General features: G+C 38.1%; 3 pseudogenes; 2 read left to right on the top strand and 1 right to left on the bottom strand.

Moving 5' to 3' along the window:
* Positions 1 to 10,871: 10,871 nt before the first annotated feature.
* On the bottom strand, positions 10,872 to 11,921 carry LOC106974336 (ribosome biogenesis protein NSA2 homolog; annotated as a pseudogene).
* Positions 11,922 to 43,509: 31,588 nt separating this feature from the next.
* Positions 43,510 to 44,352, top strand: LOC106974334 (60S ribosomal protein L13-like; annotated as a pseudogene).
* Positions 44,353 to 47,457: 3,105 nt separating this feature from the next.
* LOC106974376 (hsc70-interacting protein-like) lies at positions 47,458 to 48,763 on the top strand (annotated as a pseudogene).
* The last annotated feature ends 23,326 nt before the right edge of the window (positions 48,764 to 72,089 follow it).

Consider the following 72,089-nt stretch of genomic DNA (forward strand, 5'->3'; position numbering starts at 1 on the left):
ATATAAAAAGGTTCCACTGACTACATTTTGAACTTCTGACTTACAGCTGGTCTAAGAATTAAAATGACATTAGACAGATTAACAGGAGGAAACAAAGTTTAATTTTGTAAATATGATGAATTCACACAGACATGAGGTTCCAAAGACAGGCAAAATGAAGGACATAAGCCATCCTCATCCAAGAAGGGGATGGGGTATGGGACTTCAAAGAAAAGGAAAGCAATTCATGGGAAGATGAAAAAAGAGTAAATGTTTGACAAACAAATATTCACTGACCCATATGGAAACAAGGGGACGAAGAAAGGAATTTTAACAAACAGACTTTGCTAAATTCCTCCCTGTCTACCTAATTCATATTTTACTGTAGTTATCTATGGTGATAGCTCCCTTCCTGGAACAGGTCCTTTATCTAAATTCTTTCAGACAGTTAGGGGAAGGTCACAATTTCTTCCTGGGTCATTTGGACCCTGATTGTTTTCTGTTTGAAATATAATCTGCATGCCAAAGTGGCACACTGTGGAGCAACTTGCCCTTGGTCCCTACAAGGATTAAGGTAAGGAGCTTAGTGCTCCTTTTTTTTTTTTTTTTAATTCAATCACATGGAACTAGAAAAAAACAGAAAAACTGTTTCAACAAGGCAACCTGTTTCCAAACTGATTATCCCATGTTAAATGTGAATAACTATTGATGATCTACCAAATAGTACACATGTTGGGAATAGAGAGCCCTCTTGCTTTCCTCCTGTTGCTTTCCTTCTGGGGAATTTTATTGCTCTGTGGGTGGTGGATCAGAACAGACAAAGGAGTGGACCCATAGCAGGATACCATCAGGAAGCACCCAAACAGTGGTCAAGATTGGAATACAGATGCTGCGTGGCCTAGGTACATTCTTAAATCCCCTGTGGCTTAATCACTTAAATCCACTGTGCCCACTTTCTCATCTGTAAAATAGGGAACTAATACTATCTACCTTATAGCATTGTTGTAACAATTAAATGATGGGATTTTGAAATAGGATGACTAAAGTTGAAGTGCATTTTAATTAATCATCTTTGTTCAGCTGTCTTCCTCCCTAAAGGTTGGCAGTCATTGATCAAATAATGTATCCTATCTCTTCCTCTCCCCAGCCAAAGATGGTGCCTATGATACTGAATACAAATTATAAAAGGAAACATGGAACACTGGTCAAGCAAAATGTATGGCTCTGCCTGCAATTTCCCCTTCTCTACTCCAGATATTAAAAACTAATTCTCTCAGTTATTCATTGCTGGCAGAGATGATTAATTTAATCTTTACAGATAAAGTAAAATGTTTGGATGAAAGGAGCAAATACTCTGCTTAGGCTAATTGTAAGGCACATTCGGGTGAATAATTCATTGTGTGCAGTATAATGATATCATAGATGGTTAGCCAAGAACAAACATCAATTCTATAAAAAGAATTAAACTAAAACCAAGTCCATTTGGCAGCAGAAAATGAATATAGTACTTACAGCCAATATGGATCTCGTTTTGGTAGATCCTACCAGAACCCAGAAGGATTCAACTATTAGCAATTTATGATAGTCTTCTTTCATGATTGCCTTTATTTCTCAGTGCTGACTTTTCATATTCAGCAAAATATTTTGAGTATCACCTGGTGTTTAGAATTGTGCTAGTGTAAGAGGGACATTGGAAAAATCCCATACTGCTGCTATGCGTGGTGGCTGTGTATGTGACTTAATCTCGATGAGCTTTCAGTTTCTCACCAGAAAAATGGAGAAAACAAACATGGGATTGTTATGAGGATAATATGAGATTTATTTAAAACATCACTTAATATAGTGCTGAGACTGTAGCAAATACTTGGTCAGGGAGAAAGATGGAGACATGTAATATGTGTACATGGGTATATCTATAAAAATATACATGCATATTATAAATAACATCTCTGTCTATCCTACCATCCAGCTATCTTCCCTTTTACCACCCAGCCTTATTCATTTTTCAAGGTATTTTCCTTTCTTCCACACATTTTATAATCCTCATCAACAAATACAAGAAGAAAACAGATGGAAAGATTCTTTTCCTCATTAGTAGTTAAAAATGCAAATTATAGCACCCTGGAAATGAGGATTTAAAACAAAAAGATAACATGAGCTGATGTGGCTAAGATAAACTAGTTTCTTACTAACAATACTTTACAATCTTTTTGTAAAGCAATATTTCAAAAGTAAGAGCCATAAATGTGCTCTTAGTCAGCATCCCTTCTCAAAAAGTACATCCAAATGTGCCAGAAGCAAAAATTTAGTGACACAATTAATATCTTCATGGGTAAACCTAAGATGGAAAAGTTTTAAAAAACAAACACCACAAATGGAAGACTATGTAATTTATGGCACAACCAAACAATGGAATGTAACAGAACAACTAAAAATGGTAATAACATATAAAACATGTAAAAACATGAAAAATATTTATGACAATGTAAATAAAAATGCTTAATAAGTTCTATATCAAGATTATGACTAGACTACGCATATGTGAAAGTTATAGTGAAAAAAATATATGAGCTTTTAATGAGGTAAAATTAGCAATTTTTGTGATGACAATTTTTTGGAATTTTTAAAAATCTTGGCATTTTTCTTTATTGAAAAGTGAAGATCAAAGTCTTACCTACTGTGTGACAGCTTCTCACTGAACTGAAATTATATGTACTTTCTTCCCTTTTTAAAAATAATACAATGCCATTTAGTTGTACTTCTTATTCTGGACTTTCCATATATTATTTTTTATTACTTCCACTGACTTCCTGCTTGTTTATTTCTTCCCAGAAAGCCTTTAAACCCTTTAAGGGCAGAGGTTGGGTAATTTCCATTTTACAAATAGCTCACAATATCTTGCCCTGACCCGAAATTCAGTAAAGATAAGATAAACTGAAGAGAATTGGCAACAAATATGAATGAATCACAAAAGTATTACCAATAAATTTAGATAAAACTGATTTATCAATTTGGGAGCTGGTTAACCAAACCAAAATGCTTATTAGGCACCTTCATGCAGGATAAGGATAAGGAAAGGCACTTGGGGCTTTGTTCTCTTGATCCCTTCAAGGTTCACCTTCAGTCTGGTGTCACTAATGTACTGCCTCCTGCTGCTGTTCTTTCCATCCTGGATTCTTACAGATGTGTTTATTTCCTTGATTTTCCCCAAACACCATTCAGATAAGCCATTTGCATCTATGTCAGACTCACTAAAGATTTGGCAAAATAGATACGCACACTCACACAATGGGAACTTTTGAAAATGGAAGGTTAGATACTCTTTGTATCAGTCACATTCTAGTCAGGAAAGCAGAAAGCACACTAAACATTTAAACAGAGAGGACTTAACAGGGAATTATCTGAACAGGCATCTGAGGTGAGCAACTGGGTATACAAATGAACAATGGCCTGGTATGTATTACAAAAGAACTCTGACCCTTGACCTCTGTAGAAGTCAGCCCAGCACGGTCAAGACTTGACCAATGAACACTAGTTTCCCTATTTTCTTTATCCACTATCCACCCTTCCCCCAACTTTGGGGAGTATGTCCCAAACCAAATATGCTCTCCAAATCAATCCCATGATACCCTGCTTCTAACTAGCCTGCCTCCAAGATTCCTCATTCCAACAAGCCCCAGTCAGAGCACACCTGAAACCTTCCCCTTCTTTCACCATAAAGATTCTCCACTCGCAGTCTGCCTTGGAGTTGCTGCCAAGTGCACGTGATGGTGGTTGACTCCTTTGCTATGGAAAGCGTTGGATAAATAGCCTGTTTGTTCTCATTTTGGAGTTCTTTGTTTTTTGCCACAGTTTGGAATTTAAAAATGAGGTTACACTGAGGTAATACAAAGTTAATAAGCACTGCAAGTCACCACCACCCTTAGTGTTGGAGGAGAAAAAAGGAGATATTAGAGCCTAGAAGCTCAGACCCCACACAGTTGAGGAAGGGGTTACCATCTGGCTGATGATAGCAAATCAGGATCTTGGAGAGGGATCTTGGCTTATGGCTGGGGCTGAGCCCTCTGAGACAAGGATGCTGCCCCTCTAGTCTGGTACATCTAAGAGGGTACAATGAGGCTGGTCCTGGAAATGCCAGAAGATAGACACTGAAGCTGACTGATGCTATTTGAATGAAGTTCTTTGTCAGGTGGATGGTTATAGAAATAGCAAATGGCTCCAGTGACAAGAATAGCAAACAAAGAGGAAGGAGCAAGTTCCCAGCAAGTCCCCAGACTCATTGTGGCAAAAACTAACAAAGGCAGCTGACAAAAGAAAATGCTTAGATATATAGCATCTAAGCAACACCATAGCAAAGTAGAGTACAGAAAGGCAACAGAGGAGAAAGACAACCTCTTAATAATTAACACCCTCTGTCCTTAAAAGAAGTTTAGCCGCCCACACTGCCCAAAGCCATTATTAGTTAGCTTTTTCTTCCTTTGTTTTCTTCTCATTCCTTCCTGAATCATCTTTATTTTCTCCAAACTCCCAAGAAACATGACTCTTTCTTTTTTTACATTGCATTCTTCTAAACTATGCCCTGGGAGACTCACTGTTTGTACCCTAAATCTGCCAAATGGAGGCATTTTGCTTTACAAAAACCTGTTGCTCTAGAGAAAAAAAAAAAAAATTATACTACTCCCTTGGGAGACAGAAGCAGCTGCCGCCAATTGGGACTTCTAAAAGCCTCTTTGTCCTTGTTTACTTTGTTATGCATGTTTCCATGATATCTGTGCATATGTGCTGGCAGATGCTAGGGTGACTGCAAACGTGAGGTTTCTAGGAAGTGGCATCTCACTGTGGGAAAATGCATGTTAACAAAGGTAAGGGCAAGAAGATTCAGTGGTAGGGGAGGGTAAAGGAATGCAGATATGGGGAATGAGGTCAAAGTTGGGAAACTCTCAGAGTCCATACCTGCAGAAGAATGTTTTCTTCTGTTAACTTTTCAAAGTAATATAATTTGAAAAGATAATCCATGTTCATTGTAAACAACAAAACAGCATTGTTGGTATGTAAAGATGTGAAAATCCTCCCTCATCCTCCATTATTTCCACTTCCCAGGTATATCCACATTTTATTGCTTGGTATGTATTCTTTTTTTCAATAGGTAGTCCCCTCACACTGTCTTGGGTTTAGCCACATGACTTGCTTTAGCCAATGAGATGATAGCAAATCTTATACAAGTAGGAGCTTGGAAAATGCTCCTGCATTAAGGTTTGCCCTCTCCTGCTGTTGGCAACCTTTGTACCTCATGTGAACAAGCCTAGGCTGGCTTCCTGAAGGGTGAGAGACCACATGGAGGAAGGCCTCAGTCACCCTAACCATCCCTGACTTTCCAGCAGAGGCCTGGGCATGTGAGTGAGGCCATTCTCGACCATCCATCCATCCTCAGCTAAGTGAGAACAACTTCCAAACCCATTCATTGACTCATGAGAATAGATGTTTTAAGTAACTGAGTTTTGAAATGGTTTGTTGCACATTGTAAGTTAGTTCATAAAGATGAAAAGATATAAATAGGTTTTTATTTCTTGTATAAATATTACAGGTTTAAAAATATTTTTTATTTATAGCCACGTGAGTAACATATGGTTACATTCTTTAAAAATCGCAAGCATCCAGGGGTCCCTGGGTGGCTCAGTCGGTTAAGCATCTGACTCTTGATTTTGGCTCAGGTCATTATCTCACAGTTTGTGGGGCTCCTCTCTGACAATGCAGAGCCTGTTTGGGATTCTCTCTTTCTCTCTCTTTTTTTTCTCTCTCTCTCTACTCCCCCCCCCCGCCCTTCCCCTGCTCTCTCTCAAAATAAATAAACTTAAAAAAAGAAACAGAAAACATTCTCTCTCTCCCTTTGCCTCTCTCCCCTTCTCATGTGCATGCTCTCTCTCTTAAATAAAAAAAAAATTTAATTTAAAAAATCACAAGCCTACACATAAGGTGAAAGAATCCCTTTAATCAGTAGCCACCATCCAAGTCATCAGTGGGTATGTGTTCTTCTGGATCTATACCTGCTTTGTGAATTAGAAAACAGAGATTTTACTTTCTTCACTTTTTACTTTATTCACTCAACAGTATGGCTTGGAAATATCTCCATCCCAATGAACTTAAGTCTATTCCTACATGCATGCACACACGTACCTTACTGCTTTACTACCTAAATCTTTATGATGTGAAATCTGTTAAATCAAGTTACTCTCAATTTATTCTTTTACAAAACCGCCTTTACCTTCTTTCACATTTATTCTTTCACTTGAATTTAATATTCATCTAGTCAAGATAGATGAAATATCTTGTAGGGAATTCTGGGGGATTACACTGAATTTATTAAGTTTGAAAGACTTAAGTTTATCGTATTGCACCTCCCATTCACATATTATATTTCTCTTTTACTTAGGTCTTTTCATCACCTTCAGCAAAATTCTATAACTTTCTATATATTATTATACATTTATTTCTAGACTCCTTTATCGTTGGTTTATATATTGTGTTTCCATCAGAAGGATCTTTATTTTGTTTAATGCTTATTTATTATTATTTATTTTGACAGAGAGAGAGCAGGGGAGGGGGAGAGAGAGAGAGAGAGAGAGAGAGAGAGAGAGAGAGAGAGAGAGAGAGAGAAAATCCCAAGCAGGCTCCATGCTCAGCACAAAGCCTGATGTGGGGCTTGACCCTGTGAGATCATGACCTGAGCCAAATCAAGAGTCAGACACTTAACCAACTGAGCCACCAGGCACCCCAGAAGGATCTTTAAGTCTATTATGTTCCACTGGTACATAGGAGAGCCCTAGATTTTTTTGTTTTTTGCGTTATCTTTTATCAGGCCACAATACTGAACTTTCTTATTCATTCTAATAGGAAAACTAAGACAATCAACTGACAAACTCTAGAGGTAATCTTATCACTTGTAAATAATGATTAATTCTTCCTTTCACTATGTATATCTCATATAATTTTTTTTTATTTTATTAGATTAGAACTCTGGTATAGAGTATTAAAGGTGTTAGTAGGCATCTTTAGCTTCTGACTTTGATGAGAATATTTCTAGTGATTCACCATTGATCATGATATTTGCTATGGGTTGCTGGTAGAAATTTTATATCAAATTAGAGTTGTTTCTTAGTTCTCATTTTCTTGGAGTGTTTTTTTTTTTAATAAAGAATGGGTGCTGAATATCATCAGATGCTTTTTCACTATCTATTGAGATAGTGCTTTCCTTCTTATTTATGAGCTGAATTATCATAATAAATTCTATTGTTAAACTACTCTTGCATTTCTGAAATAAATACTAGTTATGTTGTATTATTTTCTAAAACACTACTATGCCTTTTTAGTAGTATTTTACTTTAGTAAAATACTGTTCACAAATGAACTTTTTCAATAGTTTTATTTTCTTATTGTCTCCTTATCTACATTTAATAATAGATTATAGTTGACAAGAGAAACAAGAGGATTCGAACTGGAAGAGTCCATTTATATGTGGATTTTTTTTGAAACAGTGCTGTAAATGTATTTTCTCTTATTGTCTTTTTTTAATGTTTATTTTAGTTTTGAGAGAGAGAGAAAGAGAGAGTGTGCACTCACAAGCAAGCCAGGGGAGAGGCAGAGAGAGGGACAGAGGATCCGAAGCAGGCTCTGCGCTGACAGCAGAGAGTGTGATGTGGGCTCAAACCCATGAACCATGAGATCATGACCCAAGCCAAAGTTGGGTGCTTAACCGACTGAGCCACCCAGGTTCCCCTCTTTCTTACTATCTTCTTAATAACATTTTCTTTTCTCTAGCTTACTTTATTGTAAGAATACAATATATAGCATAACAAAATATGTGCTAATTGACTATTTATGTTATCTGTAAGGCTTCCTTCTGGTCAACAGTAGACTGTTCATGGTTAAAGTTTTGGACTTTCAGGGTGCCTGGGTGGCTCAGGCTGTTAAGCGCCCGACTTTGGCTCAGGTCATGATCTCGCCAGTCATGAGTTTGAGCCCCCGGGTCGGGCTCTGTGCTGACAGCTTCAGATGCTGCTTCAGATGCTGTCTCCCTCTCTCTCTGCCCATCCCCCGCTCATGCTCTGTCTATGTCTCTCAAAAATAAATTTTCAGCTGCATGTGGGGTCGGCACCTGTAACCCTCATGTTGTTCAAGGGTCAGATGTAATTCAACTCCTTTATCCTTGATGGTGTAAGAGTGGCTTATAGTTATCCCTAGGTATAAGGTACTGTGTTTGTATGTCTGTTTGTATGTGTGTGTTTTGTTCTGCCAGTGACATATCTACATTAAATTCATGCAAATTCTTCTCTCCTCATCTATCTCTCTATCCACCATCTTTCTCACTCTCCCTGTCTCTATAAATCTATCAAGTATTCATCTATATATATACTATTGCCTCCTCTGAGTAATTTTGATTTTCATCTTCTAAAATAGCTGCTGAAATTTTTATTTGTATCTTCAGTGCCTCCCTTTTTTCTTGTGTTTTTCTCGGATTTTTGAGATAGCATTTGAAAATGGTAGTGAATACTCACATAGCTCTTTATAGACAGGCACTGTTCTCAGTGTTTTTCATGTATTGACTCAATTCAATCTTCATAGCCACCTACTTCTGGTTGAACATGATAAACTATATTAGTTGGGATTGATTTGGGAAAACAAAACACCCCAGATATTTCAGCAAAGAGTACTTAGGGGATTGGTTAAACAAGTTTGGAACACTGAAAAATCAACATGAGAACAGTGAAGTAACCTAGAGCCATATGGAAGTAATAGTGGCAAAAAGTGGCTGTCACCTATAAGTGTAGGGAAATTTATGAAAGAGTTTCAGAACCTAGAAACTCCATAGAATTGGAGGGCAGAATTCTGAGTAGGAGATGTCAGTGTAAGTCAGGTAGGCAGAGGAGGGGTCTCTTGGAGATGAGGCAGTGCCCACTGTATGGATATTGATGAGGGAAAGTGAAGAAGCTTGTTCTGGGATGCCAAAAGAAGGTAGAAGACTAGAACCAACTGCTATTTCCAGGATTACCTCCTATTGTTAGGACCCTGGTAACATTAACTACAAACAAACCAGGAAATTCCTACCCCTGCCTCTTAGTTGTGCTTTTTGTGCTCTCTGTGGGCATAACTTTATAGTTCATAAAATGACAAAGAGAAATAAGTTTACAAATTCATAGCTCCAGCTTCATAGAGAAAAATATTGTAGGATATACTTAGAGTTTAAAGAAAAAAGCTTAATAATGAGCGCCAAAAATTTAAATAATTTTTCTAATGTCACACAGCCAGTAAGTATAGACCTAGTATTCAAACCTAGGCAGTCTGTTTCCAGCATCTGTGCTCTTAACCACCACAAAATATTACCTCTCCAACTGTTTAAATTCCAGAAAATTACTTAATTCTATCTCACTAGTTTCTCTCGAACTATGGTCTTTCTTCTGTTCTGCCCAACTACTGGGTATTATTTCAATGATGAGAGTTTTGTTTATTTTTAAATTTTTAAAATTTTATTATGGTAAGAACACTTAACATGATGTTTATGCTCTTAAATTTCGAAGTGTACAATACAGTGTTGTTAACTATAGGCCTAATGTTTACAGTAGATCTCTAGAAGTTGTTCATTTTCTATTATTGAAACTTTATACTCACAGAATAGCAACTCCTCATTCCCCCCACCAGGCCCTGGCAACCACTATTCTACTCTCTTCTTCTCTGACTTAAACTATTCTAGGTAGCTTATATAAGTGGAATCATGAAGTGTTTGTCCTTCTGTGGCTGGATTATTCTACTAAGTATAATGTCCTCAAGGTCCATCCATGTAGTCACATATTCTTTTTTAAGGCTAAATAATATTCCATTTTTTTCTGTATAACACCCTTTCTTTACCCATTCATCCATCAATGGGCATTTAAGTTGTTTCCACATCTGGGCTATGTGTGAATAGTGCTGCAGTAAATATGGAAGTACTAATATCTATCGATTCTTTTTGGATAAATACACAGAAATGGGATTGCTGGATCATATGCTAATTTTATTTAATTATTTGTTTATTTGTTTAGTTACTTATCCTCAAGCTAGCTAACATATAGTGTAGTCTTGGCTTCAGGAGTAGAACCCAGTGATTCATCTCTTACGTATGACACCCCATGCTCTTCCTGAAGAGTACCCTCCTTAATGCCCGTCACCCATTTAACCCATCCCCATCAACCCTCAGGTTTTATGGTTTGCCTTTCTCTCTGTTTTCATCTTATTTTTTCCTTCCCTTCCCCTATGTTCATCTATTAAGTTTCTCCACATGTGAATGAAATCAGATGATATCTGTCTTTCTCTGACTTATTTCGCTTAGCATAATAGCCTCCAGTTCCATCCACATTGTTGAAAAGGCCAAGATTTCGTTGTTTTTTGTAAGAACTTCCATAATATTTTTCATAACAGCTACACTCTTATATTCTTATCAACAGTATTCAGAGGTTCCATTTTTCCCCATATTCTTGCCAATAATGATGACAGCTTTTCTTTATATATTAGGTTAATTTTATTATGGGTCAAATATCTTCTTACATTTCTGAGGATATAAATTATACTTACCCTAAACTTCTTGTTATGATTATTCTTCTAAGTCTCTGTCCTCATGATTAAGTTACTCTTTTATTGAGGAACAACAAACTACTAGCTTTCCTCAAGTGGTTGATGACTTTTTTTAAGTAAGTCACTTTAATGTTTTTTGTTTTTTGTGTGTGTGGTTTTTTTCTACAGTCGAATAAATAGTTCTCTTGGTAATTGCAGACATATGAGGCTCTTGGGTAGTATCAAGAAACATCTCAGTAATGCTGGTTTTCCAGATTGGCGTGTAGTCTTCAATAATTGTCAGGAGTTACTTACATGAAATTGATGCCAAAATATAGGGCCACATTTATGCATCCATTATTTTCAAGATTGCTGGTAACCTGTGGGTATAATTTCCCCCAATACTTTGCCTTCTTGTGTCCCAAGGTCCAACCTGCTCATGTTCACCTCAATGACACTCCTTTGGTAATGATACCCAAAGTTGCATATAGTGGGGATAGGACATTCTTATTTATACCAAGTATTGATAGGCAAAAGGTGCTGTTCAGTTCAGGATGAGTTATGTGCACTTTTGAAACATAAATCCATTGGCTTAATGAGTCTTTCATATTTAGGTGGTTTTTGAGTAAAGCCATTTCCAACAAAGCAGACTTTAGTAAATATCCTCTTCCACATCTTCTCCTTTCTCCTTTCTGTTCAAATAACTCAATACTTCTGTTTCTTTCCAGACAGGAATTTGGGCAGAACTTTCCTGCTCTCATTTTTTGTTTTTGTTTAATCATATTAGAAAGTATTTTAGCTCAGGACTGTTCCCCTCTGTCCAGTGGATTTGCAGGTACTGCTCCTTGTGGAGTCTTTTTTTAATCATTAGTTTGTTTGGTGCTTCTCTTTTCTTGCATCTTGGTAGTTTTCATTTGTATTTTGTCAGCATGGCTCTGTTTATGGTAGAGCTTAGCATTCAAACCAATCATCATTTTTACCTTTGAACATTTATGAGCCTCTTGACCTTCCTTCTTTCTCCTTTTCTCATGCTAATCCAAATTCAATATGTTCCTTTTGTGGCATGGTGATAACTGCCAAGTGATCAGGTGCAAAGAAGCTCTCAATTTTGGAGTCTCAGAGATGTATGAGCTGACTCCACACCAGCCACCACAGGAAGGGGACAGTTGTAAAATGACCAGTTCCAGAAAAAGCATGATGTAATTGGTAACTATTGGTGTGCTTTCATGTCTATAGCCAAAATACCTTGCTGGATTGACTGTCCACTTATGGGGAGAGGTGAGATGAATTGCTGTGGCCTGGATTGAGCAGGTTTCTTTCAGAGTAGAGAGGCTTGGGTGCAATATGGCAGCCTTCAGCATTATCCCATTTCCTTGACCCCAAATTCTTACAGCCTAATACCCTCCTACCTCCATCTCACCTGAGTCTGAAACCTCTGTGGCTGTTCAATAGACTAAGAAGGTGGGTTATGCAGAATCTGTCCTGCTTGGTTCCCTCTTCTGATAACCGTTTGGTTACTCTTAGTACCTCTCTTGAACCCAGAGTCCACTACACTTGGTTATGAAGCTCCTTTGGGACTGCTCCTAACTTTTCTAGAAGCAAAATATGTTCTATGTCTTGGGAACTTAAATTTTTTCTCACTTCATTCTTCTCATTTCCCATTTTTCAAGAATTTTTCATGTGTTATGGTCCATTAAGAGTTTTCATTCTTGATTGACATACCAGATGTGAATTTTAAAAAGACAATACATAATCATTTGTAGAGATATTTTATGACATGGAGTAGCTAAAGTAGTGCTAAGTCTGCCATCCAGAATGAAATTTTACATCTTTTTTTTTAAATGGGTTTTTTTACTCTTCATAATATTTTGGAACATTTTTAGTGAATCAATTAAACACACTTCCATGAAAGTAGGTACATGTTATTTTAAGGTTGCAATAGTGTTGTAGATATGAATATACCACATAGACATTCCCATTGATGACCATTTTCATTTCTTTCCAATTTTTACTGTTATAAACAATACTGAAATAGTGCATCACATACTTTTGAAATTGTCTCTATAGAATCGATTTTTCAGTGCAGATTTATAAAGTCAAAAAGATATATTCATGGGATGTGGTTTTCAGAGAAAGAGATCATTCTTTCTTCTCCATGTTTTTGTTAACCCCATTTGCATTAGATCAAGGTGCTTATTGTTCTGGCTATTTCAGTCCAGGGAGTTGAGTGATGGCCCGTCATCTATAAGTATCCTCATTTAATCAGAGTAGTAGAACCAGGACAGAGATGGGTATTCAAACACACAGAGAAGCATGATGCAAAAAAGAAGCATCACCCATGGATTCCCAGAACATTAAAATGGGGCTACAATATCTGTTGATAAATAAATGACAGTGTTTTTCATTAAAATGTTTACTTAGAAATATGCAGAAAAATAACATGTCCTGAAGTCAAACAACTAATTTCTAAAAATTATCAGAAGCTTTACACACACCAAGAAACATTTAATCCTTTTCAGCAAAGAGATCTTTTCTTCACATCCTAAATCCTTTTTCTCAATAGACTCAAATCCCAACATCTGTTTTCATTCCTCTTTTAAACATCTTCTTACCCATTCTGGACTTCTTTCCAACAATTAACACTTTCAAGTTCTGTTCCTTTCTCTTATCCTCATGTATAAGCTCCAAAATGTCTGTGTCAGAACAAACATCTGATAAACCTACCAGAATAACCCTGGGTGCAAAAGTTATTAATCTGAGATGAACTAATTCATAACAGATGACCAAAATATCACTAGAATTTGCTAGAAATGTGCTGTGTGTGACTTGTTATTTTTTCTAGAAACTATAAGAAAGCACAGGCAGGACATACAAACACACACACATACACACAGGAAAGAAGAGAAGGAAAAAAAAACAACAATTGCTTTGGCAGATGGTGTTTCAAAAGCCATGTTTCCAGTTCTACAATTGCAGAACCTTGCCATTTCTCCCATCAGAAGGTAGAGTCTAATGTTCACTCCTTGAATGTAGGTCAACATTTGTGACTGCCCAATAAACAGAATGCAAAGGAAGAGATATTGTGTGACTTTTGAGGCTAGGACACAAAAGGTGATACAGCTTCCATCTGGCTCTTTCTCTGGGACACTCACTTTTGGACCTCAGCCACCAAATTTTGAGGAATCCAAGGCTCCATGAAGAAGCCACCTGTAGGTGATCTGGTTGACAGTCCTAAATCAAGTCCCAGATGAAAGCTATTATCAATTGCCAGGCATGCAAGTGAATAGCCTCCAGATGATTCCAGTCCCTAGTCTTCCTTGGTAGTATCTTCCAGATGAGGCTTCATCAATATGGATCAGATACAAGCCATCTCTCCTGTGCCCTATTCAAGTTCCTGACACATAGAGAATCTGTAACAAATGGATGTTTTTGCCTTATTTGGGGAAATCATGGAAAAACAACCTTCACCCTTATAAAAGTGGAATACTCACCTTGAGTTATTGAAATTAATAAATATTGAAGCATATATGTTTAAAACATCAGGTTTGAACAAGGCTGGACACATTCACACCCTTCCATCACCAATGCTGGTTCTAGTGTAGAATTAATTATTTTACTAGAGATATGAATCAATATCAATGGATCTCAGATGTTTCAGGTGGGCACTTCTTCCTGTCCTTTGGTATTTTCTCTCCTGTGTAGCTGAAAATGTTTAAAATTGCAATAGATTCTCCTAATGTTTAATTGAAAATTTCCCTTCCTATGTTTTAAGGCATTGTCTCTAAGGTTCCTATCTAACGTCAGTCTTGACCCTCCTATTGCATGCTGTATACTCTACTGAGATTCATTTCTCTTTCTTGGCACCTGCATTCTCTGTTAGGTTGGTAGAGTTGAATGAGAATTAATAATTTATTCATTTGGAAGTAATTGATAAGTTTATTATTTAGCAAGTATATTTCAGAATGCCTTAGGCTTATCTATTAAGGATTCCTACTCCTTTAGATCATAAAAAAAAAAAGCAGTAAGGTTTTACCCAAGACACCTATTAGGTCAGCCCTGCAAAAAGAAATCAAATTGGGTAAGACCTTGTTTTGTTTTTAGTTTTAGTGAGCAAGACTCTTTGCTTGGACTCAGGCTTGATGCAACAGTTAATGGGAAATTTTATCTCTTTCTGATGATGTGCAAATAGTCACACAGTTGAGTGTGAGTCTTATATTCAATCAAAGATTAAAGCCTACATTCATTTATGGTATCTCGGGTTCTGTTTTGGTAATGAAATTCAGTGTTTTAAAAAAAATTTACTCTGCAGCTTGTTCTAACACAATTGCTATCTGACTACATTTATAACCTACACCATACCATTTATGGATAAAATAATGAAATTTCACAGAGAATTAATTTAATATTCTCAGAGGAATTTTCCATATCTGTTTTTTTCTTTACTTACCAAATATGGCTGTGTGAATAAGGGAGGGGAAAGACATGGGAAACTAGATTCTATTCCATTGCTGCGGTTTGATCTAAAGCAACTAAGAGACATTCTTTTTTCAGGTCCCTCAGATGGAAAATTTTCTACTCATTTGGTCCTTTATCTTCCTAGGTGAGGTATAGATAATGAATGGGATACTGTTGCTTATTTGAAGATGAATATGTTAGAGAGATGTTAGGAGTAAATAATAATTTGTAATTTGTGGTATTAAATAGTCTAGTGTTACTTTTAAATCAATACCTCATAAATTAGAGTTGCCAAAAGTGATCTAAAATTGGAAATATGTAGGGGCATCTAGGTGGCTCAGTCGGTTAAGTGTCAGACCCTTGATTTCAGCTCAGGTCATGATCTCACAGTTTGTGAGATGAAGCCCCATGTCAGGCTCCATGTTGACTGCACAGAGCCTGCTTAGGATTCTCTCCCTCTCTCTCTCTGAAAGTAAATAAATAAACTCTAAATAAAATGAGAATATGTAGCATTAATACTCTATTCCTTGTGTCTTGAAAACCAGACATGTTTGCTACTACAGCTACTTTATGATTCTTGGTGTGCATGTATATATACATGTGTATGTTTACAAAATGAAACAAAGACCAGAGAAGTATATCCTTTGAGAGAAAGTGCATACAAATAGGAAACGCTTTTTACCCTGAGGTTATTGATAACTTTCTCTCCAGTTCCTTTCAGGATTTTTCCTTCAGATAATCATGGAGCTGAGAGAGTAGGACAGAACTCACCCATACTGGATGTTACACTTGCTGGATGTTTTCTACTCCTTTAGTGTAGCTTCTTATCTCAAGCAGGCTTCCTTTTTGGCAGTGTCCAATCATGACAGAACTATGTATGTAAGAGAACTCAGAACATAGACATAGCTAGAACATCTTCGTTCGTTATGAGCTAAAATATAAGTGTGCTTATATGAAATGTGTCCTTGTGTTTGTTTTGGTTTAGAGTAGGTTTCTCTGATTCTGGGTTGAGCTTCATATTCTAGCCCATGAAAATAATCTTCCAGATGGATTTATTAGGCAGTTAATTTAGTACTTTCTAGTCATGGCAATAGAATTTTGAAGTGGCCCTATTTTTTTCCCTCTTTTTGGACTACTGCAAAATATCCTCCACTCAGTCAACACTTAACTGTGAACTATGGTGTGTGACCAACTCTATTGGTGAAACTATCTATTCTTGCAAGAAATAAGGGCATGCGGATTTGGGAGATTAGTTTGTGCTCCACAGTCACAATTCTTTTTCTTTTAATGAACTTAGGACATTATTCTCAAAGCATTCAGGGGGCATTTTTTCTTATAATAGCCATAATCACCATTAGTACTACTGTCACTGCATTCTGTTTTGTGGATACCTACCAGATGTCAGACATTGCTCTCCATGTTCAATATGTTATCTTCTTAAACTTTGTGAAATAGATATAACCCCTTGTTTTACAAATAAGTCATAGTCACCAAAGCATAGTGGATATAGTAAAATTATTGGTGTCACAGAGACTTAAACTCAGTCTCTGCCACTTCAGAGATGTAGTATTATTGCTTAAGTCATTGGATTTTTTTTTAATCTCAACGTCATAAAAGATTTAAAAAAATGTTTGGTTTGAGGGAACCATGAAGCAAAAAACAAATGAAAGAAAAACAAAAAGCAAAAAACAAAACAAGCAAACAAAACAGATAACCAGACTTTAAAGATTCTTTCCCCACCCCACCCCCCTTCAGGTGTCTAAACTGTTGTAAAAATGACCAACACCCATGTTGATCAGGTGAACTTGAACTTCTGATTAATTTCCCTTGAAGTTTAATAAATCAGTCATTCTTACTGATAAACTGAAGTGTTTAAGTAACCAAGGAATTCATTTTATGTGTTTTTATATATGTATTTAATTTCTAAACTGCCTAAAAATATTATTTTTGTCCTAATTTTAAGCTACCATGAAGTTATGACTGAATCTCTGGTTAATCAAGAGTTTTTATCATTTCAGTTTAAATCATTCTCTTATAGAAGAAAACAAGTATTAATTGGAAAACCGAAGTATTAACCAAAGTTGATTTTAAGTTATCATGTCTCTTGGCACCCTTTCTCTTCAAATGAAGTTCCGTTAGCTTTTTCACTTACACTTTAAACCAAGACATTTAAAAATTTTTTTTAACGTTTATTCATTTTTGAAAGAGAGAGAGACAGAGCATGAATGGGGGAAGGTCATAGAGAGAGGGAGACACAGAATCTGAAACAGGCTGCAGGCTCTGAACTGTCAGCACAGAGCCCGATGCAGGGCTCGAACTCACGGACCACAAGATCATGACCTGAGCCGAAGTCGGACGCCCAACCGACTGAGCCACCCAGGCGCCCCTAAACTAAGATATTTAAACTGACAATAGCCAGAAAAATAAAGAGAGAGACACTATGGGGTTTTTTAAATCTCAGCTCTGGAAAACCAATATGCGTATTCAGTCTTCCAGGATTCATACTTAGTCTAGAAGACACAGTCCAGATGTGCAATGCTCTTTGGTGAGATTTAAAGTCTTCATCTGGCCCAGGGTATGTGGAATCTTTGAAGCTTCCTCTGAACAGAGGTATATGCAGTAAAATATCACCTCTGGTTGCCCACAAGAGGAGCTTCCTCACCTTCTAATTTGGCCAGATTTCTGTGATAGCCTTTGTTCAGAAAGGATGAGTTGTATATTAATGGGTACTAAATACCTTATGCTACCAAAGAGTGTTCCTTTTCATCTTCTGGTATCAGATGATCACAGTAATCTAGGGAGAACATTATTTTGTGCTGAGGTGACTTTTTCTTCTGAATACTTCAAAGTGAAACTATCATTAAACCTGAGTGGCAGTCATTATTTGCCTCTAAAACCCAAATGAGTAGATGAGTGGGGACTGTCTAAATGGCAAAGGGCGTGACAACTGACAGAATTCTAAACCTGATACTCAACCTATCCCTTGTCATGAGGACAATGATATGGAGATAGATTTTATACTATGGAGGGTCCACATAAGAGAGAAATTCTCCAATTGTGGTCTGTCAATTAAAAAACACTCAACAAGAATTTGTTTAATGCCTACCATGTGCAGTGTTGTCCCTGAGCCACATCACTCTCTGGGAACTGTTCTTCAGAGCAAACAATAAGCCACCCTCATGAGCAACTTCTTAACAGCTATGACCTTAAAGGATAGAAGTGTGGTTTCACATTAAAGTTTTCCAACTGGAATTAAATGCTGGAAAAGGCATGGGAGTCAGAGACACAGCTAATCCCACATCCTATAGACAGATACAGAAGACTTACTTAGAAAAGACTTTGCTAGAAACATGATTCACCCCAGTTTGAAATGTCTTAAAGGGAAATGTTCACAATTTTCCATGGAAGCTCAAATTCATGGTCTGTTAAAAGCTGGTATCCCCCTATTTCCTTGAATTTAAAGGAGAATATTTTCCTTTCTCTTTTTGAATTTTTCACCTCCTGTTATTTCCTTACAGTGTAATGCTTACCCTATTCCATTATCATTTCCGTGTAACTGTGGTTTGGAAGTTGATACCTGAGGATTTCTAAAGAGTTGGCCAAATATCCTTGGAAGGTACCTTGATGATTATCTCAGATCCACTAAGATATCTGCATTTTATATCGCATACAAATTAAAAGTAAGTACATTTTTGCTATAAAAAAGGCTGAAAAATCCTATTTAAATAACCCTGTGTGGAACTCTTTTATAACCAATTCTTTAAATTATTCCCTTACTAAAATTTGAGGTAAATGAAGGTAGCAAGGTTCTCTGGCACTTGGATCATTAAGTATCTGCCTTCCTTTACCATATCATAAAAGATAGTCTTTTGCCTTGGTTTTCTTTCCTTTGTCTATTTAAAGAATGCTTTGCCTGCATGCCTTTGGCACATTGCATTTCATACCCTGCTTAGCCTTTGCTGGTCAAGAGAGCTTGGGTTTTCTTTTTTAGAAGGTCCATTTGCTTAGAGACAAATTATATGAAATGATATCAGTAAAGGTGGCCTTGGGTGATGAACATGTGCTCAGATCATTCATGTGCATGCCCTTCAACCCAGTACAAATTAATTTTTAATATGTTAATTAAATCATTGGCTCCTTAAGAACAGAGAGCACATCTCTATCCTCCCTTCTCTCTCAGCCTTTCTGTCTTCTATTGTGCCTAGTAGGGTGTTGTATACTTTGTGATTGCACTGAGGAAAGGGTGCTGGCACACTTTGAAGACATAGTAATATAATAATAATAAAACCTTCTATTTTCTTTCCTAGTTTCCTAATCTAAACTCTGTATCTTTCTATCAATCACTCTTATGGTTCCCCTCAGCTCCCTTCATTTCAATTGTATTCTTCCCGTAAGAAAATGAACAAACCAATGTCAATTTTCAGGTGGCAATCTCATGCATTTCCATGGCTTTATTTACTATGTATGCAGGTGACAGCCTGCTCATTCCATCAATCACAGAGGTAAATTCCCATGAGTCCCCGAGATGCCTCGATTTATTATCCCTGGACTATTCCCTTTGAGAGATTTATCAAAGAAAGGGTGTTTCAGAGAAACCTAACAATCTTTGCATTGAGGTTCACTCAATCATTCAGACAGTCTAAGGAATCACATTTGTGAAGCCTCTTGATGCATAAAATAATGCAAAGAGAGGAATAAAACTTACCCTGAACTTGCACTAGTGGGAAAGCCATGAATTGTAGTGATTAAAAACACAGACTTTGGATTCAGCCAGTCTGGATGCAAATCACAGCACACCAATTACTGGCTGTGTGATGAGGGCCAGTTCCTGAATCTCAGTTTCCTCATATGCAAAAAGAAGTAAGAATATCTACCTCATAGGACTGCTGAGAAAATTGAATGAGATAATGGTTGTAAATATGAAACCTAGTAAGATGTGCATTTTCCTAAAACTGTAACTATAGTTATTCTTAAAGGCTGCAAAATGGCCAATCTCATTATGAGAAGGTTTCTTATTTCAGTTTCACAGGTTCCTTTAGTTAAATCTCATTTTTCAAAATATCTCTATTGAACATGGTAGGGAGCACATATTATCAGACACCACCAGTCCTGTTTTGCCATCTGCAGCATTATCAAGGGGCAGGGGAGCCATCTCATCACATTACGAATTTGGCAGAAGGATTAAAGATGTATATAGTTTGAATCATAGGCTATGTGTTAATTAGTATAAAAGCCAAAGGAGTACTTGATTTTAAGTTCAACTTGAAATTTTTAATTTATTTCTCAGTTCAGTGGGACAGTAATATTAATAGCTAGCATTAATGGAGTGATTACTCTGTGCCAGGCACTAGATTCCCTAGCACAAATATTTCTCAATTTAGGGGAACATTCTGTAGGTCTCTGGGACAACAATCCTTGGGTAGGGAATAATTATTGTGCCTTCTCCTCAAGTGAATCAAAATTCAAATTAAGTTCTCCTTTGACTTTAGATATGCCAACATCTGGCATCTACCTTGACATCTATGTCTCACCAGGCCATTTATAACTCTCTGATTTTGTCTTCATTCTGAAGGCTGCTTTTTAATGAATTCCTCACCAATGTACAAAGGCCTTAAAGTTCAGTGCATTTTCACAGTCAGAGGCAGATTTTTAGGGATCAGCTGTGTTATCATGTTGGGTCATTTGCGACATCACTAGGATAGTCCTTATTGCCCAATTTTTATTTATTCAATGAAAAAGCAGAGGACAGTTAACACTAAATGACAAATCTGAAAAACTTATAAATGGGGTAACTAAGGGGCTACACTAGGCTGAAAGCAGTAATTTCATGGCAGGAAGAATGCCTAAAGGGCTTATTTCAAATTCTGATGATACAGCAGATCTAGATGCTAGCATTTTATAGTAATGCCTGAACTGACAAACATTAACCAGAGATCATTGCCCATGATACAGGTGGCAATCTATCATGGTAAATGTCAGTCTGGGGAAGACTTTAAAAGCCAAAAAACAAAAAAGATCAGACACAAAGCTCATCCAATTGGACTTTGCTCCCTAGAGGACTTGTAAATTCAGATTATAATTGGGTGACCTCTGCTCTTTATAAGTTCTCAAAAAGTCCTCTCGCTCTGGGTGGTATTGTTTATTGCCCTACATGATTACATATCAGTAGAAGAGAGGCAATCTTTGCATGACACAAAGATTTCCAGGTTCTACATGACGGCCCACGTATTCCAAGCTACATTCAAGTCAATAAAATTTCAAAGTAGCACGAGTGATGGAGTTGGATCCATCCATGTGAATCAGTATTAATAAAATTTAACTCTCAAATTTATTTTTTTTTCAAATCAGAAAGCTAATCCAAAGATCCTAAGCAGAATATATCAGCTTCCCCTTTTAGATCTAATATCCTTATGTCAATCAATAGTACGGTAGAAATCTCCTATTAATATGTTTTTAAAACAAAACTGAAATACAACACTCAGCTGATGAAAAAATTCTAGGACTCTTGTTCCAGAAATAAAGCCTAAATCACTGGCAGAATACAAAATCTTTCAAAATGACCTCAACTTAACTTTCCAATCTTTTTCCTACATTTCTACTCATCTCCAAAATTTATACCTAAACTATAGCTACATGGATCTGTTGCAGTTTCTCTAAAATGTCATGGACTTTTACCTGTTTCTTGCACTTAAATGACACACTTCCCTACTCTGTATGAACGATTCCAAATCAGTCTTCAAACTCCAGCTCAACTACAACTCACAGAGCTGGTTGCCTCCTCCACTATCTGTGCAGAGTCAATCTATCAGAGCCTCTGCCACATTGTGCTGGCCTCTGACCACATCACAGAGAGTGAAGAACTCTATTTTGCCTTTGTATTTGCAGTACTCAGAATTTCGTTTAAGAGTCAGTGGACAATAAATAATATATATATTTTTTTCTGAATGAATCATTCCCAGGGATGTTGTGTATATCTGTGCAGGTTATGCATAACATAACTCTGAGAGCCCCAATTCAGAGAGATTATGATGTGAACAGGAGGCCTGCAGTTGTGAGGTGCATACCAGGAGCAACAACATGTGGCAGACTCAGTCATTCAAGATGAAAGTTCTATATTCCCTCATGCTGAATGTTAGTATTTTACGCTACCCAAGCCCTCTTCCATTGGTTGCCAAATCCTGATAAATCAGGATTTGCTAGGTTTTGCTGTAGTAACAAACAGTTCCAAAATCTCATTATTTAACCCAAGAAAAGTGACTCACTCATCACACATGTCCAATACAATTCTTCTCAAGATTGTCTTTCAGAGAACCAGACTGACATAGGTTACAGCTTGACATATGGTCATGATCCTTGAGATGTTAAAATCAGAATGTGGCAGCTTTTTGAGCTTCTGTTTAGATGTGGCACATATCACTTCCAGGAACATCTCAGTGACCAAAGAAAAACATGTAGCCATGATACAAAGGTCAAAGAAAATGAAATTCTACCACATATTCTAAAGAAGGGGAAAATATTCATAAATAGGAGTATCTCCTATTTCTATTCCATTTATCTGGTTTAATTCCTTCATACTTTATCCTTGGACTATTACAATCACCTACATAGCCCCTCTGCCTCCCTTTTCTTTCTTCTATCTTGCCCTCATACCTTCTTTCCATCAATGGCAGACTGATCTTCTTAAAACACAACTCTTTCTTATTTCAAAGAAGACATTTTTAATTAAACACCTTTAGTGATTATTCCACTGATTACCAAATTAAGCCTCAATTTATTCATCAAATCCCTCCTTTCATTCATTCTACAATTTTTGTGTTCTTAATGGGAATCAGGCATTTAAGAAACAAGGAAAAGAGTTCCTGGATTTAACATAGCTTATAGCCAGGCATAAAGAGAAAATGAGGGCATTTCAGAGTGATGCTATAGTGGCATAATTCAGTGGTAAGATCAAGAAGTGAATAACTTTGATTGGAAGTCAGTAAAGGCATCTCTGAGGAGGTGATGCTTAAGGTGGTTCTTGGATTTTTAATATATGCTTTCTAGGCAAATATAGTTGAAAATGGGCAAACTAGGGAGGAGTGAAGGAAGAGGGAAGAGAGTAGCTAAAGATATATGGAGGCATGAAAATTGGTGTGGTGTAAGAAATGTAAATGGTGAGGAGGAGCCAAGATAGTGGAACAGCATGGATGTTTTTTGTGTGTTTCGTGTCCATGAAATAGAGCAGATCAACACTAAACCATCCTACACATCTAGAAAACTGATTGGAGGATTAACACATCAATCTGCACAACCTGAACCACAGAATTCAGCACGTATGCAGTACGGAGAAGTGAATTTGGGGAGCAGGAAGCCGCAGAGGGTAGGGAGCCACTCTTGTGGGCAGAGAGAGGACAGAGACTGGGGAGGGGAGGAGCATATCGGAAAAGCACCCCTCCCCAAAAGCAGCTGAAGAGAAAGTGGAAAATTGGAAATAGCCGCAGGGACTAAAGTAAAAAGGGAGAAAGGAGAGAGGAGAGGGTTTAAATTCCATTAAGACTGTAAACAAGGGGAGCGCAAAGGCTGCAACTCCACAGCTCCATAACTGGCGGTGCTCTGGTGGGAAGGGCGAATCCCCAGGAACAGAGTGGGGTCCGGGAGGTTCTCAGGCCACACAGGGAAAAGCGGTCCCACTGCTGGAAGGACACTTGGTAGAGACTGTTGAAGCCACCTGGTCCCAGCAGACCCCGGAAAACAGCCACATTCGCTGGTGTTGAAACAGGTTCGTAAGGGTGAAGCCTGGTGCCAGATGTGTGTTGTGATTTTCCATAATCCCTGAAACGCCACTGCTACACTATCTCATGAACTTTTTCTAGGGTGGGCTGGCACCTGGCCATAGTCTCAGGGACCAGCAGCAGCAGCAGGGTCCAGCAAGTGTTCCTGGGTGCAGCTGATATTCGGCCATTGCTCAGTGAGACCCTCCCACAGAGGGGTGGAATGGGTCAAAGCCGCAGTCCTTCAGAAGGAAGGGGCCAGGGAAAACAGCCACATTTGAGACAAAACTCGGGAGAGAGTTACTGCCTGGGGCCTGGTCACGGAGAGTGAAGAAGCGGGGAGTGGATGAAAGCTGTAGACAGAGGACCAGTGCGCGATTGTTGATCCCATAGAACAGACTGGGTAACTGAGTGGCACCATCTTCACCGCTCCCGCGCATGTGCATATGCACCTACGAGCCTTGCAACAATTCACCCCAGTAGGCTAGCAGCACCATCTAGTGGAGAGCGGAGCTGTTACACTGAGCCCTGCCAAACTGGGCTGACTTCGCTCTTCAAGAACACAAGTCTTACCGCGTGCTTAGTTTATGGACTATAAAGCACTACATAAACAGACTTCTAGGGGAAAAGGAAGTAATTTCAGTCCTACTTCAATCTGTTAGCAGGTCCATCTATTCAATTTTCTCTTTTCTTTTAAGTTTAGACTTCTTTTCCTTTTCTTGAATACAGAAAGAGAAAAAATTCATTTCTATTTTCATTTTTTAAAAATATTTTTAATTTTTATTACTAAGTTTTTAACTTTTGTGTAATTTTTTCAAATTCTATTTTACTTCTATCATTTTATTTTAGTCTACTTCAGTGTATTCAATTTTTCAAAATCTCAAACGATTTCTTTTTTTTTCTCTCCCTCCCATTTTTTTCTCTAATCTGTCAAACCATTTTCAATACCCAGACCATAAGACACCTAGGATCTAGCATCATTTATTTGATTTGTGTGTGTGTGTGTGTTTAATTTTTTAAGTTTAATATTTTTTTAATTTATTTTTTTAATTTCAATTTTTCTACCTCATTAATTCCTTTCCTCCCTTCAAAATGACAAAACGAAGGAATTCATCCCAAAAGAAAGAGCATGAAGAAACGACAGCCAGGATTTAACCAACACAGGTATAAGAAAGATGTCTGGACCAGAATTTAGAACCACGATAATAAGAATAATAGCTGGAGTTAAAAATAGATTAGAATCCCTTTCTGCAGAGATAAAAGAAATAAAATATAGCCAGAATGAAATTAAAAATTCTATAAATGAGCTATAATCACAGATGGATGCAGCGACAGCCAGGAAGGGTGAGACAGAACAGAGAATCAGCGATATAGAGGACACATTTATAGAGACTAATGAAGCAAAAAAAAAGAGGGAGATTGAGGCAAAAGAGCACGATTTAAGAATTAGAGAAATCAGTAACTCATTAAAAAGGAACATCAGAATCATAGGGGTCCCAGAAGAGGAATAGAGAGAAAAGGGGGTTATGTGAGCAAATCATAGTGGAAAACGTTCCTAACCTGGGGAAAGACACAGACATCAAAATCCAGGAAGCACAGAGGACTCCCAGTAGATTCAACAAAAACCAACCATCAACAAGGCATAGCATAGTCAAATTCACAAAATACTCAGGCGAGGAGAGAATCATGAGAGCAGCAAAGGAAAAAAAAGTCCTTGACCTACAAGGGGAGACAGATCAGGTTTGCAGCAGACCTATCCACAGAAACTTGGCAGGCCAGAAAGGGGTGGCAGGATATAGTCAATGTGCTGAATCAGAAAAATATGCAGCCAAGAATTCTTTATCCAGCAAGGCTGTCATTCAAAATAGAAGGAGAGATAAAAAGTTTCCCAGACAAAGAAAAATTAAAGGAGTCTGTGACCACTAAACCAGCTCTGCAAGAAATTTTAAGGGGGACGCTCTGAGGGGAGAAAAGATGAAAAAAAAATATATATATACATATATGTGTAAATATATACATATACGTATAAATATATATATACATATATGTATATATATGTGTATAAATATATATATTTATACACATTATAAATATATATTTATATAAATATAAATATACACAAATATTTATATATATATAAATATAAATATACACAAATATTTATATTTATATATATAAATGTTTATACATATATAAATAAATGCCAAAAGCAACAAAAGATTAGAAAGGACCAGAGAACACCACCAGAAACTCCAACTCTACAAACACCATAATGGCAATAAATTCATATCTTTCAGTACTCACTCTAAGCGTCAATGGATTCAATGCTCCAATCAAAAGACACAGGATAACAGAATGGATAAGAAAAAAAGATCCATCTACATGCTGTTTACAAGAGACCCACTTTAGACCTAAAGACACCTTCATATTGAAAATAAGGGGATGGAGAACCATCTATCTTGCTAATGGTCAACAAAAGAAAGCCGGAGTAGCCATACTTATATCAGACAATCTAGACTTTAAAATAAAGACTGTATTGGGGCACCTGGGTGGCTCAGTCAGTTGAGCGTCCGGCTTCAGCTCAGGTCATGATCTCATGGTTTGTGAGTTTAAGCCCTGAGTCAGGCTCTGTGTTGACAGCTCAGAACCTGGAGCCTGTTTCTGATTCTGTGTCTCCCTCTCTCTCTGCTCCTACCCTGCTCGTGCTCTGTCTCTTTCTCTCTCAAAAATAAATAAATAAACATTAAAAAAAATTAAAAAAATAAAATAAAGACTGTATCAAGAGATGAAGAGGGGCATTATATCATAATGAAGGGGTCTATCCACCAAGAAGACCTAAAAATTGTAAACATTTATGTGCCAAATGTGTGAGAACCCAAATATATAAATCAATTAATCACAAACATGAAGAAACTCATCGATAGTAATACCATAACTGTAGGAGACTTCAACACCCCACTCACAGCACTGGACAGATCATCTAATCAAAAAATCAACAAGGAAACAATGGCTTTGAATGGCACGCTGTACCAGATGGACTTAACAGATATATTCAGAACATTTCATCCTAAAGCAGCAGAATATACATTCTTCTCCAGTGGACATGGAATGTTCTCCAGAACAGACCATATACTGGGACACAAACCAGCCCTAAGTAAATACAAAAGATCGAGATCATACCGTGCATATTTTCAGACCACAATGCTATGAAACTCAAAATCAACCACATGAAAAAATTTGGAAAGGTAACAAATACTTGGAGACTGAAGAACATCCTACTGAAGAATGAATGGGCTAACCAAGAAGTTAAAGAGGAAATTAAAAAGTATATGGAAGTCAATGAAAATGATAACACTACAACCCAAAACCTCTGGGACACAGCAAAGGCGGTCCTAAGAGGAAAGTATATAGCAATCCAGGCCTTCCTAAAGAAGGAAGAAAGGTCTCAGATACACAACCTAACCTTACGCCTTAAGGAGCTGGAAAAAGAACAGCCAATAAAACCCCAAACCAGCAGAAGACAGGAAATAAAGATTGGAGCAGAAATTAATGCTATTGAAACCAAAAAAACCCCGAAAAAAAAAACAAAACAAAACAGTAGAACAGATCAATGAAAGCAGAAGTTGGTTCTTTGAAAGAATTAACAAAATTGATAAACTACTAGCCAGTTGGATCAAGAAGAAAAAGGAAAGGACCCAAATAACTAATATCAAGAATGAAAGAGGAGAGATCACAACCAACACAACAGAAATAAAAACAATAATAAGAGAATATTATGAGCAATTATATGCCAATAAAATGGGCAATCTGGAAGAAATGGACAAATTCCTAGACACATATACACTACCAAAACTGAAACAGGAAGAAACAGAAAATTTGAACAGACCCATAACCAGTAAGGAAATCGAATTAGTAATCAAAAATCTGCCAAAAAACAAGACTCCAGGGCCAGATGGCTTTCCAGGGGAATTCTACCAAACATTTAAGGAAGAGTTAACACCCATTCTCTTGAAACTGTTCCAAAAAATGTAAATGGAAGGACAACTTCCAAAGTCTTTCTATGAGGCCAGCATTACTCTGATTCCAAAACCAGACAGAGACCCCACTAAAAAGGAGAACTATAGACCAATTTCCCTGATGAACATGGATGCAAAAATCCTCAACAAGATATTAGCCAACCAGCTCCACCAATACATTAAAAACACTATTCAACACGACCAAGTGGGATTTATACCTGGGATGCAGGGCTGTTTCAATATCCACAAAACAATTAACATGATTCATCACATCAATAAAAGAAAGGACAAAAACCATATGATCCTCTCAATAGATGCAGAGAAAGCATTTGACAAAATACAGCCTCCTTTCTTGATAAAAACCCTCAAGAAAGTAGGGATAGAAGGACAATACCTCGAGATCATAAAAGCCATATATGAAAGACCCAACGCTAAATCATCCTCAATGTGGAAAAACTGACAGCTTTCCCCCTAAAGTCAGGAACAAGACAGGGATGTCCACTCTTGCCACTATTATTCAACATAGTATCGGGAATCTTAGCCTCTGCAGTCAGACAAAACAAAGAAATAAAAGTCATCCAAGTCACACAGAAGGAGGCCAAACTTTCACTCTTTGCAGATGACATGATACTCTATATGGAAAACCCAAAAGATTCCACTAAAAAACTTCTAGAACTGATCCATGAATTCAGTAAAATAGCAGTATATAAAATCAACACACAGAAAACAGTTTCAATCCAATACACCAATAATGAAGCATCAGAATGAGAAATCAAGGAATCCATCCCATTTATAATTGCACCCAAACCAGTAAAATAACTAGGAAAAAAACCTAACTGAAGGGATGAAAAATCTATACGCTGAAAACTATAGAAAGCTTATGAAAGAAATTGAAGAAGACACAAAGAAATGGAAAACATTCCATGCTCATGAGAGAAAATATTGTTAAAATGTCTATAACTACCCAAAGCAATCTACCTATTCAATGCAATCCATAGCATTCTTCACAGAGCTAGAACAAATTATCCTAAATTTTGTATGGAACCAGAAAAGACCCTGAAGAGCCAGAGCAATCTTGAAAAAGAAAACCAAAACAGGAAGAATCACAATCCCGGACTTCAAGCTATACTACAAAGCTGTGATCATCAAGATAGTATGGTATTGGCATAAGAACAGACACTCAGATTGATGGAACAGAATAGAGAACCCAGAAATGGACCCACAAACGTATGGCCAACTAATCTTTGACAAAGCAGGAAAGAGTATTCAATGGAATAAAGACAATCTCTTCAGCAAGTGGTGCTGGGAAAACTGGACAGCGACATGCAGAGGAATGAACCTGGACCACTTTCTGACACGATAGACAAAAATAAACTCAAAATGGATGAAAGGCCTCAATGTAAGACAGGAAGCCATCAAAATCCTCAAGGAGAAAGCAGGCAAAAACCTCTCTGATCTTGGCCGCAGCAACTTCTTACTCAACACGTCTCTGGAGGCAAGGGAAACAAAAGCAAAAATGAACTACGGGGACCTCATCAAAATAAAAAGCTTCTGCACAGAGAAGGAAACAATCAGCAAAACTAAAAGGCAACAGACAGAATGGGAGATGATATTTGCAAATGACATATCAGATAATATCAGACATATCCAAAATCTACAAAGAACATATCAAACTCAACACCCAAAAAACAAAGAATCCAGTGAAGAAATGGGCAAAAGACATGAACAGACACTTCTCCAAAGAAGACATCCAGATGGCCAACCGACACATGAAAAAATGCTCAACATCACTCATCATCAGGGAAATACAAATCAAAACCACAATGAGATACCACCTTACACCCATCAGAATGGCTAACATTAACAACTCAGGCAACAACAGATGTTGGCGAGGATGCAGAGAAAGAGGATCTCTTTTGCGTTGTTGGTGGGAATGCAAGCTGGTGCAGCCACTCTGGAAAACAGTATGGAGGTTCCTCAAAAAACTAAAAATAGAACTACCCTATGACCCAGCAATTGCACTACTAGGCATTTATCCCAGGGATACAGGTGTGCTGTTTCGAAGGGACACATGCACCCCCATGTTTATAGCGGCACTATCAACAATAGCCAAAGTATGGAAAGAGCCCAAATGTCCATTGATGTATGAATGATAATATATATACAATGGAGTATTACTTGGCAATCAAAAAGAATGAAATGTTGCCATTTGCAACTACGTGGATGGAACTGGAGGGTATTATGCTAAGTGAAATTAGTCAGAGAAAGACAAAATCATATGACTTCACTCATATGAGGACTTTAAGAGACAAAACAGATGAACATAAGGGAAGGGAAACAAAAATAATATAAAACGAGGGAGGGGGACAACACAGAAGAGACTCATAAATATGGACAATAAACTGAGGGTTACTGGAGGAGTTGTGGGAGGGAGAATACACTAAATGGGTAAGGGGCACTAAGGAATCTACTCCTGAAATCATTGTTGCATTATATGCTAACTTGGATGTAAATTTTAAAACATTTTTAAAAAATTAAAAAAAAGAAATGTAAATGGTTCTGTAGGCTGGAAGAGAAGGAGTTCATGTGGTAGATTGGATCAATTCTGAGGAGTAGAAAGTACACTTGGAAATAGAGATTGAAGTCAGGTGAGAAATGGAGGAGGCTTATAGGTGGTTTTAAGGAGTTTGGCCTTTGTCCTTTGGGAAATGTAGAATAATTCAATAGTTTTAAGCAGGATATGATGTAATCTGATTTGCACTTAAGGTTTACCCTGGTCTTAATACGAATGCTGAAGTGAAAGGCAGGGAAAATCTATTTTGGGGTGACTTTTACTGAGTGTGGTGGTGAATTTTATGTGTCAGGGCCATAGCGTGCCCATGTATTTGGTCAAACATTGTTCTGGGTGTTTCTGTGAAGGTGTTTTGGATGAAATTAACATTTAAATGGGTAGACTTTGAGTAAAACAGATTGCTGTACCTAATGTGGCTGAGCTTCATCTGGTCAGTTGAAGACCTAAGTAGAATAAAAAGACTGGTCTCCCCTGAGGAAGAGAGAATTCTTCAGCAAACTGCCTTCAGACTTTATCTGCAACATCACTTTTTCCTGGTTCTAGAGCAGAGTACTCCTAGACTCAACTGGAACATTGGCTCTTCTGTGTCTCTAGCCCATGAGCCCACTCTGCAGATTTTTGACTTGTCAGCCTCCATATCAGTGTAAACCAAGACTTTATAATAAATCTCGCTCCCTCCCTTTCTCACCCCCTCCCTCCTTTGTCTCTCCCTTCTCTCTATCTCTCTTTTCTCTCTATCTCTCTTTTCTCTCTCTCTCTGTTGATTCTGTTTCTCTGGAGTATCCTGACTAGTATAAATTTTGGTACTGGGAGTGGTTCTGGAAGAACAGAATCTTAGGGATGAATTTTCTGAGTTCACAACAATGTGAATGTACTAACATTACTGAATTACACACTTATAAGTGGTGAAGATGATGAATTTTATTTTATGTGTTTTCATCACAGCTAAAAATAAAAAGTATTTTTTATTAGTAAAAAAAAAAAGAGAAGAAAGAATCTGGGTGGCCACATATATAATACTTTTGGATGTTTTTGTCAAAGTAACAATCTTAAATGGTTTAGCATTTGACAAGTCAGGAAATTATCTAAGAAAACTTAATTGACTTGCCCAAGGCACCAAAGCTTAAAGTGGAGGAGGTATGTCTTGAACTTACATTTGCTGATGTAGTTTCCTATATTTTCACCCATTACTCCAAAACTGAAGGAAAACCTTGATTTCAGTCCAAGGACTTTACATTTGAATTACAATTTGCAGTTCTCTGGAAATAGCTCAGTACTTTCCAGGATGGCCACAATGTAGATGCTGACTAAGGATTTATTAACAATGGAGGTGGGCATGATCTGATGGGATTAATCAGGTATGGGTCACGCTGCCCCAGAAGTAATTTCCATAAACTACACAGAGAACCTAATTATGTAAATCACTTTAGAGATCCCCAACTGACCTTCTTGACAAGACCTAACCAGCAGTAATGAGTGGAAAAAGAAAATATTGAAAACTGGATCATTTCCTCAGACAAATCCAGAGTTGACTACAATGCTTCTTGAATTTGAGTGCTGTAGTTGCATACTGGGGACTACAATTGCTAATTCAAACTCCCTGAATGTGACATATAGATTCACTAGGAAGTAAACTAAAAAAAGAGCTGTTTTCTGTTTCTGAATGACCTAGCTTTATTAAAACTTGAAATGTTTCTCAAAGTGATGGTAAACAAACTTCTTGAACTGGCAAGGAAAAAAAAATCACTCTGTATTTTCTAATCAAGGAGGATTAAAAGGCTGTGAAACTATATCCAATGCACAAATGTTGTAATTACGATAAATATTTGTCCTTTCTGTTTTCACTACAAACTCAAAAATCCTAGAGTCTGTGTTTGGCACATGCAGGAGATTACAGCCATCTGCTGAGAGACAAAGCTGTCAATTATAAAACAATCTGGCTTTCCATTTCATTCCATTTCCAGGTTAAATCTGGCCCAGCTGAGGTAGAATCATACTATTACTACTATTAAAATTGAGAAATTTGTGGTGCCCTCTGCCCTGTAAACCTATTCTCAGGATCCCAAGAAATTTGCAAATCTCTGAACTTGGACTTTCAAACTCAAGGTCAGCATGTCTTGTACAGGCCATTAAATAAGGGAAGACTATGAGCTTTATATCTAACTTGAATACAAAATGATGTTTTTATTCATTTAAAATGTACTTTAGGCTAAGGGGAGAAATTATGGCAAACAGAAACAACTAAATGGAGATAGGGTTGTTCTCTCTCAGCAGGACTGGTGAACATTTAAAACAGAGGCTTTGAGGTTAAAAAAGAATAATAAAACAATGAAACACAGGGGGCTCCTGGTTGGCTCAGTTGGAAGAGATTGTGACTCTTGATCTTGGGATTGTGGATTCGAGCCCCACATTGGGTGGTAGAGATTACTAAATATACAAACAAATAAACAAACAAGTAAATAAATAAATAATAAATAAACTTAAAAAAACCAATGACACATGAAAAGCAGAATGGTCAATTTAGTAACTTAGGATTTGGCAACACTGAGGAGGGACAATTCAAAACCATAGCAGAGACATTTTAATGGAAGAGGCAGTAGTCCTAAAATTGTGGCCATTAAAGACGAAATGGAAGTGAGTTTGCCTTTGTTACAGCCAGATTCCATATTAGAAAATTCACTCTGCTTTCTGAATTTTTCCTGCAGTTTTACTGGAAACAGTTATCTTGTGTTTTGCCTTAGACAGTTAAATTACGTTTTAAAAGACTGCTCAGAAACTCTTCCATTCCTCAGCAGCAGTGGAGGAAGAATTGGCTTTTAAACAGACACCTCACAGTAGAGAATAAACATTTTCCCACCAACATCTGGGTGTGGGTCAGGCCTGAGGACACTTCCAAGTGGCCATTGAGAGCCTAGATTAAGACTCTCTTTACATAATGCTAATCATAGTGTTTTCTGGAAGAGTTCTTCCTCAAGGCCATTAGTGACCAAACAGAAATGAAAGAGTTTGAATTTTCTCAAGTGCATGATTCCTCCCCTTAACTCAATTTAACAACCATACTTTGCATTTCATACCAATCTTGGGTCAATAATTTCACCTACTGACTCTTGAAATCAAAGCAAAAAAAAACCCACTCTATTTTTTTATAATTGAAAGGCCCACTGAAACATAATTCATAAAGTTGCTAATGCTTCTCAGTTAACTATATAAATGCTTATCTAACAGGATTCAGTATAAAGCAAATTGGGTAACAATTAAGGCATCTGGCTCTAGCCTGCAGAAGCAAATTTGGCCTCCTGGTTCAGGGAGAAGGTTAAGTTGGATTTCAAAGTTACCTTCTACTTTCCAGCTGGCTCTGTCCTCCCACATGGTGACTGCTTATCCTAGCAGCATCCTCACTGTTACTATTTCATTTTCTCTTCTCTCTGTTTCGTACTCAACCATCAACACTGTGTGTACTGGATCTTATTCCATCCACCAGATTAAATGTTAACCCTATGATAAAAAACAGTTGACTAACCTTATTGTTTAGTGCAGCTGTTCTCAGCTTTCAGTGTCAATATATTCCTGGACCATAATCAACTGTGAAGTTTATTTATTTACTTTTTTAAAGTTTAATTATTTTTGACACAGAGCGCTAGTTGGAGAGGGGCAGAGAGAGAGAGAGAGAGACAGAGAGGATCCAAAGTAGACTCTGAACTAACAGCAGAGAGCCCAATACAGGGCTTGAACTCATGACTTGCAACATCATGACCTGAGTCAAAGTCGGATGCTTAACCAACTGAGCCATCCAGGCACCCCAATAAACTGTGAAGTTTACTATAATTCATTTGACACATATACAGAGACTCCTCTACTTAAAGACTTTCAACTTCAGACTCTTTTAGACAAAAAATTTTCACTACAGAATCGTCAAATTTTCTTTCATCAACAAATGATAATATATGGGGGATCCTGCAGATAGGTATTGAAGGATCAGATATACCACCTAAAAATATACCATCTTGACATAAGGATTACTTTGAGTTGAAGGCAATTGAGAACTAACAGATGCAGAAAGTGTTCTCTGCCCTCCCCTTATCTGCCTAAAAGCAGAACATAAATTTCCCTTTGTGAAGGTGACCTCATTTTATCAGGAAGAGAAGAGTGACTGTCACCTGAGACAGAGAGCCAAGGTGAGTTTGCACAAACTTTACTAAAAAGCCCTTATCTCCCATCCATTGCCCCATATATTTCCTAGTCCCTTCCCCATAATTTATTGCCCTCTGAAGCTCAAACTTCCTTTCCTTTGTTAAAATGGTATACAAACCCCTGAGTCTAACCACTTTTTTGAGTGTCATTTTTCTATGAACTCTTATGTATGTAACTCTTAATAAAAATTCTGTGCCTTTTCCCCTCTTAATCTATCTTTTGCTAACTTCACAGACCACCCCTTCAAGACTGAATGTGAGAATTATGATATGGAAGAGTTTCAACACTGCGTGCCTAAGGTTGATACAGAAGGACAGGAGTATGTTTGAGACTTAATTCCTACATGTAGTAAAGTTACTGCTGACGGAAATTTTTCTGGGGACCATGATGTTGGTTCACACTCAAGACAATTTGCATCTGCACATCATGAAGGTTAATGGTAAGACAGAAAATAAACTTGTGAAGTTTATTAATGACATGTGGCTTCCACTACTTGTTAACCTACAATATCTGTTTTCCTATTTTTAATTCATAACTTGAATTTCTTATTCATAATGAATTTTTTTTATTTATAACCCTTACTTCCTTATCAGCTCTGATTTCATTCCAAGTAGCAGTGATTCACTGTTTAGGCCAAAGAAAAGAACTTACCACCTTAGGCCTCCTTGAAACTAGAGGATTATATGGCCCAGTTGTGGCTAATGAGGGGAGGTCTCCAAGTGGAGATTTTGAGAATAATATTGTTTTCCTGTCAAAAGAGACAAACTCATTTGACATGAATCATATGAACCGTTTGCTGTTTATTTTTCTCTTTTCCTCTTGCTGGAATACAGATGCAATGTCTGAAGCACGGCCATCTTGCAATCATGAAGTTAAAACAAACAAGCTAAGACCAAGAGGAAGAAGGAGCCTTGCTTTTGATGACTTTCTAAAACAACTGTCCCAGTTTTGGACTGTCTGTCTCTGGAATTCTGGTCGTGTGAGAAAAGTCTCTGTTTGAGCCACACTTGAGGTTTCTGTGATATGAAGCCATTTGTAGTTCTGAGTGATACAAACTGCTCTAACAGATTTTAATATTGATAAAAAGTGCCCTATTTGGGGGGAAAATGCTTGGAAGGTCTTTTTTTAAGACTCTGAGGACTAGCTCAGACTTCTATGCAGGAAAGGGTACTGGTTGAGCAAGTTCAGTTTCTCTCTGAAACTACAGACTTACATAAAGGGAAGAAGAAAAAGACAAACAAATTTTGGCTATTCTCTTTCTTTGCCAAGGGACTGGCATTAGTAAGTTATTTCTCTTTATGCAAATTAAAATGCATTGAATATTTTTCCCACAATAATGCCTCTTTCCCTCACTTGTCCATTGAAGTTCCCTACTAGTGATAGAAGGGAGGAACTTTAAGTAGCACTCCTGGAATCAAACACACCCTGGGAGTTTGTCCTCAAAGGGAATCTCCTATGCTATATTTGTCACAGGGAACTATTTAAAAACTGCTGGAATAATACATGTAGCTATGATTAGTTTTCTAAATTCACATGCTGATTTTAATGATCCTTTCTTTAAACGTAAAGTCTTAACCCAGCAGAATTCTGTAGAAGAATGAGAAGGTGGGTGTTTGGGGAACTGGTCCTTTCAGTATTCAAAATTGGTTCGCCTCCATGGGTAATCCTCTTTTAGAATATGAATGCTAGATGGAGGTAAGTTGGTGGAAAAGCGAAAGGGAGAGGAAAGAAGTGGCCTCCATCATAATACTTTGCATATGGCTCCCAAGCTTTCTCAGTAGGTTTATTTGCACAGTGATCATTCCTTAGGGCTCTCTGCACCAGGTAAAGATTCCATCATTAGGTTTGTGATTTGTAAAACTCCCTTGCTGCCTCACTCTCACTGGAAGGGACCAAATGAATCAATCCGCATCACTTTCCCAAGGCTCTGTTTGCAACCAAAAGGGCCAAAGGTTTTCTTGTTTATGATTAGCAAAACATCCTGCTAGAACGAGCTCCACAAGAAGGTTTGCCAGCATCACACATCCTCATCCCTACATCCAACTCATAAAGAATATACACTCTTTGTGGTGTATAGAATGGTGCTTAGCAGCTGTTTAACAGCACAGCAACTGTACACAGGACTAAAAAGCAAAGGAAAATACCAGATTTGATTGAACCTACCGGGAAAATTTCAGGTGGCATAATGTAATTACCTGAGTTAGGATATTGAGGTTAAATAACACCTATGCTCTCTTACCTAAAAGTATCTAGGATCTCTACCAGCCATAAATGACTTGGATCTTAGTTTTATAACCTGGTAGTGGAAAGGGAGGCCGTTCTCCAGCAGCACAGCAGTCTCTTGTTGGAAACCCTGTTTCTCATCCGGCACCACCTGTGTGTCCCCTTGGCTGCCCCCCAGCACAAGGCACTGATGCAGCCAAACCCACTGAGCCTGTGAGAGTGGCCAGAAACACAGCAGAAGGTGTTGGCTTCCTGGCCTCTCGTTGAGGCCATCTGGACCCTCTAACACACCTGTTTGGGAGGGTTTCCGTAGCTTCCTTTACAAATGTAAGTGCAGCTCAAAATGTTCCAGTCCAGTGCTGATCATTCGCCCTTACTTTTTGGGATGTTAATTATGCAACAAGATCATTCCTGTGCCCATTTTTCTCCTCCGTTATAAACTTTAGATGACAAAAATGTGCTTCTCAGTATGGTTTTTTTTTAGTAGAATGAACAGATGTAAAAGTGTTTTCAATTCCTTAATAAAGGTGACATTAGGCTAGATTTGATATTACACTAAGTCCCACATAACATTTAAAAATGGGTTTTTTCAACCATAAAATTACTAATTGATCTGTCTTGTAAAAAGATAAAGGAAATGAATGCCTATTTGAGTTTCATTTCTGTCAGGCTTCCGATTCCTTATTTTATGTAGCGCAAAATGAATTTTAATGAACCAGCCTCCAAATTTCAAAATACGCCATTACCCTTCCAAAGTAATTGGCATATTTGACTGCCTTTTCCTTTCTTAGAGTCTGTCTGACTTTCTAATCTTAAAGTCAATGTTCCATTCAACATGTTCTTCTGCATGCCATCTGAAAGAAGTAAATTAAAACAAGAGGAGAGACTATACCAGAAAGAATTCATTCATTGAGCCACTCAACAAATATTTATGGAATTCCTGCTGTAGGTCAAGCACTGTTCCAGGTGCTGTAGAAAGAGGGGGGGGGGGGACATAAGTGAAAAATCCCTGTTTTCATGGAGTTTCCATGTCAGTGCAGTAAGTCAGTATAATAGACACACAAATATATAATATTCAGGTGATCAGAGCTACAGAGAAAAATAATGAATGTTGATGTGTAGAAAGGCACAAGATGGAGAGTCTCAAGCAGAGACTCAACTAAAGCAAAAGTGTGAGCTATTGGGGGATGAGAATCAGCAGATAGAGTAGCCTTTCTTTTTCCTCCCATTTAAAAAACAATTGTTTAATGTTTTGTTTTGTTTTTTTGAGAGAGAGAAAGAGACAGAGGGTGAGTGGAGGAGGGGGGAGAGAGAGAGAGAGAGAGAGAGAGAGAGAGAGAGAGAGAGAGAGAGAGAGAGAATCCAAGGCAGGCTCCAGGTTCTGAGCTGTCAGCACAGAGCCCGATGCAGGGCTTGAACTCATGAACTGTGAGATCATGACCTGAGCTGAAGTTGGACACTTAACCAACTGAGCCACCCAGGTGCCCCTCTGATCTCAGCTTTTTTGCCTACTTATATACATACAAAACATTTCTGGCTGCATTGTCTAATCTGGGAGGGAAGCTACAGAGGGCATGAGGAGAAAGGCAACTTTTATTGAGTACCTACTTATGCCACAATATGTATATTTCCATTTTGTGAATCTGTGGGGCAACACTCTGGTCTGTTGATCTGATCCTTATTTTACAGCTGGGGAAGCAAAAGCTCAGGGACATCAGGTAGTTCGGTGGACAAATGTTCTAGTTATTTATTGTTGCTTTACAAACTCCTGAATTTTGTGGCTTAAAATAACAATTATTATTTATGTTGCTCATAAATATGCAATTTGGGCAAGACTCAAAAGGGAAGGCTTATGTCTGTCCCCTGTGGCATCATTTGGGGAGCACAATTTAGGGCTAAGGATCCATATCCAAGATGACTCATTCCCATGGCTGGCAAGTTAGTGTTATTTATACAATTTATCCAATGACTGTCGGAGGGCCTGTGGGCCTCCTTTTCTCTCCATGCAGACTGGGCTTCCTCACAGCATAGTGACTGGGTTTCTAAAACAATGTTCTAAGAGAAGCATAAGATAGAAAAACATGGCATTATGATGGTGTGGTCTTGGAAGCCCATTATGCCCAGCTCTGCCTCTCACTAGTATTGGGTCCTTAGCAAACTGACATCACCCCAGAGGGAGGGCATTTTCCCAAATAACAGGTTTCTCTGCAACCATTTGTTTAGTCAACAAGCATTTCTGAGTGCCTCTAGCACAACAGAACTCTGCTCTGGAATCCAATTGCTTGACTTTGCATCCTAGCTCTCCCACTTGCTTGCTGACAAATTAGGAAGATTTACTCAATCTCTCTTTGCCTCAGTTTTATTAAATGTAAAGCATCAGGATTTAAGGAAAGTCCAGAGAACTTCTCATGTACCTAATAAGAGCACTAATTTCTACCCTTGCAATACCATCAGCTCAGCCCCAATGCCTTAAAAAATCAATCCCAAGAAGGAAGGTAAAATTAGAATTAATGGCCTACCTTCTCCAAAATTGCCATACATTTTATCTCCACAAGAGGTCCAAGACTTATATGATATCTTTTACAAGAATTCCTATTCCCTTATGTTTTTATATAACCCTGAATCTAATGCAAGCTCTCGTCTACCACTACCACCATCACCCTTGCCCCAGCAGAGCACCAAACTCTTCCACTCATCCTTTTGGAATTCATGGGCATCATAAGGGCAAAAACAAAAACAAACAAACAAAAACTTCTTTTCTAAGCAATCTCCTCACCTTCTTTAAGGGGAAATGGTTTCCTAAAGCTCTTCTCTGCAGTAGCTGTTTCTTCGTTTCTCTTGTTTCTGTTTGTTTGTTTTATTTTGTTTTGTTTTGTTTTGTTTTTTACCACATCACCCCATGTGGTGAAGGGCTTTATGGTAGGATAATCATCTTTCTTGATTTTTCTTACTGTGTCTAAATCATTTCTTTTCTCACATCCCCAAATCCAATGTTCTTCAAAGCAAATGCCATAAGACTATATTGCCTGCCATCACTACACAACACAATCATCCATGGATACCATGCTTTTTCCTTACCATTCACTTGGGACTTTAGCACCTGCCTCAGTCAATAAGTTTTTCTCTGCTACTGTATCAGTCACTATGTTATCTGGTTTTACCACATGTACAGATAATCCACCCATTATCCTGGCCTCTAACAATAAATTGTCCTTCCCTCTTCTAAAAGTCTTGTCTTTTATCCCATCTCTACCATGCACTTTTACAGCCATATTTTGGATCCTATCTTTTCAGCTTAGCACTGGTTCCAATAATTCTTTAGTTCATCAAGAATTTTAATCCACTTTTTTTCAACATTCCTCTCTTCCTTCTTCTTCCTCCTTACCTTGCTATGTAGGTAGGATTCTACAGTCTACTACTAATGACCAATCCTTTTCATAGTCCATCAATGACTTGACCTTTATTTCCTATGCAAACACAGTGGTTTGAAACACCACTCATTTGTTTATTTCACAGTTCTATAGGTCAATGTCTTGTGGGTTCTTACCTGGAGACTCTGAGGAATTATCCACTTCTAAGCTCATTCAGATGTTGGCCAAACAATTCCATACAATTGTAGGACTGAGGTCCCATTTCTTTGCAGGCTGTTGGCTGGGAGCCACCCTTAGCCCCTAGAGGCCACTGTCTGGTCCTTGCATGTAGACCATCACATTTCAAAGCCAACAAGTTCCATTGAATCTTTCTCATACTTAGAATATCTCTAATCTCTTCTTCTGCCTCTCTGCTTTTAATGTTTCATGTGTCTACATTGGGCCCACCTGGATTATGCAAGATAATCTCCTTATCTTAAATTCAGCTGATTAATAACCTTACCTCTTCAAAGTTCCTTTATAGCAGGAGCTAGATTAATGCCTGATGGAATAACCAGGGGATAGGATCCTGGGGAGTCATCTTTAAAATGTTGCCTACCACCATCCATGTAACTTTTACACGACAAACTCTAACTCTGTTTAAACCTGGTTCTTGACCACTTTGCAGCTACTCCATAGCATCTCAGTATGGCTGAAGAAAAACATTCAATATTCTTACAGGGACATTCTGAATTTGTGATGGCAAACCTCAAGCAGGACTCAGCACAGTCCAACAATCATTCTGTGCTTCCCTAGGGACACCAGCATATAGAAGATGTTTAAGACACTGGGACTAATGAGCTCAACAATAGAGAGAATGTTGATAGAGAACAGAAGAGAGCTGATGATTGAGCTCCGAGGAGGTCCAATATTTAGAAGTCAGGAAGAAGGAGAATCAAACAAAAGGAACTGAAGGAAAAAAAAGCAGCCACAAGTACAAGGAGAGTACAGTGATCTAGACAATAAATAAAGAAGGTGTCTTAGGAACTGGGGATTCATCAACTGTGTCAGATGTTGCCAAGAATTGGGAATTGTTCATTGGGTTTGGCATAATGTAGGTCCACAGTGACCCTGAGAAGTGGAATATTAGTAAATGGTAGGGGCAAAGTCTGACTGGAATGAGTTGAAGAGAAAATAGCTATTAGGGAAGTAAAGAGAGCAAGAGTGGACAACTTTCTAAGGAGTTTTGCTATAAAAATGAGCACAGAAATGGGGGCAGTGCTGTAGGGTTTTGTGGGATTTAAGAGCAAAGAAAGATTGGTGTGAAAGCAGAGGGGGGTGTTTGTATTGACTACTAGTTGGTGTGAAAACCCAAAAGAATCCACTTAGAAAATTTTAATTTCAGCTTTTCACTGTTAATATTTTCAAATTACTGAACATTGAATGTGTGGATACTTGTTTAGATCTTTATGCATTACTGGACAAGTTCTAGCACAGTGTAGAATAAGAAGGCCATAACACATTACACTGTACCCAAGAGCCATATATCTTTTCCATGACAAAGTCCAGGGAGGATTTTTTTTTTTAATGGGAGAAATTTCTGTATTTTGTATTGTGAGGTTAGCAATGCAGCAAAGAGAGAAAAAGGATGCAGAACAGAAAGTACAATTGTAATTGGAAAGTCATAGGATAGGCAAGAGGGGATGAGATTGAGTGCATCCTGGGAGGTTGATATTAAATTAAAGCAAGGAGTTAAATAGGAGCAGGGAAGATGAATATTTGCATAAAAATGCAACGGATGACAAGATTTGATAATGGGGAAATACTATAGATTTCGTCTGGTTGCTTTGAATCTTCCTCCCAGTGAAATAGAAGTTGAAGCCATCATCTGGATATATAATATGAATAGAGTATTGAAGATTAGAAAAACATGTGAAATGCCATGTGGGGCAGTGGAAGCATCCCATCTCAATCAGGCTTTGCCCCTACCATTTACTGATATTCCACTTCTCAGGGTCACTGTGGACCTCCACAATGCCAAACCCAATGAACAATTCCCAATTCTTGGCAGCATCTGACACAGTTGATGAATCGCCTGTTCTTAAGACACCTTCTTTATTTATCTTCTAGATCACTATAATCTCCTGGGTTTTCTTGTACTTGCACTCTTGGCTGTTCTTTTTTAGTTCCTTATGCTTGGTTCTCCTTCTTCCTGACCTCTAAATATTGGACTTCCTCGGGGCTTAGTCGTCAGCTCTCTTCCATTCTCTATCAACATTCTCTCTATAGATGAGCTCATTAGTTCCAGTGTTTTAAACATCTTCTATATGCTGATGGCTCCCAGTTTTAGATTTCTAGTTCTGACATATCCCCTGAGCATTAAACTCATTTACCAATTGCTTACTCAACATCTCCACGTGGTTGTCTAATAAGGTTCTCAAAATTAGCATGTCTAATATAACACTCATGCTCCTCTCCATTTGCTCTCTCCCCTCCCTACCACAAGTCAGTTCTCTGCCTGTTTCATCTTCATCAATGTTACAATTCACCTATCTGCTCAGATCAAAACTGTGTTAGTTAGGGTTCTCCATAAGGCAGAACCAATTAGATGTGTAAACATGTAGAAAGAGAGATGTCTTTTAAAGAATTATTAGCTCAGGCAATTGTTGAGGGATAGCTAGCCTGAAATCTGTAGGGAAGGCCAATAGGCTAGAAACTTGGGGAGGAGTTGAGGTTGCAGCGTAAGTCCAAACACAGTCAGGAAGCAGAATTCCTTCTTCCTTGGGGAACCATAGTCTTTGCACTTAAGGCCTTCAACGATTAAAGGGTACTGCCTCACGTTATGAAGGGTAATCTACTTTACTCAGAGTCTATTGATTTAAATGTTAATCACATTAATCATGTTAATATTTCTCTAAATGAAACTTAAATTTAAATGTTAATTTAAAAAGTATCTTCACATCAGCATCTAGCCAAGCTGACATAAAATTAACCATCACCGTCCACCCCTTATCAACTTGACGTCCATATGCACCTTCTTAAATCATATTTAATCTCCAAACAAAGGCTATAAGGTCATACTTCTGCTTAACATGATAGAGATATCCTATGTACAACCAAAACACACTCATAGTTTTCCTAGAAAAGGATGCAAAGTCCTTAGGTGACATTCACTTTTCTTCTTTATATCGTGTACTTAAATACTGTAATGTAAAATCTGTACATCTTATCTTATGTGATATGATAAAGAGAGAAAAGGGAAAAAAACAAATATATTATATATATTATTTATGTTTATTATATATATTCATACATATTTATTAAATATTATGTATATGTAATATTTTTGGTGTCAATGCAGAGCTTGTGTCCAATAATCTCAAACGGTCGCTATTTTTAGTTCTCCCTTGTAGGAGGCCCATAGGCAGCAACCATGGCACCCATTCAGAATGACATGGTCCTGAAGCGTGACTTCCACAAGGACAGGCCAGGGCACTTGGCCATGTGGTTCAACCAGCTGGTGCAGAAGATCCACAAATACAAGACCTGAGAAGCCAAGGCATGCCACAATGCCCAATGCCCTGCATGTGGGCCCATCCAGCCCACTGTGAGGTGCCCTATGGTGAGGTATCACACCAAAGTGTAAGCTGGCAGGGGCTTCAGCTTGGAAGAGTTAAAGGGTGGAAGGGTGGCTGGCATTCACAAGAAGGTGGCACAGGCCATTGGGATCAGTAGATCCAAGAAGGTGGAACAAGTCCACTAAACCTCTGCAGGCCAATGTGCAGCAGCTGAAGGAATACCACTCCAAGCTCATCCTCTCCCCCCAGGAAGCCCTCAGCCTCCAAGAAAGAAGACAACTCTTCTGAAGAACTCAGATTGGCTACCCAGCTGACAAGACTGGTCATGCCTATAGGGAATGCCTATAAGAAGGAGAAAGCCAGAGTCATTATAAAGGAGAAGAACTTCAAGATCTTTGCCAGTGTTAGCATGACCATGCCAATGCCAGGCTCTTTGGCATCCAGGCAAAAAAGACCAAGGAAGCTACAGAACAGGATGTTGAAAAGAAAAAGTGCCACAGACAAGTTGTGGAAAAAAAGGGCATTATTTTATTTTCCTCAGTACATAGTCACCTTGATAAAAGGCCATATATCCCTTTGGAATACACTGAGAGAAATATTAACAGTATACATTTTTGACAGTGTGGTGAGGTCCTTCCACAAGGGGAACTGTCCTCTCTTTCCTTCAATTCAAGGGGTTCTTAGTCTCTATAAACTGGCTCGAGTTTAGGAATTATGGGTCTGTGATTCTGCTTCTATAATTCAAATTTGTCTTGTTCCTGTGACCTAGATCTCTCTGCTTATACAAATCAAGTAAGAATTTAGTAGACTTACCATGTGTTTTACTCCTAGAAATACCATGATCAACTAGCCAATACTGTAGGTCTCTGAAAGTCATAATATTCTGACTGCTGCTTTGATTCTGCTGTCCATTATAGTAATCATGCCCACCTTGCCTTTGGTGATTAAATAGCACCACTTGGCCTCTGACATCTTGGGATTCAATTACTTCCATTGCATTTAGGTTTTCCAATTCAGTGACAGATGTTCCCACTATAATTTCTGACTTAGAACATCAGGGGCACCTGGGTGGCTCAGTAAGTTAGGCATCTGATTTCAGCTCAGCTCATGGTCTCACAGTTCTTAAGTTCGAGCCGCATGTCAGGCTCTGTGCTGACAGCTTGGAGCCTGCTTCAAATTCTGCCTCTCTCTCTCTTTCTCTCTTTCTCTGCCTCTACCACTCACACTCTGTCTGTCTCTCTCTCTCAAAAATAAATATTAGGAAAAAAAAATCACAGAGCTCCTCAAGAATGTTGGGGCTCCCCTCACAAACTTGTTGTTCATGGTCATAGTGAAAATTATGTCCTTTGTACCCTCCTAGGGTGGATGAGCATATCTTAAATGATAAATCCACTCTAACATTCCAGTCTCCCTAAGCTTTTGAATCTCCTCCTTTCTAGTTTATCAAGGCAGTTCTGGCATTTCAGTTCATTTAGTGTCAGTCACCTGTTGGTTTGTGTTTCAGGTAGCCAACCAACCAACCAGTTAGAGCTTTTTCCAACCCTGTAAGTTGCAGCATTAAATCCAGATCTCTGCTTAGTGGGCCTAAATAAATTCTGCCTGATCCAATTTTATGGTCTTTCTACCACTATGCCACACCTTTAATATTTACTCCTACCCACATTTCTTGGATTTCTCTTTATATAAATTGGAAAAATCAAGTAGTTCTTGTGGAGTGTACTCCACCTATTTATGGGTTACACTTTGTACCTCACCATTAGGGGCCTACAGGAACTTGAGTCCAGTGATAAATCTAGAAGCAAAGACGAGTGGTGGGGGTAGGTTCTGAGGAGAATCAGCAGTGTCTTGTAAGGCAACTACCTTAGGGGAGGCCATTACAATTTGTTCAGGCAGAGGAGGGTTAATCTCCTCAGATAAGGATGGAGTGGTTGCTTCTACTGGCAAAGAAGACTCATGGGAGTTTAAGGGTTCAATGTCCCCAGCTTTATCAGGATCTTCCCATATGTCCCCAATCAAATTTTCAGGATCTCATTCCTTCCCAATCTATGCCCTCACTTTAATAGCAGACACCCTGTGAGGTTGAAAATTCAATTTGCATTGTAATTCAACCACTTGTGGGATGAGACTCTGAGTTTAGTTTTCAGCAATCTCAGCTCTTTGGCTACAGGTGATAAGGGTTTCTTTCAGGACAGACAGAGATACTTTTAGGTCATTTATGCAGCACATGATCTGGGAATTTTTTATCCTTTTATTTCCTTTCATTTCCTCATCCTTTTATTTCCTCACTTTGTCCAGTGCAATTAGGAGCAACTAGCCAATCTCATACTCATTATTTTGATTAAAATGTTCTAAAATATTAAAAACATGGTCACTCAGAAACTTGTCTAAGAGTTTGATTAGGAGTATCCAATGGCGATACTTCATGAACCTCTATTGTCACATCACACCACAGACTATCCATGCTCTGTTTACTAATGGAGTAGTCATCAGTGCCTTTGATTTAGTAAGATTAGAGAACCAATTCCAAAAGCTGGACACCATGCTCCAGCTAACTTGACGCATAAAATTAAGCATTATAAAAACCTACAATCCTTAACGTTTTTCATTCTTACCACATTTGATCCATCAACTCCACTTTCAGAGTATACCCTGCCTGTTATCATTTATCACATTCAACATTGTTGCCATCCTCATCCAAACCATCATCATCTCTCACCTACACTCTTAAAATAGTCTTTTTGCTTTCTTCTTTCACTCTGCCTTCTATCCCACTGGTCCTACATACACTCTGAGTCTGTAATTTATGCAAAAAACAAAATCGTTTATTTAAGATCTAAATTTAATCATTTCACTCATCAGCTTCAAAACTCCAGTGGCCCTATCAAACGCAAAAGTAAAACTCAAACTTCCTATTGTTTACAACTCTCTGCAGTCTGGCCCTGCCTCTTTCTCTGATTTTACTTCCATATTTACCAGCATTTTTATTAACTTCCTAATTTCCAACTATAGGTGTGGTTTTTTTTTTAAATGTTTCTTAATGTTTATTTGTTTTTGAGAGAGGGAGACACAGACTCTGAACCAGTGAGCAGAGCCCGATGCGGGGCTAGGACTCACAGACCACGTGATTATGACCTAAGCTGAAGCCAGATGCTTAACTGACTGAGTCACTCAGGCACCCATCAACTGAAGGTGTTTTTGTTCCTTTTGCCTGGAAACCTCCTCTCCCAGATGTTTATATGGCTCCATTCAGATCCTTGCGCAGAAGTCACCTCTTCAAAGTCCTTTCAGGGTCACTCCATTAAAATTAAACATTATACACTATTCTCCTACCCTGATTAACATTTCTTCACTACCCTTATCACTGTTTAGCATATTATATGTGTATTTGTTTGATGTCTCCCTTACCAACTAGAATAAAACCTCCAAGGGGACAAGGGCTTGCATGCTTTGTGTCCTGCCAAATCCCAAAGCCCTAGAACTATATCTAATGTACAGTAATGCACAATCATATTCATCAAATAAATGAATGGTAGTAATAACAGTACCCTAAGGTTAGTACTTATAAGGTTGGGTTAAATTTGATAATACACATATGCCAAAGACTGCTAATTATCTTCTAATGTCAATTCTTCTTTCCTTCTTTCCTAATAGAATCCCCAATTTTTATTTAGTCATATGGTTTCAGTCACTCTGAACTGGTCCCATGCCTGGAATCAGACTGCAACCACTATTGCACCCACCACCTCATGTTGCCTCTGGACCATGGACCCCACAGTGAACAAGCTTCAGGCCTTGGTGAAAATGTGCAGGCAGGATCTGAGTATTCTGCACACTGAGGAAATGCACTTCCTGCATGAGTGGGTGGAGAGCATGGGGGTAAAATACCACGGGCTATTTATAAAACTAAATCAGAAGACAATATCAAAGAAGAAAAAACAGTAAGAAGGAGGAGGAAAACAAAGACAGAGGAAACATAAAGTGAGGAAAGTGGTCTAAGTTTACAGTGAAGTGTGATTGAACCAGATACTTATGCCCCTCAAGAAATGGGAGATGAAAATGTAGAGATGACTGAGGAAATGATGGATATGGAAATGATAAAAATGTAGCTGCCAATGATACCCTAAGTGATGGTGAACTACAGAAAGCCATTGACTTGTTCACAGATGCTATTAAGCTGAATGCTTGCTTGGGCACTCTGTATGCCAAGAGAGCCAGTGTCTTCATCAAATTACAGAAGCCAGATAAATACTGCCACCCAAGACTGTGACAGAGCTATAGAAATAAATCCTGATTCAGCTCAACCTTACAAGCAACAAGGGAAAGCATACAGACTTCTAGGCCATTGGGAAGAAGCAGCACATGATCTTGCCCTTGCTTGTAAACTGGATAATGATGAAGATGCTAGTGTAATGAGGAGAGAAATTCAACGGAGGACCAGAAAACTGCTGGACATCAGAGAAAGTAGGAGAGAAAATATGAAAAGTGAGAGATCAAAGAAAAAGTAGAAAGGGTTAAGAAGGCTTGGAAAGAACAGGAGAGAGCCTAGAGGAAAGAAGAAACCAGAGGACTATCAGGAGCTCAGGATGGCTCTTTCCCAGGTGGCTTTCCTGGGGGGATGCCTGGAATGACAGGGGGCAAGCCTGGAATGTCAGGAATGCCTGGGCTCAGTGAAATTCTTAGTGATCCAGAGGTTCTTGCAGGAATGCAGGATCCAGAAGTTATCATGGCCTTCCAGCATGTGGCCCAGAACCCAGCAAATATATAAAAATATCAGAGCAACCCAAAGGTTATGAATCTCATCAGTAAATTGTCAGCCAAATTTGGAGGTCAAGCATAATGCCCTTCTGACAAATAAAGCCCTTGCTGAAGGATAAGCAACTTAGATCACCTAATGGATGTCACAATAACACAAACCAGTGTACCTCTGGCCTTCTCATGGAGAAAGCTGGGGTGCTGTGAAGATAATCCCTACCCCTCTGCCCAATATGCAACTGAGACATTTTACAGTGGTTTCCCATTGGGGTATTCATTCAGATAATATTTTCCTACTAGGAATGACAAACTTTAAACACTTCTTAAGTCTTAAAAATATTTGAAAACCATTTAAGAGGGTGTGTTAATCCCTACATTTTTCCTTACTAATCATTTCAGTTTTTTTTTTTCCCTCTTTGGCTTAATTGGGCAAGGAAGATATTTCAGCATGGGAGATGTATTGCTTAATCTGAGTGAAATAAAGGTTTATTAGCAGGGGGCAAATCTCACATTTAAACACATAGAGTTTAAGTTGGTTACTGAGGCATTTTGACTTCTTTTTAAATGCTTTATTTTTAAAACATGATTTATTTGATAAAATCACTGGGACCACCAGTATTGCAGTAGGACCTGGGTAAGGACCAGAAGTATTTGACAAGGCAGCAGAAACCTTACTCCTTTTATAGAGCATGCATCCTTGTGCAGATGCATTGAAATATTGCACTGTGGTTAAGGGATGGTTTTTATAGTGCTGCAGTAGAGTTGGATTACTTAGCTGTGTTCTTGTCTGATATAGAAAATGAACATTTCACATCATTTGCACACAAAAAAGACTCCATTTCCCACCATGCCTTTCAGTTAGGAATGCTCATGTGACTAGTTTCAGCCAATATGGCATAAGCAAAGTTCCACATGAAACTTCTGAGAAGAGATCTTAAAAGAAGTAGGTGAAGAGGAGGAGTTTGTCCCCCTTCTCTTTCTTGGTTGACAGCAATTCAGGCATGATGGCCAGATCTCCAGAAGCTCTAACATCCATCTTGAAGCATGAGATGACCTTCAGAATAGAATTCTACCATGGAGGATCATAAGATACAAAGAGCCTGGGGTTTTGCTACCACAGAGTGACATATTATGTCTAGCCTCTGAACTTCTTGACTGTGAGGAAAAAAGTAGACTTCTTTCATTCTTAATTCATTATTTTGAGATTTTCTGTTTCTTTCAAACAAGAAATAATTTTAACATGTAAGTGACCAAGACAAACTTTGGACTATAAAACCTTAGTAAGTATTGTCTTTTAGTTGGTATTACTGTCATTATTTAAAAAAAAATTTTTTTTAATGTTTATTTACTTTTGAGAGAGAGACAGAGAGTGAGTGGGTAGGGGGAGAGAGAGAGGGAGACACAGGATCTGAAGCAGGCTCCAGGCTCCGAGCTGCCAGCACAGAGCCCGATGTGGGGCTCGAACTCACGAACCGTGAGATCATGACCTGAGCCAAAGTCAGACGCTTAACCGACTGAACCACCCAGGCACCCCTACTGTCATTATTTTTTTTTCTGTTTCTGTATCTCCTTGTTAGCATTGTTGTTATTTTTATATGCTGTATACTGTACCAAATTTTAGGAATATGGGCAAGAATAAAATAGAGCTTTGATTTAAAGGACATTGTGTTTTGGGAAGGGTGGAGATAAAATGACAGTACAATGTGAAATGTGCTTTAATGCTTTAATAAAAACATGCTATGGGAACACATAGGAAGGAAAGCATAAGTCTTCCAGGAGGAGTAGAGGCAGATTCATTGCAGAAGACATAAATCTTGAAACAAGATGTAAATATGTATAGCAAACTATCATGAGGACAGAAGGTTGGGGAGGGCAGAAAGAAAAGCAAAAGAAATGACTGCATATGGGCTTCCCTATCTGGTGAGCAGGAGTAATTTGGACCTTACCAAAAAAAGTAAAGCTGAGACTCTAAGCTTTATTGACTCTAAGAAAGCTGAGACTCTTATCTTACCCAATATTTCATTGCAAATGTGAAGTCACTGTATTAAACAAACAAACAAACATCAGCATCAGTTTGCTTGATTACAAGATGAGTTGGTATCTTAGAAAGCAAAGAGGTGATTTCCAGATGGAATGTATATAATCAGGTCTATTAAAAGAAATGACATATCTTTGTTGGGCTTTTTGGGGGATAGAGGTGGAGGAAAGAGGTGGGGAGGTAGCAGGAGAGAATATATAAATGTATAAAATTAGAAAGTTCTTCCAAGGGAAGGATAGCCACTTAAGGTTCTTAAGGCAACAATTTTTTAAGTAGTTTCTAAAAATTAAACTGTAAGTACTCCCTAGTCTGTTCTTTATATTGACAAGCAATAAGGAGCTTAGGATAGTATTCATTTGACTTTACTTTTCAAGGCAATTTTTTAAATAAATTTAAAAATCCTCATCCTAACCTCCACTGTATGTTTTTGTAGTGCAAGTCAGAGGGTAAAGGAAGGAGAACTAAGACAGGAAAACAAGGATAAACAGTTGGGGATTTCTTCCTTAAGACATCTTTACTGCTGCAACCTCAGTGCTTCTGCTGATTCCTAATTTGGACCCTCAGGATTCTTGACATTGTCTGTTTAACCTCCTGAAACTAAGCTGACCTTAAATTTTCTCCTGGAATTTCCTTTTACCTCTAACACTAGATTTAGCATTTATTCACAGCTTCTCTAATACTCACTCTTGATTTTTTATCTTGATACCCTGTCCCACTAGCAAATTATTTTAAAAGTAATTTTTAATATGTCTCAGAGCCAAGTGTACTCTGAAAATGCAATGGAAATCTCTTGAAAACTATTAGTTGATCTATAAAAGTCTGATTTACAGATACTAAATTTCAAGAATGACTGTATAATAAAAACAAAACAAAGTAAACAAAACAAACAAAAATACTCCATAAGGCAACTGTTAAAGGAATTGATTTCTGGGACTGAAGGGAAGGGAAAATAACATTTGCTTAATATTAACCTATTATAATGTATTCTTCACCTCAGCTTCTCTTTGCCACATTTTAAAGCCGCAACCCTTTTTACTGACCATATAATTCAAATCTTTCTTTGGAGAAATATGCAATAGTTGGTAATTGCATGCATTCTAAAGCATCTCATTTTATGCCCCCCAAATGCATGATTTACTTTGAATGATAAATATGGCTATGAAATGGAGTGTTTCCGGCATTCACAGATCAAATGTAACTAGGGAGAAATAACTCAGATGCATCCTGATGTTTTATATTTCCATGCACTAATATTTGCTTCACACCATATGTCACAGTAACACAAGAATGTGATAAAGTAGAACAGCCCAGTGGTTCTCTCTTCCAACATCTGGTCTTCTGAGGAAGTCTAGCACTTTAGAGATTCATGTTTAAATCCCCAGATAGGTGGGATAATCAAATGCCTTGGTGAGAGGAAGCAAAGGGAGTACTGGAAAGTCTTCTTCCTATTATCAAATTAGCATCAGTGAATACTGTAATAATCTCAATTGAATTAAACAAACAGACCTAGTAGTCCAGTGGACGCTCCCTGAAAAGCCACACACAATGTCCATTCCCAGAGCAGTAAAGAAAACCAGATGTTAGCTTTTAAAATAGTGGCCATTCGTCAAGCCTTCTGACTCTTTGTTTTGTTCAAAGCAGCTGACCCTGGAGGGACCACAGCTACCTAAGGAACAATGGCAAAATCATCTTCCTAACACTGGCATGGCCAGTCTCCCCAGAAAAAGATCAAGACCACATCAGCTAAATTGATAGGATTTGCAACACATACTTATCTCTCCAATCCTTTATAAAAAAGGGGGGGGGGATATGCTTTCATATTTCCTACTCCCTTTTCAGGAGTAAATTAACTATATTTGTTCTCTTCATTTCCTCATATGCTCCTTGTTCTTCATGTGGGCACAATATGGCTACCATCCCTACCATTTCATAGAAGCTACCCACTGAGTTCCCAAATGGTGACCATATAAGTGAAATTTCACATACCCTTTCATTCTTTATTTTCTATCACCACCACATTTAATATTGTTGGCTGCTCTCTCCTTCTTGGAATATTGTTTACTTCATGAAATGTCAACTCTCTGCTTTTGTAATCACTCTCTTTAAGTCTTTTTATTATTATTATTATTTACTTTTTCTAGATACACACATTTTGGTGTTTGGCAAACCTTGATCTTAGGATTGTTTGTCTGCATCTCATCCTGGATGATCTATTTCTCTCCCAAAATTCCAGGCCCTAATCATTTGTGTGCTGTGTGTGCTGGTATCCTCATTTGCTCCTCCAGGTCTATTGTCCACTCTTCTCTACCCTGTTCTATGCTGTGGGAAACTAACCTCTTACGATGTGCATCATCAGTTCTTTGGTTGGTGGTTTACTTTTGTCAAGGAAAATACCAGTAGGAAAGTAGATAGTAGGAGGGGAGAGGTAAGATATTAACATTTTTCTGGCTCCTTCCCTGCCAGGCTCTGGGTTACCAGTGGTTGCATTGCTGTACCAGAGACCATTCCTGTTAGGCAGCTTTCTCCTACAGCTATAGCTCTTGTAGTTTCCAGTAGCTTCTCCTTTCTCTTTCCCCTTAAGCCTAGAGGTGGTAGCAGCTTTCAGTTGTTGCTCATTCCAGAGTACCTCCTCACTCTTGCTGTGTTCCTGAACCCAGCCAATAACTCTGTAGAAAGTTCATTAAGGGCTTTTCTAGTGACCTCTTTCCAATACACCATCTATTTTGCTGTCAAAACTCTGACCCACCCTATGAAATTACCTTACTCTCTATCTCAAGTTCATCTTTCTTGCCTGAGATCAAGATCCATAACACTGACTACTGTGGCTACTAACAAGCCCATCTGAATTTTATGGAATATTTAAATACTAACATGAACAGCAATGAACACATCAGCTTCTCCTGCTCTTTGTGTATTTCCCTACTCAGCAAATGACATTGCTATTTTCAAAGCTCAGTTTTTCAAGCCAGAACATGGAAGTCACCTTTAACCCCCTCTCTTTCCTTCACTTCTATTTTTCCAGTGAAATACTAAGTTTTACTGAGTCTGCCCTAAATATTTCTTGAACCCAGTCATTTCCCTCATTCTCATTGCTTTTTTGCTAAACTGGACTACCTTCAACTTTTGTCTGCTTGTCCCTACGATACATTTTCCACAGGGAAGCAAGATCTTTCCAAAAGTCAACTTTCATTATGTTGAAATTCTATTTAAAAAGTCCTTAAAATGGACTTTTCCTTTGGATAAAATCTGGGCTCCTTACCACGGTTATGTGCTCACCCACTACCTGATCTATGCAGTGGTATACCATTTATTATACTTTTTTGTAATTTATTTAAATGTCACCTGCCTCCATTTAGAGTGAAAGTCCATAGGTTAGGTATTAGGATTGAATTGTATTCCTCTAAAATTTGTATGTTGAAGTTCTAATTCCCAGTACCTCAGAATGTGACTTTATTTGGAAATAGGGTCATTGAATATATAATTAGTTAAAATGCGGTCATACTGGAGTAGGATAGGTTTCTAATCCAATATGACTGGTTTCCTTATAAAAAGAGGAATTTGGGGGATCCTGGGTGGCTCAGCTGGTTAGTCTGACTCTTGATTTGGCTCAGGTCATGATCTCACAGTTAGTGAGTTCAAGCCCCACATCAGTCTTTGCCCTTACAGTGTGAAGCTTCCTTGGGATTCTCTCTCTCCCTCTCTCTCTCTCTGCCCCTCCCCATTCATGTACACACTCTCTTGCTCTCTCTCTCAAAATAAATAAATGAACTTTAAAAAACAAAAGGCAAATTTGGACACAAACATAGACACATGTACAGGGAAGTTGATATAAAGAGACAGGGGGAGATGTCCATCTACAAGCCCAGAAAGGAAGCCTGGAACAGATCCTTCCCTCACAACCATTAGAAGGAATTAATGTGTCAACACCTTTATTTTAGACTTCTAGCCTCCAAAACTATGAGTCTATAAATTTCTTTTGTTTAAGCCACCTAGTTGTGATACTTCTCTAGCAAACTGATATAGCAAGGAACATGTCTGTCTTGATTATTGTGGTACCCTAAGTCTCTGACAGTGTCTCAAACATGCACAGTAGGTATTCTATAAATATTTATTGAATAATTTAATGAATTCCTGTAATTACTGTAAAGTAAAATTATATATTGGGCAGGTAGAACAGACCAATTTGATGGAGCTTAATTATTGAAGTATCAAGAATATCTCATTAAAACCTGAACCCAAATTAAAAATTTAAGGACAATGCTTTAGTCAAACCTCATCACATTCAATATTAATTAATCAAGCAGGAAAATACAGTAAATTTTCTATCAGAAAAAACATGCTAAGGATCATTACTCAGCTAGAATAATAATTTATTTTTAAAATACCATATCAAAAAATAAAATAAAACAATAAAATACCATATCAGCTTTCCCTTATTCCATTCATAAGCTGTTTAGATTTTACTTAACTAAATAATAGAGTCATTATTGTCATTTAGGGACTTACACATAGAGGGTGGAAGACTTTGAATGGGTCCTTTGTCATTTTTACTTATATCTGAGGCACCAGGCTAGAAGGGTTATTTAGTTGCTACTTTTTGAGTTTATCTTTTCCTAAGTCAAAGCTGAGAGTTTCAACACCCCCAACAGAGTATTTATGGGCTGAAGTTTGGAAACCCTGTTAAAATTTCATGAATCTGAATCGAATATATTGGTTCATTCAGCTTTCCTTACTGCTCCTAAGGTTCAGATGGTTCAGCTGAGACATGGCCTGTGGATTTCTTAATGAATAGTGAATACTGTAAGTTTGTGTATACTCCCCCAAAATCACATCGCTTAACACAATACCACATGTTAAACTTAGCTAATATCTTGAAAATCAGAGCCTCTGTGCCCTTTGGAGTACCACAGGTCAACATGTCACAAATGAAATAATCCTCTTTACTTAAATAAAGACTAGTCATGGTGATAAGTGGTCAATATAATTTGAATTAAATTATATCCTAAATAGTTAAGTCTAGAAAAATCAGCAGCCTAATAAAACTCATTAGTATTGACTTTGTACTTGATGACATCAATGATCTTTCAATTTTTATTCTTCAGGTGTAAAATCACATACATGACATTCATGTATGTCTTATGAAATGTCATCAAGCTTTTTCCTTCAAAGAATGGAGAGTACTTAAATTTAGCCTCTTAATTTTTTTATCTTCTTTTTTTTTTAGAGAGAGAGAGAGAGAGAGAGAGAGAGAGAGAGAGAGAGCACATGAGCAGGGACAAGGGAGAGAAAGAGAGAATCCCAAGCAGTGTGGAGCCCAATTAGGGGCTCGATCCCACAACCGGATCATGACCTGAGCCAAAATCAAGAGTTGGAAGCTCAACTGACTAAGCTACTCAGACACCCTGAATTTAGCCACTTTAAATAGCATTTATTTCTTATTAACTACTATTTTATATATCCACAGCACAAGTCAAACCGTTAAGTGCATTTCATATTTACCATGTCATACTAAGATAATTCTATAACCCTAGTCAAGTCTTCCATGAAGAGAAACTAAATGATCAGAATCTGGCACTTTCTTTAAATAATGAATCTGTTTGCACCATGTGGCTAGCTCTCAAGCAGAGAAGTCCTCACTTGCTGGCATATTCTTGGCCTATATCCAACTCTGTCTCATCTGAAATGGAATTCTTTTTCTTAAAATGTTATTTGAATCATCATTTTCTTGAGTACCCCAGGCCCTTTCTCTGATGAGTGACAATTCTTTTTTGCCATCAAATTTGGCTACTATACCCATCTATGCACATGACCCCTCATATGGTATCACTCTTCCTCTAGCCATGCAGATTTCACTCTTAATTTGAGCAATTCAGATCCCTATACCTTATCACACCATCGGTGTGTAGGCAGAGATTTATGTAGTCCAGGAAATGGGAAATAAGATAATAATGAAAGAAGTATAGTTTGCTTTTGTTGCTAATCTTGGGCTCCCTTCTCTACATCAATGGACCCTTAGGATCCGGGTTCACAAATTCATGGATATATGTTGATGGCATAATGGTTTCTCCATGGACTCCTACCTGAGTCAGAGTATATAATTTTAAAAAGTTTGTAAGTGTTATAGAATGCTTCTTCCGTCAAAAAATATTTTATAATCTTCTTCCTCTTTTAGCCTTCTATCATCATAGCAATTAGAAGACTGATTAGTACACTGCTGCCTGGGACACAAATTGGGAGATAATTGTCCTTGAAAATCTTCTAGCTTAATCCTTGTTGGAGCCATTAGAAATTTGGTTTTCTATTACTTGCAAATAAATGATTTCTAGAAAGTCATCTAATTCAGTCTTTCATATCAAAGAAACTCTAATCCTATTTTAAGATTTTAAGAGTTAGGGGAAGGAGACAAAGACAGGCAAAGGAGAAGAGCAGAAAAGGAATCTGAATGACTAATTGACAATTTCTTGTGTCTTTGAAACACCAGGGTCAGTTTAACATTTTGCAATATTGTCACATTAAGTATCTTGGTCTCCTCATGATTCAACTGATGTTTTCAGGTAGCTTATCAAGGTATCCATGAAGTGATCACTAAATCATTGCATCTAATCAGCATGAAATAAAATTATTGTTTTTAAAGATCCTTAAATATTCTTAATTCTGAGCATTCAGAGCTTAAAAAAATACATCCAAAGAATACATTGTTTTTGAGTTTTGATATGAATTAGCAGAAAACAGATTCTGATACTGACCTAAGCTATTAACAAAAAGATTTAAGTATCAATGAATAAAAGTGGAGCATAGATAAGGATGTTTATTATATCTTTTAAAAGAAACACCTTCATCCAGTGAAGAAATGGGCAGAAAACATGAATAGACACTTCTCTAAAGAAGACATCCAGATGGCCAACAGGCACATGAAAAGATGCTCAACATCGCTCCTCATCAGGGAAATTCAAATCAAAACCACATTCAGATATCACCTCACGCCAGTCAGGGTGGCTAAAATGAACAAATCAGGAGACTATAGATGCTGGAGAGGATGTGGAGAAATGGGAAACCTCTTGCACTGTTGGTGGGAATGTAAACTGGTGCAGGCGCTCTGAAACAGTGTGGAGGTTCCTCAAAAAATTAAAAATAGACCTACCCTATGACCCAGCAATAACACTGCTAGGAATTTATCCAAGGGATACAGGAGTGCTGATGCATAGGGGCACTTGTACCCCAATGTTTATAGCAGCACTCTCAACAATAGCCAAATTATGGAAAGAGCCTAAATGTCCATCAACTGACGAATGGATAAAGAAATTGTGGTTTATATATACAATGGAATACACGGGGCAATGAGAATGAATGAAATATGGCCTTTTGTAGCAACGTGGATGGAACTGGAGAGTGTTATGCTAAGTGAAATAAGCCATACAGAGAAAGACAGATACCATGTTTTCACTCTCATGTGGATCCTGAGAAACTTAACAGAAGTCCATGGGGGAGGGGAAGAAAAAAAAAAGAGAATAGAGAGGGAGAGAGCCAAAGCATAAGAGACTCTTAAAAACTGAGAACAAACTGAGGGTTGGTGGGGGGTGGGAGGGAGGGAAGGGTGGGTTATGGGTATTGAGGAGGGCACCTTTTGGGATGAGCACTGGGTGTTGTATGGAAACCAATTTGATAATAATTTTCATATTAAAAAAACACCCTCAGCTTATTAATATTCTAATCAAAAATATTCATAATTATATCTAAGAGAAAGGATAAGTTATTAATAATCATACATTTAGAAGACTTTGAAAAAAAGGGAAACATTTTCTAGTGGAGCAAATTCTTCAAAATGCAGGTAAATGTGATCTAGCAAAAACATCGCAAACTCAGGCCTTTTATAAATACATACATATAATTTCATATTTACCTTTTAATAAAACATTGGAAGTTCAGAATGACAAAATGTGCCAGAACTACAGTTCATATTTAGAGGAATAATGATCGTATCTTTCCATGCTTCTTTTCGATTGACATTGGAATAATTATACAACAGTCCACAATCAATAATACACTATATACATATGCCTTGTTAGAATATCAAACCCTAAAAGTCTGTTCATACTTTGGTTGGTCAACATTACCCTTAATTTTCTTGAAAAAGCCACACACACACACACCAAAACAACAACAACAAAAAAACAAAAACAAGCAATTTTCTCCCTCCCATGTTGGCTTCCCAAATAATGTCTGCATGGAGCCTGCAGGGAAACTTAGGAATTGGAACTCTTTTTCAATTAGTAAAGGAAAATCAAAGAGAATTTCCAGTAGTGACTCAATTAATCCAAGCACAGCAGGGAGTAACATCCTAATAGTTGGAATAAGAAATGGTGGGAGGATGCCTAAAATACATTTCTAATTCCAAAGCTTGAAAACTGAGTGGCCTAAGGCAATTTTACCTGCCTACCAGTCCTTCATGTTTCCCCATTGTCAAAATAAAAAACTGAAATTTAATTTAGTTTCATCATGTAGCAAGTGTTCAGAATATTTACATGCTCTACTAACGGGGTTCATAGAGCACCACAAAGAAGGGGCCTAGAGACTGACAAGACTATTAATTGCTAGTTATGTCCTAAGTTAAGTTTGTACACCTCAGGTCTTCATTGATGTCAAGAATATTTTCACATCTGTCTTCAATTCTCAGATATTTCTACTTTTCAGGATGGGGAGATATTTATCAATGTACCCAAGACAGTTTTGATAGCATAAGTTTCAGTTTTAAACCTCTCTTGAGAGGCTCTCACATTTTGCAGGTTCACCTAGGCTGATTCCAAGGAAGTCTCTTGAGTAACTATCCTCGGGCCATCTGCATGCATTTTAGCTTCTAGCTGAGATTCCACTGAGTTAACAGTTTGTTAAAATTGTTTTTAGAAATATGTTCCTGAGTGGCAAAGCTCCAAATAACATCTAAATTATCATTTGTGAGGCATGAAGGGGAGTGTGGCTGTCTCCACCACGTCCCCCACAGGCCAAGGTCCACCCTGACAAAACACAGGGTGAAGCTCTCATCACACAGGAAATACACAATACCTACAGCAGCTTCAACTCAGAGGCAATGTGACAGCAGAGCTACAGGGTAAACACAGCTCATTAGGACAGTGGAGTTTTGCTTGCTTCCTCTTCCCATCTTTTCATTTTCCAATCAAAATGCAGATTAAATTTCATCACACACTACAGGTGCTTTGAAAGTTCAAACTGGTCCCAATAGAACCTACTGAGTAATATTATTTTACGTTTATTGCTATGTAGAAAGAGTCATGCTAATTTTCTGTTTTTGACTCTTCACACATATTCTTTCTTCTGTTTGGAATGTCTTTCCTCTTCTCAACTTGGGTAAAGTCCAATCCTAAAGGAAGAAAGTCTTCCTTGGGAACCTTGTGCCCTCCCCAGGTAATTTGAGTACCCATCTACGGACACCCAGGCCCTCCTTTGGCTCCTATTTCATAGCACTTTTCCCACAATGTTTGGGTCACTCTCTGGATCACTAGATTGTAACCTCCCTGAAGTAGAGAACAGATGGCATTACCTTAGTGTCTACAGGGTCTTGAGCACAATTCCTAACACGGAAGTATATACTAAAATAAGCATGTTTATTGAATTAATATACCTAGCACTATCCAGCAATAAATGTTGTCAGTGACTAACAGGATTTAGATTCATATATTCTATGTAATTACTTCAGCATTTTCAACACACACACTAGCATGTAGATAATAGATTATCTTTAAACTCATCCTTTTCTTAGATTGTCCTCTGACTCAAATGTGCTTTCTTGTAGCCATAATGAATTCTCATTTATCTTTTTTATTAGACTTTAAAAAAAGGGACTGTGCCCTGCTTCCTATGGCTATCAGGGTGCAAAAATAAATATTTTTGGAATGAATAACCAATCAAATCTGAAAAGATAATTGTTGACGCCCATGACTAGGAAGAGGGCATGGCTATTGTGGATTGACTCAACAGATACACAGCTAATCAGAGGTGATAACTGGAGTTAAGAAGGGAGAGTAGGGTTGGAACCTACTCTCATAATTCATAATAAAAACCCTTCCACAGACTAAATAACACTAGCCACAGTCAAGATAAAAGAAATTATCTCCTATATAAAGATGTTGCCATAGTAATAGGGGGTGTGAGGAGGAGCCAAGATGGCAGAAAGGCATGGAAGCTTTTTGTGTGTCTTGCATCCATGAAATACAGCCAGACCAACACTAAACCATCCTACACACCTAAAAAACCGACTGGAAGATTAACACAACAATCTGCACAACCTGAACCACAGAATTCAGCAGGTACGCGACACGAAGAACTGAACTTGGGGAGCAAGAAGCCCCGAAAGTAGGGAACCCCTTTTGTGGGTGGAGAGAGGATGGAGATTGGGGAGGGGGGAGCATATGGGAAAAGCACCCCTCCCCGAAAGCAGCTGAAGAGAAAGTGGAAAATTGGAAACAGCCGCAGGGACTAAACTAAAAAGGGCGAAAGGAGAGAGGAGAGGGTTTAAATTCCATTAAGACTGTAAACAAGGGGAGCGCAAAGGCTGCAACTCCGCAGCTCCATACCTGGCGGTGCTCTGGTGGGAAGGGCGAATCCTCAGGAACAGAGTGGGGTCCGGGAGGTTCTCAGGCCACACAGGGAAAAGCGGTCCCACTGCTGGAAGGACACTTGGTAAGACTGTTGAAGCCACCTGGTCCCAGCAGACCCCGGAAGGCAGCCACTTTCGCTGGTGCTGGGGCAAGGTTGTTGAGGGTGAAGCCTGGTGCCAGATGTGTGTTGCGATTTTCCATGGTCCCAGAAACGCTGAGGCTACACTGTCTCATGATTTTTTGGGGGGCGGGCTGGCACCTGGCTGTAGTCTCAGGGCACTGGCAGCAGCAGGGTCCAGCGGGCGTTCCTGGGTGCAGCTGACATTTGTCCATTGCTCAGTGAGACCCTCCCACAGAGGAGTGGAGGGGGTCATAGCCACAGTCCTTCGGAAGTAAGGGGCCGGGGAAAACAGCTACATCTGAGACAAAACTTAGGAAAGAGGTACCGCCTGCGACCTGATCACAGAGAGTGGAAAAGCGGGGAGTGGACGAGAACCGAAGACGAAGGACCGGTGCGCAATTGCTGATCGGAGAGAACAGACTGGGTGGATGGGGAGCGCCATTTTTCACCGCTCCCGCGCATGCGCATGCGCACTGAGGAGCACCGCAACAATCCACCCCGGTAGGCTAGCAGTGCCATCTAGGGGAGAGCAGAGATGTTACACCAAGCCCTGCCCAACTGGGCCAACTTCACTCTTCAAAAACACAAACCTCACCACCGGCTTAATTTATGGACTACAAAGAGCTACATAGACTGACCTCTAGGGGAAAACGAAGTAATTTCAGTCCTACTTCAATCTGTTAGCAGGTTCATCTATTCAATTTTTTTCCTCTCTCTTTTTCCTTTTTCTCTTTTACAATTCTTTTCTTTTTCTTGAATACAGAAAGAGAAAACACTCATTTTCATTTACAATTTTCATTACAAATATCTGTCTTTAATTTTTATTACTATATTTTTGACTTTTGTGGAAATTTTTTCAAATTATACTTCACTTCCATCATTTTATTTTAGTCTACTTCAGTGTACTCACCTTTTCAAATTTTCAATTTCCTTTTTTCTTTCTTTTTCTTTTTTCTCTTTTTCATTTTTTTTCTTTTTCTTGAACGCAGAAAGAGAAAAACTTTATTTTTACTTTCAATGTCTTTTAAGAATATTTTTATTTAAATTTTACTCTATATTGTTGCTTTTATGTAAATTTTTTCAAATTCTATCTTACTCCCATCATTTTATTTCAGTCTACTGCAGTGTATTCACTTTTTCAAATTTTCAAATTATTTCTTTTTTTGTCTTTTCTTTTTCTTTTTTTAATCTTTTTTCTCTTTTTCATTTCTTTTCTTTTTTCTTAAATACAGAAAATGAAAAATTCATCTTTTTTTCTTTTTAATTTTTATTAAAAATATTTTTCTATAATTTTTTTACTATATTCTCTACTTTTGTGTATTTTAGTCTACTTTAGTGTATTCATTTTCTCAAATTCTCAAATGATTTCCATTTGTTTTTCCTCTCACCCCCCCTTTTTTTTTTGTTTCTCTAACCTGTCAAACCACTTTCTACACCCAGACCAAAACACACCTAGGATCTAGCATCAACTATTCGATTTTTGTGTCTGTGTGTTTTTAATTTTTAATTTTAATATTTTTAAAAATTTTTTTAATTTCAATTTTTCTACCTCATTAATTCTTTTTCTCCCTTCAAAATGACAAAATGAAGGAATTCACCCCCAAAGAAAGAGCACAAAGAAACGACAGCCAGTATTTAACCAACACAGACACAAGCAAGATGTCTGAACCAGAATCTAGAATCACGATAATAAGAATACTAGCTGGAGTCGAAAATAGATTAGAATCCCTTTCTGCAGAGATAAAAGAAGTAAAAAATAGTCAGAATGAAATTAAAAATGTTATAACTGAGCTGCAATCATGGATGGACACAGCGGCGGCAAGGATGGACGAGGCAGAACAGAGAATCAGTGATATAGAACACAAACTTATAGAGAATAATGAAGCAGAAAAAAGAGGGAGATTAAGGCAAAAGAGCACGATTTAAGAATTAGAGAAATCAGTGACTCATTAAAAAGGAATGACATCAGAATCATAGGGGTCTCAGAGGAGGAAGAGAGAGAAATAGGGGTAGAAGTGTTATTTGAGCATATCATAGTGGAAAATGTTCCAAACCCGGGGAAAGACACAGACATCAAAATCCAGGAAGCACAGAGGACTCCCAGTAGATTCAATAAAAACCAACCATCAACAAGGCATATCATAGTCAAATTCACAAAATACCAGGCAAGGAGAGAATCATGAAAGCAGCAAGGGGAAAAAAAAGTCCTTAACCTACAAGGGAAGACAGATCAGGTTTGCAGCAGACCTATCCACAGAAACTTGGCAGGCCAGAAAGGGGTGGTGGGATATATTCAATGTGCTGAATCAGAAAAATATGCAGCCAAGATTTCTTTATCCAGCAAGGCTGTCATTCAAAATAGAAGGAGAGATAAAAAGTTTCCCTGACAAACAAAAATTAAAGGAGTCTGTGTCCACTAAACCAGCTCTGCAAGAAATTTTAAGGGGGACTCTCTGAGGGGAGAAAGGATTATATATATATATAATATATATATACCAAAATACATATATATACCAAAATATATATACATACCAAAATATATATATATACCAAAAGTAACAAAAGATTAGAAAGGACCAGAGAACACCACCTAAAACTCCAACTCTACAAGCATCATAATGGCAATAAATTCATATCTTTCAGTACTCACTCTAAACGTCAGTGGACTCAATGCTCCAATCAAAAGACATAGGGTAACAGAATGGATAAGAAAACAAGATCCATCTATATGCTGTTTACAAGATACCCTCTTTAGACCTAAAAACACCTTCATATTGAAAATAAGGGGATGGAGAACCATCTATTATGCTAATGGTCAACAAAAGAAAGCCGGAGTAGCCATACTTATATCAGACAATCTAGACTTTAAAATAAAGACTGTATCAAGAGATGCAGAAGGGCATTATATCATAATCAAGGGGTCTATAGACCAAGAAGACCTAACAATTGTAACCATTTATGCGCCAAATGTGTGAGAACCCAAATATATAAATCAATCACAAACATAAAGAAACTCATCAATAGTAATATCATAATAGTAGGAGACTTCAACACCCCACTCACAGCGATGGACAGATCATCTAATCAAAAACTCAACAGGAAACAATGGCTTTGAATGACACATTGGAACAGATGGACTTAACAGATGTATTCAGAACATTTCATCCTAAAGCAGCCTAATATACATTCTTCTCCAGTGCACATGGAATGTTCTCCAGAATAGACCATATACTGGGACACAAATCAGCCCCAAGTAAGTACAAAAAGATCGAGATCATACCATGCATATTTCAGACCACAATGCTATGAAACTCGAAATCAACCACAAGAAAAAATTTGGAAAGGTAACAAACACTTGGAGATTGAAAAACATTCTACTAAAGAATGAATGGGCTAACCAAGCAGTTAAAGAAGAAATTAAAAAGTATATGGAAGTCAATGAAAATGATAGCACCACAACTCAAAACCTCTGGGATGCAGCAAAGACGGTCATAAGAGGAAAGTATATAGAAATCCAGGCCTTCCTAAAGAAGCAAGAAAGGTCTCAGATCCACAACCTAACCTTACGCCTTAAGGAGCTGGAAAAAGAACAGCAAATAAAACCCCAAAACAGCAGAAGACAGGAAATAATAAAGATTAGAGCAGAAATTAATGCTATTGAAACCAAAAACAGATCAATGAAAGCAGAAGTTGGTTCTTTGAAAGAATTAACAAAATTGATAAACTACTAGCCAGTTGGATCAAGAAGAAAAAGGAAAGGACCCAAATAAGTAAAATCAAGAATGAAAGAGGAGAGATCACAACCAACACAACAGAAATAAAAACAATAATAAGAGAATATTATGAGCAATTATATGCCAATAAAATGGGCAATCTGGAAGAAATGGACAAATTCCTAGACACATATACACTACCAAAACTGAAACAGGAAGAAACAGAAAATTTGAACAGACCCATAACCAGTAAGGAAATCGAATTAGTAATCAAAAATCTGCCAAAAAACAAGACTCCAGGGCCAGATGGCTTTCCAGGGGAATACCAAACATTTAAGGAAGAGTTAACACCCATTCTCTTGAAACTGTTCCAAAAAATGTAAATGGAAGGACAACTTCCAAAGTCTTTCTGTGAGGCCAGCATTACTCTGATTCCAAAACCAGACAGAGACCCCACTAAAAAGGAGAACTATAGACCAATTTCCCTGATGAACATGGATGCAAAAATCCTCAACAAGATATTAGCCAACCGGCTCCACCAATACATTAAAAACACTATTCAACACGACCAAGTGGGATTTATACCTGGGATGCAGGGCTGTTTCAATGTCCACAAAACAATTAACATGATTCATCACATCAATAAAAGAAAGGACAAAAACCATATGATCCTCTCAATAGATGCAGAGAAAGCATTTAACAAAATACAGCCTCCTTTCTTGATAAAAACCCTCAAGAAAGTAGGGATAGAAGGAGCATACCTCCAGATGATAAAAGCCATATACGAGTACCCCAACGCTAATATTATCCTCAATGGGGAAAAACTGAGAGCTTTCCCCCTAAGGTCAGGAACAAGACAGGGATGTCTAGTCTTGCCACTGTTATTCAACATAGTATTGGAAGTCTTAGCCTCTGCAATCAGACAACACAAAGAAATAAAAGGCATCCAAATCGTCCAGAAGGAGGCCAAACTTTCACTCTTCGCAGATGACATGATACTCTATTTGGAAAACCCAAAAAATTCCACTAAAAAACTGCTAGAACTGATTCATGAATTCAGCAAAGTTCCAGGATATAAAATCAATGCACAGAAATCAGTTGCATTCCTATACACCAACAATGAAGCGACAGGAAGAGAAATCAAGGAATCGATCCCATTTACAGTTGCACCAAAACCCATAAAATACCTAGGAATAAATCTAACCAAAGAGGTGAAAAATCTATACACTGAAAACTATAGAAAGCTTATGAAAGAAATTGAAGAAGACACAAAGAAATGGAAAAACATTCCATGCTCCTGGATAGGAAGAACAAATACTGTTAAAATGTTGATACTATCCAAAGCAATCTACATATTCAACGTGATCCCTATCAAAGTAACACCAACATTCTTCACAGAGCTAGAACAAATAATCCTAAAATTTGTATGGAACCAGAAAAGACCCCGAAGAGCCAGAGCAATTTTGAAAAAGAAAACCAAAGCAGGAGGCATCACAATCCCAGACTTCAAACTATACTACAAAGCTGTAATCATCAAGACAGTATGATACTGGCACAAGAACAGACACTCAGATCAATGCAATAGAACAGAGAACCCAGAAATGGACCCATAAACGTATGGGCAACTAATCTTTGACAAAGCAGGAAAGAATATCCAATGGAATAAAGACAATCTCTTCAGCAAGTGGTGCTGGGAAAACTGGACAGCGACATGCAGAGGAATGAACCTGGACCACTTTCTGACACCATAGACAAAAATAAACTCAAAATGGATGAAAGACCTCAATGTAAGACAGGAAGCCATCAAAATCCTCAAGGAGAAAGCAGGCAAAAACCTCTCTGATCTTGGCCGCAGCAACTTCTTACTCAACACGTCTCCGGAGGCAAGGGAAACAAAAGCAAAAATGAACTACTGGGACCTCATCAAAATAAAAAGCTTCTGCACAGAGAAGGAAACAATCAGCAAAACTAAAAGGCAACAGACAGAATGGGAGAAGATATTTGCAAATGACATATCAGATAATATCAGACATATCCAAAATCTACAAAGAACATATCAAACTCAACATCCAAAAAACAAAGATTCCAGTGAAGAAATGGGCAAAAGACATGACTAGACACTTCTTCAAAGAAGACATCCAGATGGCCAACCGACACATGAAAAAATGCTCAACATCACTCATCATCCGGGAAATACAAATCAAAACCACAATGGTATCTCATTGTTGCCTAACAACTCAGGCAACAACAGATGTTGGCGAGGATGCAGAGAAAGAGGATCTCTTTTGCATTGTTGGTGGGAATGCAAGCTGGTGCAGCCACTCTGGAAAACAGTATGGAGGTTTCTCAAAAAACTAAAAATAGAACTACCCTATGATCCAGCAGTTGCACTACTAGGCATTTATCCCAGGGATACAGGTGTGCTGTTTCGAAGGGACACATGCACCCCCATGTTTATAGCAGCACTATCAACAATAGCCAAAGTATGGAAAGAGCCCAAATGTCCATTGATGGATGAATGGATAAAGAAAATGTGGTATATATATATATATATATATATATATATATATATATATGTGCATATATGGAGTATTACTCGGCAATCAAAAAGAATGAAATGTTGCCATTTGCAACTATGTGGATGGAACTGAAGGTATTATGCTAAGTGACATTGTTCACTCAGAGAATAACAAAAATCATATGACTTCACTCACATGAGGACTTTAAGAGACAAAACAGATGAACATAAGGGAAGGGAAACAAAAATAATATAAAAACAGGGAGGGGGACAAAACAAAAGAGACTCAAAAATATGGAGAACAACCTGAGGGTTGCAGAAGTAGAAAACATCTTTCAGAATTACTGCAATATACTGCCTGCTCATTGGAGGTGCTTACAGTGAGGGTTGCTGGAGGGGTTGTGGGCGGGGGTGGGCTAAATGGTAAGGGGCATTAAGGAATCTACTCCTGAAATCATTGCTTCACTATATACTACTTTGGATGTAAATTTTCAGAAATAAAAAATAAAGTTAAATTAAAAAAAAAGAAATAGGGGTATGATCCTATAGTGCAGAAGGGTTAAAACTGTTTATTGATGAAAAAGATTTTTATCAAGCTTAGAATTAGAAAAACAAACTTGAGTTATCCCAATGGAGGGAATGGAAGAGAGCTAGTTTGTAGTACAGATCTGTAATAGGCAGTTTTCCAAGGGAAAGGACATGTTGCTTGGACATGGGGCTAAAGGGAAGACATGGATGGGGGCATGATCAATTCCATCCATAGACAGCTACTTGAGAATTACAGGGAAATAAGGCTGGAAAATCCCTTTTCCACCAATCAGGTATGTTCATTTCCAAGTGACTTGGCTTCTTTTTTCAATCCTGGCCCATTGCCTATTAGAATAAAGAATCATTTCAGAGGCCTGATGCACCCAGCCCAGATGCTTTGACAGTTCTGGCATGCTTCGTTATTGCATCAAAGCACCCAGACATCAGAGCATTGTATTGCACCAACTGGAGACCAGCCTTTTATCTTGATGCTTATGTGTTTTTAGGGTACACAAACACTTGGAAATCACTTAGGGGAGTTATCAGCCAAGGTACCACATCATGTAGCCAGCCATGATTACTAACAGAGCCCTACTAACACCAGCGCCTGTTCTGTTAAGAAAAATTAATAAGTTACTCAGCTGTGCAAGTCAATTCCCATTCAATTGTTGCTAGCCCCAAAGTGCAGTTACGTAGATCCAAGCTAGCAGTAACACACACACACACACATACATCCTTCAGTAAAAACTCAGGAATCATAGGATTTGGCATTGAGCCTGGCAAATAACTAGAAATGTTTTTTCTTTCTGCCCCTTCTTCCAGTTGGCCAACAGGTATAACAAGCTGATGAGTCTGCAATCAGCTCCATCAGAGTGTGGATAAAAGAGCAAAAGCAGAAAAATTTTCTGTGTCTAGTCTACCTAGCATCCCCTGGGAAATCTGCAGAAGTAGAAAACATTTTTCAGAATTACTGCAATATACTACCTGCTCATTGGAGGTGCTTACAGTGATTGAAATGTACTAATTAAGTCTCCTATCCACCTTGGGGATTTGGACTGTAAAGGTCATTAAAGCAGGTGTGTAAAAGATAAAGTGTCTGTTACCTATGCCAATAGTGACCCAAGACTCATGTATATGGCCCTTGTATCACCATATTTTTTTTCTCTATAGTCTGTATAGCCAGAGAGAAGTCAAGCCAGGCCTATGTTCGAGGCACCTGACTCTGCTCATTAAAATTTCAGGGATATGGTAAAGCCTATTGTGTGTGGAGGGGGAGGGTGTGTAAGAGGACATGAAATGGCAAAAAGAGAGCATGAAAACTGAGGAGGAATAGTATAGTGGAGAAAGCTCATGGCTTTTCTTACTGACTGGTTTTTAGTAATGATGGCAATAAATGAACTACCCTGGAGTAGTGTACTCCAGTATTGTTAATGAAGAGATTAATTAATATGGCTCATTCTTAATAGGTATTTAAGAAAACCACCAGATTTCAGGAAGTCAAAATGTTTGTTAGTCTTTTTGCTGTCTTAAGAATCATCTCTAAATGGATGATTTCCTTGTGTGTGTCTCAATTTAATCTCAATAATTTCATATGGGCCTTGCCTGTTGAAGTACTTCCTTGCTCTCTGATGGATGCTGGAGATAGTTAATAGAAGAGATGGTCCTCCTCTCCATGAGTCCCTCTGGCCTGTTTTTGAGCGTCCCTGCCACATTATGTATGCCCTTTTCATTCTTCCAGGACATTTCATTCTACAGGACTGTGCTCCTGCTTGGGATCCCACTGGGCAGTTGCTCTTGCTGGCCCTGATGTGACCTCACTCTGGGACAGACTCCTCATCTACAGGAAGGAAGGGAGAGTTTCCTGAGGGAGAAAAAGGAAAGAGCCCTGGCATTAAAGTTTTTTTTTTTTTTTTAATTTCCTTGACTGTGGTCCAGATTGTTTAACCAATTTTGGTGATTATTTATTTCTGCAGTGTGCAGTCCTTGTAGGCCTCCTACCATTTGTATCACCAAACTACATTTCTGACTACCAGAGCATAGGTTCTGGTGCCAGACAGCCTGGATTGAATTTAGCTCTAATCCTTTAATGACCTTTAATGACCTTGGATAAATCATTTAATCTCTCTCTCTCTCTCTCTCTCTCTCTCTCTCTCTCTCTCCCTCTCAGTTTCCCACCTATAAAATGGAGTTAAGAAGCTATTTTTACTTCATGGAGCTGGTATGACAGTTAGGCGTTCTGAGTTTTCCACAAGCCCCACATCCCTTTTGCCATAGGCCCAAATGCTTCCTTTATTATATGCCTGGTCCCTAAAGGTATTTGAATTTACAGTTAAATATCTTTAGACTCCTCAATGCCTACTATAAACCTATGTCTAAGAAGTAAGCACGGTCATAGGAAACATTAATATTAAATAGATAACTGGTAGAAATATTTTTTAAAACTAGAGATTCTTCTATTTTCATTATGAGACAGAGCCAGCCCCAGGGGAACTTATATGTCAATTACTCCAATTAGTAATTGATGTATTTAATGGCCATAAAGACTAGTTGATTCAAAACAAATTTATATTCAACTGTATGAATATTGGGAGTTCAAACTGAGGAGGGCCAGTAGGAGCTGCAGCTGACAAGCAAGTCTCATGGCCTTACTCAAGTTCAACAGGAAAGAAGGCAGGAAGACAGAGTGCTTTCATCTGGACAAGTATGAGGAGGTCAAGGGCAGCATGAAGAGCTGTGCAAATTTTTGGTCTAGTTAAATAAACTTTTGCTTTGTAAAAACTTAAAAAAATTTTTTTTACAGTTTATTTATCCTGAGAGAGACAGAAAAAGCATGAGTGGGGAAGGGGCAGAGAGAGAGGGAGACAGAAAATCCCAAGAAGGCTTCAGTCTACCAGCTCAGAACCCGATGTGGGGCTCAAACTCGAAAAATTGTAAGATATGACCTGAGCCAATATCAAAAGTTGGACGCTTAATTGGCTGAGCCACCCAGGTTCCCTTGCTTTGTAAAAAACTTTTTAATGCCTGTCTGCTCTAAACTTAAATTTGGAGAACTGAAACACACACACATACGCACCACACATTTTAGTTCTTGGTGACATATCCATCAAATATTACTACAAAAAAACAAACAATAAGAACCCCTAAAATCAAAAGGCTCCACTAACGACTGGAGGCAAATCTATCTTCAGGGCTATGATAAGCTAGAACTTTTTGGTTTTGTTAACTGGCTGATGCTTTACAGGGTTCATGTATAATTTGCTTCTGCCTGGTGTCTCTGGTGTTTCTGCTTTCAGAGTTTCTCTACCTCTTACAGGTTGAACACTAGACCTCTCTTCCTTTAGTGTTTATTTTGCAAGCTAAGAAGACTTCATCTCAAACACCTGTCAATCTTCTTGCAATAAAACCATTTAATAATCTAGTAACTAATGGAGTTAATCTTGATTGCCCCCCAATGAGTGTACCACTTTCCTTGGCCCGTTTGCCATCCCACACTCTGCCATAGGTTGCTATTACCAATGATTTTTTTTTAACTCTATCAAAAATTTTTTGTTTGATCCATATGCTCATATATTTACAGAGTAGATATTATTTTGAAATTGCCTTGCAAAGACTGAAGAGAGGAAGAAAACCAGGGAAAGCTTTTTACTGTTAGATGAGAAGAAGTTGGAAGATTAATTCCTTAGGGTGTATACCAACATAGAAGACAATATAGCTTTGTGAATGCCCACTGGGCATCATTTTGTAAAACATGGCCCTGAAACATACAGGAAGTATATATTTTTGCTGAATTCCTTGCTACTTTCTCTCCTCCCTCTTTCCATATTCTCTTCCTTTTCATTCTTCAAAAAATTTTTTTAATGTTTATTTATTTTTGAAACAATGCGAGAACAGAGTGCAAGCAGCGGAGGGGCAGAGGGAGACACAGAATCTTACGTGGGCTCCAGGCTCTGAGCTGTCAGCCCAGAGCCCAACGTGGGTCTCGAACTCATGAACCGTGAGATCATAACCTGAGCCGAAGTCAGATGCTTAACCAACTGAGCCACTCAAATGCCCCTCTTCCTTCCCATTCTTTGTCTGACTAAAATTCTCGAAACCTGGAACTCCGCTTGGA

This window comes from Acinonyx jubatus, chromosome B3 (assembly GCF_027475565.1).
Source record: "Acinonyx jubatus isolate Ajub_Pintada_27869175 chromosome B3, VMU_Ajub_asm_v1.0, whole genome shotgun sequence".
Lineage (NCBI taxonomy): Eukaryota > Metazoa > Chordata > Mammalia > Carnivora > Felidae > Acinonyx > Acinonyx jubatus.